We start from the raw sequence: 61,507 nt of genomic DNA, 5'->3' as shown, positions 1-61,507 counted from the left end.
GGTGACTTGAAGAGGTGTATTTTTTGGATGGTGATGACGAGGGTGACTTGAAGATATGGTTTTGTAGACTGGAATAAGACGAGGGTGACATGAAGAGGTGTAGGGTTTTTTTATTTTTGTTTTTAGATGGCGATGGCGGGGGTGACATGAAGAGATGTATATAGTTTTTTTTTGATGTCGATGACGAGGGTGGCTTGAAGAGGTGTAAAGTTTTTATAGGGTGATGACGAGGGTGATTTGAAGAGGGGGTTTGTCGACTTGAAGAAGACGAGAGTAACTTGAAGGATATTTTTGTTATTGATGAAGACGAAGGTGACTTGAAGAGGTGTAGTGGGTTTTTTTATTTATTTTTTTGTATGGTGATGACGAGGGTGTCTTGAAGATGGGGGTTTGTCGACTTGAAGGAGACGAGGGTGACGACACCAAACACTGGTTAATTGAATTTTTTTGTTTTTTTTTGTGTTTTCTTTGTTTTAAACCCTAAAATGTCAAAATTAAAAGTGATAAATTTCATTAGATCAGATAAATTAGAACGGTTTGAGGGGGAGAATAGTAAGTCAGATTTATTAGCTATAAAGCTGGGGCGATCGATAAAACTTTCGTAAGGGGGCAAGACCAGATGTAATGGTCCGGGTCGGCCGTATCATGACCACAAGCGCACCCAGAGTGTTCTAAATGACCAAGCTGTAAAAGATATGAAGGGAACTTACCATGGCCTGTGAGGATTTCTGAAAGAAAAAATATTGTCTCAAAACCGACGACTGAAACCGAAGGTAAAAAAGCGAATGTAAAGCGGCCTTTGTCACTGGACGACCACGCCGCTTGCCACGTGCGGAGGGATAACTCGTTTAGTGTTTTTTAAAGGAGAGCTTTGTTAAGGGCAAGGGAATAGCAATAGCTGTTGGTGATTGGTGAGCATTTTTGGCTAATTCATCTGCTCGTTCATTGCCTGCGGTACCGCAATGGGCCTTTGTCCAAAGTAAGATAACATTGGAAAATTGGAAGAGTAGCTTTTTAATTTTATTGATAAAAATGTTAGTGTTACGGGGATTACGAATAGCGGAAATAGAAGAGAAGCTGTCAGTGAAAATATTGGTGGTAGAGTCGAGATTATTATCTGATATCCAAAGCAGTGCGTGGTAAATAGCGAGAACCTCGGCGTGAAAAATGTCAGCGCTAGGGGGTAGTGTAAATTGTCTATATAAAAGTTCAACTGAATTAGCGTATACTACAAAGGCAATATCTGTAAATATCTCCAAGCCCAATCCTGAAGGCGAGGGCTGGGCGTAGGTGATAGTGGGGTGTTGCGCTGGATGAATGGTAAGAAGGAGATCGGGTTTTAAGAAGCCCTCATCAGAGAAGAAAATGTCACAGTGAAGACTGTTCTGACCCATATTGTATGTCCGAAAGATGGTAGATTCCTGACTTATGGTAAACGCGACTGGTTGTATGCCGGTTATGGTAAGTAAGCTCATGGTTGAAGCAGCGCGGTAACTTCGAGAAATTCGAAGAAGGCAAATTCGTTGGATCGAAGATAGCATTCTTAACATGATTGAATTTCCCTTCTCCTTCCACCAAACACCACAAGCGTAGACTATAATACGTTCCAGCCCTCTCTTGTAAAGGGACTGAAGTGCCATCCCTTTCACCCCCCAGTGTTTTCGAGCGACTGCAGCCATACTCTGAACTAAAGAAGACACCTTGATCTTAATTGAGAGAGGATGTGGGAGCCATGACAATCCGGAGTCAATAGTGACACCGAGATAAACGAACGAATTGACGTTGGGGAGTGCGGAGCCGTTAAGTCTGAAATATGGGAGACGGGCAACGGGTTTAGCGGTCTTACCGAAGGTAATTGCCTTCGATTTAGACATAGAAAAGCAAAGTTTATTGCTGATAGCCCAGTTGTGAAGGGATGATAAAACTCCTGACCAAGTTGTTCCAACAAACGGCGCGATGAAGAGCGTAGCATTCCCAAGAGGTCGTCAGCGAAAGATTGAATATCTGCACCAGGTGGAAGGGGCAGAGAAAAAACAGAGTCGCAAACAATATTCCACAAAATTGGACCAATGCACGACCCCTGGGTAAAGCCACGGGAAACATCCTTGACCAGCTCGAAGTTAGTGGTAGAATAGACCGCCTTTCGTCTAAGAAGGAAGGTTTCAATTAGGTAATAGATATTTCTCGGGCAACGCTACGAACGAAGGGCCGCGAGAATACTAGGGACCCAGATGTTATCGAAAGCTCCCTTGATATCAAGTGAAAGAAAAGATGTGTAGAAATTTGATGCTCTATTCTCGTAAGCGAAATCCACCGCACGACCAAGAGCGTGAGAGTTGGATAAGCCTGATCGAAAGCCAAATTGCCTATGATCGAGCAATGAATTCCGCTCCAAGAAATGAGTTAGCCGGTTTGTCAAAAGCTTATCGAGAACCTTTCCAAATGATGGTGGAATACAAATGTCTATATGAGTCTGGACATTTAGAGTCGCGGTTTGGTTTTTTAAGTAGGATGGCCTTAGATAACTTGAGTGAGTCCGGAAAATATCTTAGGGTAAGGCAGGCGTTGTACAGGTGAGTTAAGTGTCGGATGTTATCGGTTAAGGCATGCAAAACCACTTCAATTGGGATGCGGTCCAACCCAGAAGCACGACCACTGGAAAAGGTCGATAGGACTCATATTCATTGTCTGTGAATATAAAGTCATTCGGTGTAAGAATATCGGAAGTAAGGGAATTGCGAAGAAATGAATTATCGAGAATGACCTGTACCGTGTCTTTAAGATTTGTGGTAAGAGACCCATCAGGTTTAGAAATACATGATAGAGTGGGGGGCGTATAGATTTTATTAGCACAAATTTTGTAGGGTAAAGAAAATGGAGAATTGGCGTCCACCGACGTGCAAAAGGACTCCCACGACTTTTGTTTAGCTGTCTTAATGGATCTTTTGTAAATTGCGAGACCACGTTTATAAGCTATGTGGAGATCATTACGCGCTGTAGGATCACAATTGCACTGCCATCGGCGACGGAGAGCACGGACTATCTTACGCTCAATAGCCAATGAATCATTCCACCAAGGCACTGATTTAAAGCGACCAGCCCTCTTCACTTTTAAGGTGGCCTTGCAGATAGTAGTTACATTAGATGTTAAAAGGGAGACGTAATTGTCGATGTCCTTGGTCTAATTTAAGGGTGGTAATAACAGGCGATCAAAGACCAACTTTGCAGCTTTGACAAAATTGGTCCAATCAACCGAACGGGTACTGAAGGTGTCGGGCATGCACGAGGGATTAGTATTGGAGCATAAGGCGAATAAAATGAAGCGGTGGTCCGAGCAGAATTCGGAGTCAGAAACTGACCAGTTAAGGATTTTGTCAAATAGGGAACCCGAACACAGCCCAAAATCGATCCAACTACGACCCATAGCGCTAGTGAAAATGGGGCCAGACAGGGGTTATTGATTACGAAAAGGTCTTCAGTATTGATGAAATCAATCATTGGATCCCCACTTGGGCAAATGGTCGGCGAGCCCCAAAGGGGGTGTTTGGTATTAAAGTCGCCACAAATCAGAATGGGAGTAGGGGTTAAGGCCGAGCTGAGATTGATTAAAAAATTCGAGAAATCACAGGTGGGAGACGCGTAAACAGAACAGACCCTAAAATGGAATGATCGGTAGCGAACATCAATACATACTAAATCACTAAAGGCGCTGATAAGAAACACATCTATGTCGTTACGTAAGACTATTATGGCGCAACGCGCGTTAAGTGCCGAAGAAAAAATACGAGAAGACAGAGGAAAGCCGATAATGGAATTTGGTACAGAAACGTAAGGTTCCTGAATAAGAGAAATGTAAATTTTTTCTTCTAAGAAGATTTGGCATATGTTTGCCGTGACTTGGATTGAGCGACCTAAATTGAGTTGAAGAAATTTGATTGTCGAAGGAAAATTATCACTGTGACGGGTCATAGCAAATATGAGATTGACGAAGTTGGAGCTCCCTTACATATGAAGGGCATTGGAAACTGAGACTGAAATGATTGGTTGCTAGCGTTGTAGGTTTAGTGGTGTTGGAAAGTGAGCAATTGCGGCAGGAAGGATTGGTTTTGTTGACGAATTCGCGATACGAGTGTTCACCCCCGCAGATAGTACATATCTGAATGGGAGATTGGCAACGTGATCGACGATGGCCCACCAGGCCGCATTTAAAACATTGTGGCACGTCGATGTGTTCCCGTATTGGGTAGCTTACCCAACCCAAGTACATGCGTCGTTTCGCCATTAAATATTGAAAACATTGGGTGGGCATTCTATGATCCAATGGTTGGAGTCATTTGGGCCACGGAGACTTAAACATGGAGTGATAGAATCCTGGTTATCACTAAGATCGTTCTGAGCAATGATAGTGTCAACCAGAGTTTCTTTCGAAATGGATTTATCCACTCCAGAGACCATAATACGCGGCTGAAAGCGCTTAGGCGAGACCAAGGTGAATTCATCCTGGGACGCCGAAGCAGACTCAAGATGAGTTTTTAGAATGGATATATCATTTTTCGTAGGACATCTAATCACGTCACCCTTACCGTTACGGCAAGGACGAACGTGATCGATTCCTATTCCGATTGCCTGAGGGTTGACTCTCTCCTGGACAGATGCAGAGTGGGAGTGGTCGAATAAGAGGTGGTCGTTGTCTAGGGAGAGGGGGCCAATCTGACTGGTTGAGTGGTGGGTTGACCGGCGGCGAATCCGATGATTTGGATCGTCGAATATCCCTGATAATACGATTGCGCTCCTCCAGAACACCCTCGAGGTGGCTAATAGAAAGTTGCTGGTCGGAGACAATCGACGCAAGAAGCTCAAAGAGATCAGAAATTTTCTCTCTGGTCAACTTTTTAATGCTTTCAGACTCGCTATGGAGAAGATCTTGAAGGTCGCGGATGGAAGAGCGAACGACAGCGTAGGGGTTAAGATATCAAAAATACAATTGAAATTTGGCTAGCACAAATGGTTTCCGAGATATGGCTTGTTGAAGAAAATGGCAACTTGGAAGCGCGTGGAAGAAGAAACAAAAATTCCAAAAATGGTCCGAAAAGGTCCAAAAAGGGGGCAAACGAACGAGGGGGACAAACACTAAACTAATAGTTTAGTCGGTGAAAATGTTGTCCAAATTTTGATAGAAGGAACCGTTTAGGCCCTGTGACGTCACGAAGTTTGCGAATTCCGCCCTCGCTAACTCCCCGTAGAAAAGACAAAAAGTGTAAAGTTTGCAGCCAGCGAATACAGTAAAGGATAGCTTCCAGCGTCTGCTGTTATAGATGGTAAAAATGAAGCACTGTAACGCCTAACGGCAAACGTGAAACGCCTAGAGACACAAAAACGGGCGTGACCCTTGTGCCCCCAGCAAAAAAACAAAATTTATAACCTCCCCCCTGCCCACGACACTACCTCTAAGAAGGTCTAAGAGGGGATACTATCTAAACTAGACTAGCTACAGCCGTATTATACGGCAGATAACCAATGCCTAGGGGAAGCTAGTAGGTAAAGTGTACGAACCGCTCCGTTAGTATAAAGGTGCCGTGGTCCACTTCGATGATAAAAGCGATGACGTTGCTGAAGGAGGCAATGGAGTTCGTTGATATTTGAAAGAGGAAGACGTGGCCTGCTGGGATTGGCTGGTGGTCTAGCCCGCAGTCTGCACTAGTCCACTGAAGGAAGGAGTTGTTGGTACTGGAAGACTAAGCGAAGCAGACGTGGCTTGCTGGGATTGGCTGGTGGTCTAGCCCGCAGTCTGCACTAATCCACTGAAGGAGATCCAACAGCTGATCCGATGGACGGTGGTTTTCTTGTTTTTCTTGGATACGGCTTCTTATTTACCGAAAATGTTTTGAAGTTTTCAAAGGACGAAAGTTCTTTACAATGTTAATTTTCCATTGAAAATCCGCTGAAGGGCGCACAGAAACCCTCGTAGAGGGGGTCCTAATGAAGATATCCCCAAAATTTCTTGTTCCTCAGGTGCAGGGATGGTTGGAGCAACTTGACACAAAAACTCGTGACTGAAAAGCGATAATTATTTCAAAATTAGGTAGCTTTTTGAAGAGCAAAAAAATACGTGACTTGTCACTTAGAAAGCATACTAGTAGATAGGGACAGTGGGAATCTCGTTAATCCATTCATGCGCGTCACTAATTTGATGACGAGGCATTGGGTTATTACAACTTTAATTATTCACTTTTTAGTTAAAAAGGAGTACAGATCAACCCCCTGTCACAGGAGGTGTTACAAAGTGGACAGGGGGGAAATAAAATTACCACTAGCTAACAGAGCATGTGAGCTTCCAACTAGCTTATAAATAGAAATTTAATTTTAACAAAGTGGTACTATGAGCACAGCTCAGATATACGCGCCAGAGCTTCAGAAAACAATTAAAAAAAACAAAACCCCACAGGGAACCGAAGTTGGCGACCATTTCAGTTTTTTTCTGTAATATGAATATGGTTACATGAAATAATATATGGTTTTTTACATCTGTTGCTTTACAGTTGTGGCTCTAGTTTATTACAATACTAGGGTAAAAAGAATAAAACATAAATGAAAGTAAGTATTAAACACAAAAGTCTTATATTGATGCAGCAATTGCCTTGATTGCTGGGTTGATGTTCTTCCTGTTCCTCGACTGTTCGTATGTGGCCTTTGCAGCAATGGTAGCATCCTGGAACTTTGCTAACGAAGGGAGGGGATCTTATGTTACATTCAGGATCTGGTTGATTCTATCTCGCCCTGCTACTAAGGCCTTGTAACCCTGTTCCTGCTCGGTCACGACATCCGATACTAAATCAGTGACTGCGGATGTTTCAGAGATGCCTTTCAAAGCCATAAAGAACACTGCAATGTCCTTGGAGCTAGTTTGATTGCTAAGCTGTGCAATCTGATCCCAGGCGGTCCTTACAGTCGAATCTGATAAATCCTTTGCTGCCTGTTTTAGTGCTGGGGCATCAGCAATGGAATTCTGCGAGTAATACGATTGGCTGATGTAAGCTAATTCGTGGATAAGTGGCAAGAAAGCAGCATCTTTTTGTTGAAATTTACTATCCAAGTACCCAAAAGGGTTGCCATTCATCCACCACCTTGCCCCTTGGTGAACTGCCATGCCAAATGCCATCACTCTTAATCGGGCCTTAACAAAAGAGTCCAATCTTGGTACATTACGCAACAGGGCAGTTAAGCTTTCTTCAGCGAGATTTATCAGTACTGCAAAGCTATCGACTGTCCATGCAGTGCCTGACACACTCCCGAATTGATTGGAACGGAGATCTAAGGAGCTAGAAGGTTTTAGTCCTATAGGTAGACCCCATCTGGGACCAAAAGCCGACCAACAGTAGAGATCGTCTTTGCATAGGACAGTCAGCAACACATGAGGAGATGCTGGGTGGGTTGCTTGATAGTATAACTTTTCAACTGATGCCTTATGCCGTTGGATTAATGTTTTAAATTTCTGAACCTGCATTAACTTCTTTACTACTCCTTGAGCATCCGGATGACCCATTGCATAATTGGTTCTACGGTATGACAAGGCCCTTGCACAGAGAGCAGTGCAGTAATTCTCTTTGTTCCTCAGTATATCCAGTGCAGTCTTAACCGCATTAACAGGCATAGCTGGTATGGTGCTCTCTACTGAATACTCTAACTCATGTTGTACAACTAATGCAACCCAATAAAGGCTATAGTATCTGCAACCCAAAAGAAAATTGTAAGCAGGCTCAACGGCTTCTGCCGGGAACGCTAGGTCATTTGCCATAGTGTTAGCCCAGTCATGGTTCAGTGCAATAAAGTTCATGATCTTCTGGGCTGTGGGGGGTTCTCTCTGCTTAGGTTTCACTACATAGTCTCTTTCCTATTATTGCATAGGAGTTATCCCTAGTGTGGTAAATGAGTTTGTCATCCGTGCGGTGCGACTCAAAGGTAACATCTAAGCCTTCGACAGTGACTGTCCACTAAGAGAGTCATAGTTACTCCCGAATTTCTTCACTTTGACATTCAGAGCACTGGGCAGAAATCACATTGCGTCAACACTGATCAACGGCCATCGCAATGCTTTGTTTTAATTAGACATCAGATTATAGTATTTATATACCCCCAGTTCCGCTAGGCACTACTGGGGGTACCACAAGTTATACAAACTAGTTTGTAACTTTCCACGCATGTTCATCATCACGCATCCCGCAATTTCTTTTTATTTAATTAAAAAGTAAAACCACAGCACGGAACATGTATAAAAACCTTGTAAAAAGGGGTAAAGGAATAAAACCTCTTAAACGGCGTGTAAAAATAAAAACAATAAAAAACTAGCAACAACCTGGACAAATGTCCCCGAAGGTACTAGCTATGAAACGCATAACATTATCGAAAACAATCATCTTTTCTGTGAGCTTCATATCCCTGAGGTTGCCCCTAGGGACTAGATGGAGAGTGAGAGGACAATTAACTAAGTAGTGCTCAGAATTGCCTGTATCTGACCCACAAACACAGGCAGGACTGAGCACATGTCCTAAACCATGCAAGTAGCTAGGAAACTTGCCGTGACCACTAAGAATCTGCGTTGAGAAGTGGTTAGGGTTGATTGCATTGTGCCCACGTTAGGAATAAAATTCCTTGTAACATTGCCTTTATCACTGGCGCTCCAACTACGCTGCCAATGCCTCTTGGTAATGCCCCTCAAAATACTTTTAATACTGCCCTTGTCGGGTTTAATAGAATGGATCATCTGATTTGTCAATGCGCTCTTGGCCAGCGCATCCGCTCTCTCGTTACCTAGAATACCACTGTGTGCCTTAACCCAATTAAGGGTGATTCTAGCACCGTGATTATTAATCAAATCCCTAATGTTAGCACACATTCCATTAAGGTTGGAAGGATTTCCAATGGCTCGTAGATAAGATAAACTATCACTAAAGATAGATACCTCTTCATCGTGGGGTCGCTCCCTAGCGAACCACTTAATGCTCTCCAAAATGGAGTAAAGCTCAATATAATAAATACTAGGATTATAACTCATGTCGAGACGAAATGTATTTGACACGAGTTCCAATCCATTTAAAAAGACCACATATGCCGCAGAAGCGGCATTCTCCGATAGCGAACCATCGGAGAAGATCTCTAAACCTGCATTAGTGGGAAGAGCGTCTCCACTTGAAATCTCTACACGAGAGGCTGGGTGCCTTGCCCAAGGGTCGCCCGGGTTAAGAAAATTTCCACCTATTACATTGTAATCACAGTGTTTAGCGCACATCTGTTGGTATAAAGACCTTAAGATGGTTGCTTCCTCACTTACAACGCTTTCTATCGGGGTTAAGTTGGTAATTATCAATATTGCATCGGTAGATATTGTACGATATGCACAACAGACTCGAAGTGCCGCAACCCGTTGGATTGACCTGAGCTTTCGAACCATCAAAGAGTTCTCAGTCTCGCGCCACCATGCGCCAGCTTCGTAGGTGACAATACGTTCAATGCATCCTTTATATACCACTCTTAAGGCTCTATAATCCAGACCCCACTCGACCTTTGCAAAACAAGCAATGGACTGAACGAGACGAGCAACCTTATTCTTTACCTCCTCTAAGTGAGGTAAGAAGCATAAAGTTTGATCCAAGGTAACGCCCAAAACCTTAACGGTCTTGACATTAAGGATTCTCTCATTACTAAGAGAAAACATAGGAAGCCGATTCATCACCTTTGTTTTCGCAAAGGTGATTGCAACGGTCTTCCTTGTGCAGAACTTCAATTTATAAATTGAACTCCACTGATTGAGAGTATCCAGAACTTCGTTACCAAGAACCTCAAGGCCCCGCCTCGAGGAACTCCAAACCATCGCCTGCAGGTCATCTGCAAAGGCCTGAATAGCACTTGCAGCCGGGTAAACCCGACTCAAAGCGCCGTCCATGACTAAATTGAAGAGAAGAGGTCCGCTACAAGAACCCTGTGGACACCCCTTGGTAAGTGACTTACTAAGAACACTACCGCCAATATCAATCGAAGCAATTCTGTTACTTAAGAAACTTTTGTATAAATAATACAAGTTCTTTGGACAAGCAACCTGCCGGAGTCTTGATAGGACCCCCAGAACCCAGACATTGTCAAAGGCCCCCTCTACGTCTAGGGAGATAAGACTGGTGTGCAGACCACTCTCTTTGTTATGCTTAACACATTCGACGATGTTATAAAGAGCATGCGTCGTGGAGCGGCCATGTTTGAACCCATATTGGGCTGAATTCATGAGACCTCTCTTATGAAGAGAGTAGTACAGTCTTCTTGATAAGAGTTTATCAAGAACCTTACCCACTACTGACAGTAGAGAGATCGGTCGGTACGATCGAGCGTTCCGCCTATCCCTCCATTCCTTTTATACAGGGTCTTTTTTTGCTCGGAAAAGTGTTTTTTTTTTCAAAAACTATTTATAGTACCGATTTCAAATTTGGAAGGTCAATTCTCTATACCGGGGGACATCCGTTTGAGAAATTTGAGCGTTTTCGGTAATGTTTTTCACCAATTTTGAAAAATTATTTTTCGACCACTAGGTGCGAGATAAAAAATTTCTATTATAAAGTTGTAGGCCGTCATCGAAAACCCTTAAAAATTGTTCACTCGACGAAAAACAATTTATTTATCAGTGAAAATTCGAGCTTGAAAAATTTACAAGTTGGTGAAGCCAAATTACGATTGTTTGAAACGATAATTGAAACCGAATTACCTAATCCAGTTGAAACTATGGTTAAAAAAACGACCGGATTTAAAAAACACGAGGCTATAGGTCAATCCTAAACATGCATTGGGTATTTAAAGGAAAACTTTGGGAGATTATTATCATTGTTTGATAATATTTCGAACAATGCCTCGTTATTCAGTGGCTGAGCGTACCGAGATAGTTGCCATTTACTATGGAGAAGCAGCGCAAAACCTTAGAAGAGTGACTGAAATCTTCGCAGAAAGACATCCAAATGGAGCACCATCTGTAAATACAGTAAGACGAGCAATTCACGATTTCAATCAATTTGGTAACTTGCAACCTAGGTTTCGCGGATTGGGTCAACCGGATTTAGACTTCGAGAACAATGTACTCGCGTACTTTGTGGCATATCCTCGTCACAGTTGCGCTAACGCCGCTGCTGATTTGGGTTGTTCTGCAAATCGTGTGTGGAAAATTCTTCGTAAGAATCGCTATCACCCATACAGAGCTACGCTACACCAAGGACTAATTGACGGAGACCATCAAAGACGTTATGAATTTAGCAACTGTTTACTAAATGCTGTCCAAGAAGATAGACAATTTTTGCGCCATGTTTTGTTCTCCGACGAAGCGTCATTTTCTAGATATGGGCCCTTTAATCATCAAAACAGCCATCTTTGGTCTGACATCAACCCACATTGGGGTTTTGAATATCATCACCAGGTTCAATTTGAACGGGTCAATGTTTGGGTTGGACTTGTTGGAAACCGTTTGATTGGTCCCTTTTTCCTGCCGACGAACCTCAACGGCCAAAGGTATTTACATTTTCTACAGAACGAACTGAGTGACGCAATCGACGACCTTCCATTGGGTGAAAGACGTCAGTTGTGGTTTCAGCAAGATGGCGCCCCTCCGCATTTTTCCCGGCAAGTAACTGAGCACCTCAACAACGAGTTTCCTGAAAGGTGGATAGGGAGAAATGGTCCAGTGCATTGGCCAGCAAGGTCACCTGACCTAACACCGCTGGATTATTTTATCTGGGGATTCGTTAAAGCAAAGGTATACGCCACGCCCATTGAAACTAGGGAGGAACTCATTAGACGAATAATCAGTGCTTGCCGAGACGTCACACCAGAAATGGTAGAGAAAGCGTTTGAGAACTTAATTGTCCGCGCACAAACCTGTGTTGCAGCCAATGGTGATATTATTGAAAATGTTTTGTAAAAATGTATGTGAATAAAATATCTGTATTTAAAAACCAAACGTGTACATTTTTTCAAGTGTGAAAACTCTACTACGTTTGTATTAGACTTGTTCCCTTTTCAATTATCGTTTCAAACAATCGTAATTTGGCTTCACCAACTTGTAAATTTTTCAAGCTCGAATTTTCACTGATAAATAAGTTGTTTTTCGTCGAGTGAACAATTTTTAAGGGTTTTCGATGACGGCCTACAACTTTATAATAGTAATTTTTTATCTCGCACCTAGTGGTCGAAAAATAATTTATCAAAATTGGTGAAAAACATTACCGAAAACGCTCAAATTTCTCAAACTGATGTCCCCCGGTATAGAGAATTGACCTTCCAAATTTGAAATCGGTACTATAAATAGTTTTTGAAAAAAAAAACACTTTTCCGAGCAAAAAAAAGACCCTGTATAAATGCAATCCTTGCCACTTTCCAAATTTTTGGGAAGTGCCCAAGAGTCAAACATGCATTGTAGAGGCGCACGAAAACCAAGGGAAAGACCAAGAACATAATCTAAAAAAATTCAATGGTAATGCCATCAAAGCCCTGGGTCTTGCCCCTTTTGAAGGAATCAATGACATTAAGTACTTACTCTTCTTTAAAATCTACGTCGTCTGACTCGACGTACGGTGTTTCGACTGACTCTCTGATTTCCTTGTGTACTTCAAGGTCATCAGCCTGCGAGTCGTCTAAAAAAGATAATTAAGAATAGTTTCATATGTTTCGGTAAGTCCCTCTGTCAGCGTGCCATCATCTCGTTCCACACAGGAGACAGCATCTTTACGTTTGGCCTTGCCAGTTGCCAATTTATAAGGAAGAGAGTAAGGATCCTCCTTCGACACAGAAGAGCAGAAGTCCCTCCAAGACTCCAACTTAGAAGAAATGATAAGGCTCTTGTACTCTCTCTGGAGAGTCAAGAATTCATGTTTGTAGCGTTCTCTCACCAAGGGATCGCTAGCCACCTGCATACGTTTTCGCGCAGTGCGTACTAAATTTCGCTTTATGCCAAGACCCTCGTTCCACCAGGGAGCCGAGTTATATGTCTTGACATAGGCCTTACGCTTCTTACTAACCTCACATGCATTATGAAAAATTTCCTCAATAGAGGATGCAGCATCATCGATCTGATCTCTAGAGACAAATGCTACCTCATTAAGAGTCTCAAGAGGACCAGCGATCTGGTCACGAAAACGATCCAAGTCCAGATCCCTCAAATTAACATACCTGTCCTTATGGACCCTATCCGTCATGGATATATTAAAAAATATGAAATTATGGTCACTGTTGGAAATATCATCAGTGACCATATTGAAAAAATTCATAGTAGCCAATGTTAGATCTATCCAACTATTACCGTTGGTACTAGAGAAGGTGGGATCTGAACTAGGATCATTTAACACGACCAGATCCAGAGACCCCGCAAAGTCAACACAGGCAACACCTCTAGGACAATTCTCCCTTGAGCCCCAAAGATTATGATGAGAATTGAAATCACCACAAATTAACATTCTACGGCCAGAAAAGTTCCTAATCTTTTCGGAGATTAAATTTAAGTGTTCTTCCAAGACCTCCGACGGGGGAGGAGGTATATAAATGGAGAACACTAAAAAAGATAAATCCCCCGCCTTGATACCTACGATCGTAAGGTAGTCATTAGATAAAAGATTAATTAAAAGAAACCTCGTATTGAAGATGGCAATAGCTGTCCTTGGGTTCTCGTCGGAGCACACCACCCTGGATGAAAGTGGGAGACCCACCAACCTACCGTCCACCACATGAGGTTCCTGAATAACTGCGATGTCGATACCGCCCTCTTGACAAGTCTGCCTTAAAGTAGACGTGGCAACCTTCCCTTTGCCAAGATTAATTTGGACCAGTTTAATATTATTGTCCATCGGGCTTAGTGCTGAAATCGGTTCTCGATCGCAGATATTGCAGTTCCCTCATGTAGAGTGGACAAAGATTGTCCAGAGAGGAGTGCTCCGAGTTGAAGTTAGTCTTTTTATCCCTGTTACTTTTTACACAATTAATACAACCTCTAATGGCATTATTACAAACCGTGAACTTATGTTCTTCGGATCCACAAAGAGAACAAACCTGCTTTTAACTTTGATTGCAAGATGCCATTACGTGTCCAATTTCCATACACTTAAAGCACCTCGGGATAAAAAGATACTCCCTCCAACCATGAATTTGCCACCCAATACGAAGCTTCTTTTTGCCTAATTTAAGAACGTTTAAAATGGTATTTGGAATTTCTAGCACCCAATTCTTGCCAGCTTCCTTCTCTACCATTTTCTTAGTGTGAATGAAATATTTGACGGTGATTTCATCCTCCCCAAATTTAAGACGATTGCTCTCGATAAGTTTGCTTACGAGATCCTCCTTAGAGGTCTCCGAATCAACATTAAAAACAACAATCCTTGGTTTGCCCAAGGACGGACTACGCATAATCAGATTCTCAGAAAGACTCTCAGAGTCTTCAATGGTGCGTTTTAATTTAACGACATCATCCATGGTCTCTAGTTGGACGACCATACCCTTGCCCCTACAGGGTCGAACAGACTTAATATTATGGCCTTTTGGGTCTAACTCCTTTTCAAGGCGCCGCCTAAAATTATCCGCCGTTTCCTCCTTATCTTTCGGGTATAGCAAGACTACATTTTCTTGCCTCGGAGGCAATTTAACTTTAGCAACTTTTGGTTTGTTTGAGACGGAAGGCTTTCTCGTCTCAGACTTAAGACGTTGTCGTCCAACTATTCCCATGGACTCTGCCGGAGTGGGATCTACAGATGCTGAGGCTTTCTCAGTGAACGAAGTTATACGGTGCTCTTGTTTATCAAGAATTTCGATAGTCCGGTCTTTCTGCTCACTGGAACCCATCAGTTGAGCTATTTTCAAATTACTTGCAATGACTAGGGTCTCTACCTGCTTATAAATAGTTCTTATTTTGGCACCTACGCCGATTGACACCTTACTACTTGCGTTTGTTAAAACAGATTCTAGCTCTGAAGAAAGACTCAGCAACTGATCCTCAATACGATCTTCAGTAACTTCCACCACTTCTGCCTCAGTACGGGGCCGTTTACGTTCATTAACTGAACTCTATTTACTTAATTCACCAGTTGGTGATTTGGTTGTCAGTAAAACCTCTGACTGGTTAGTTTCATTAGCCATGTGAAAAGACTTAAGATCCACAAACGTCCCTCCCCACCCACCATGGAGCCCCACCAGGGGACTTTAATTCGAAAGCCAGAGATAAGACGGGTGTATACTCAGCGCCATGAACCCACCATGGACACCGATTGACCTCCTCCTCAGCAACTGAACTGCCAAAGGAGATCCGCTTGATGCAATACCGGCCAGCACGCACCATCTGTCTCAGCACAGGCCAAAACCAAAGAAGCGTGTTGGGAATTGTTGATCCGCAGAGCAACATCCCCTCAACTCCCAGGGACTTCATTCCATGCCTTACTGAATGCCTTTCACGGCAAACAAAAGGGCGAAAACAGGATGTCCAACTAAATTACCTGAAAAACAGGACGTCAAAAGACCCAAAATACGTTTCCTAGGAAGGAAGTCTGTCACGCCAGAAAGGCAAGCGAAAAATGCGTGTTCATAATTATTTGAACTCCCCATGAAATACTCAAGGAAGGGAGCTGCCACAACACAACTTCATGAATCCCCCTGCGTGGACTTTAAGGGGATTATACGTATTCATAATTTCGTTTAACTTCCCATGAAATACTCAAGGAAGGGAGCTGCCACTAACAGTACTTCATGTATCCCCCTGCGTGGACTTTAAGGGGATCAGCAAAGGGCCAGACCAACCACAGACAACGGCACTTCGGCGAAACCAAAATCCGAACACTAAGGCTCAAAAGCACCAAACACCAAGGCAAGCTTACAACACCCTCTCCAGGAGGGTTGCCAGCCCTTTATATCCCGGAGGGTAGCCTCGTTGTAACTTAAACGAAGATCTCTCAACTTAGAGAATAAGCCCCCAAACACAAGCAAAACCGCTAACTAAAGCGGAATGCAGACGACCTGGTTCCCCCCTAACGGGAACTACTAACTCCAAGGAGTTAAGGAACCAGCCGCCGAAGAAACGAAGATAGGTTCCCCCTTGGCAGGAACTACTAGCTCCGAAGAGCTAAGAAACCTATGCGCCGAAGCGACTTACCTAACAGACCGAACATGCAGTTGGTCCCATAAACACATTATGCGGAGGGCACGACAGTTTAATGAGACGCTTGGCTCAAAATTTATCGAGTAAATAACTCTACTCTAGATCCGCCAGTTTAGCTAGATAAATTGTTTTCTCTACCCGGAGTCACCTCGGGAGGAAGCAGCATTAATTGATGACTACCCTGGACGGTCTTGATCGAGGAGAGGCTAAAGAAGTATATTCGCTTCACTCAGACCCTGCGATAGAGGGTATTATCCGTCAAAAGATGATCAGAATAATCCAATCGCTTGACTCACAGTCGCCCTGTGTTTATGGTAAAAAAGCTTGACATGGTTTTACCTACACCATATCGGCGAGAGGGCATAGACACCCGAAACTCGCAGGCCGAAAGCTAAGTCAGTTTCTCGAGATGACAAGCTCTAGATCCGCCGGCATCTGTAAGAGAATACCTCTTTCCAGGGTCACCTCGGGGAGGTTAACCGGACGGTCTGGAATGTGATGGAAGCTATCCGTTGTGCTTTCACACTCTGGCCAACCTTTGTTCCCAGGAAGTAGGAACGCCAGTATATAGACAGTGTGTCAGAATTTATAGCCCGGTGTACCTAGTAACAAAGACCATACCACCGGAGGCCTATCATCATAGTGCCCTACGCCAGCGTCCCCAAGCCCGGACAGGTGACAAATCCAGCATGGGTAGCAGAACCCTACTACTGATGGTCTCACCTTTGACGCAAGCCACTCAACCCAGCAGAAGGTGCAGCAATGGCTGGACCAATCCCCACTTCGCACACAGCAGTGGGATTTAGAATGGATGCTATAGCAACTCCAGCCGACACCCTACCTATGAAGGTAAGGAGCCAAACCCTTTGGAAAGACCTCCTAAAGGGGAACGACGAGCACACAGCAGCCCAAGTAACCCGGCACAGCTGGCACCGGAGATCCCGGTGGGCCCCAAAAGGCAGGGAAACAGGACCGCCGTGCCCGCATATGGAGGCTCGCCGCCCCACAGCAGGCTACCCAATCCGCCGAGGCGGCCAGGTTGCCTGGACCCTCTCCGTTAGCCTGAACCGAAGTTCAGTATCCAGCCCAAACCTGACCGAAGTCGGAGGTGGAGATAGGACCATTTGATCAAAGCTAACATCTCCCAGTGCGCCACCGCCCTTATGGGTTACAAGAGCCGGACCCCGACTCCCCGGTAAAGCCACCAGTTATTGCACACTCTAACCCATTTAGGGCCCAGTATATAGACATCAGATTGTTGAATTTATATACCCCGTGCACCACCAAAGCATTACAGGGGTTACTCATCATCTGTCTCGGTCGAGCCGTTGACCTGTATACAAAGATAGGAAATGCTTCCTAAATCACATACACACAACGGTATACACCCGTATACCTGCATCTCCTACTCACGACTCACTCGTGAGTTCGTCAAAATTCACAACGATATAACGCATTACGCGTTCAAGATCGTTGATCGTTTCGTTATCCAGATTGTGGAGTCCATTCTCGCGGATTGGTCTCCTTAACAAATGGTTCGTTCTAGGACAATTACGAACATAGTGCTCTGAGTCTGCTTCCAGAGCACCGCATATGCATTTGGGCGATGCAATATGACCCAAGTTGAACAGGTAAAGTGGGAACTTACCGTGTCCACTTAGGATTTGCGTCAAATAGTAATTCGTGTTGAAGCTACCATTGACCTTAGGAAAGTACTTCTTAGTTACCTTTCCATTCTCACTCTCATCCCAGGACTCCTGCAACCTTTGAGCCGTCACCTCATTGAGCCACCTTTTAATCACCAACTTAGTTGGCTTCATCTCCATCTCCTCGGGAAGATCGGTTGCTGACTTTGCAAGAAAGTCAGCCCTTTCATTCCCTGCACACCCAGTGTGCGACTTTATCCAAGTAAAGTTGACTTGAGTCTCCATCCGTTTTAACACCTTACGGATATCATGGCATAAACCATGATTGTTTTTATGATTGCTCATTGCGTTAATAGCAAAAAGACAATCTGTAAAAACCGTTGCACCATAACCAGGACGTTGACCATGCGTCCTTAACCAGCAAATACCCTCATGTATTGCTAAGAGCTCAAGAGAAAACGCATCCACCTTACCATTAATGCGAGTGACCTCGTTGTACACTTCCACACCATCTCTGTACACAGCAAATGCCACTCCGGCACCCCGACCGGACAACGAACCGTCAGTAAACACCTCTATCCCATTGCCATTGGGTAGTTGCTCTGTGATGTTTATACTGCTTCTGACCGCTGGGTGGTCCTCCCATGGGTCGCCTGGGTAGAGGTAGTTACCACCACGTAACTCCACCCCACAGTGCTTACTGTCTTCTCTAAAAGAAAAGGACTTGAACACAGTAGCTTCCTGACTCACCACCAGGTCCAACGGTTGAATACCAGCAAGGATCCGCAGCGCATCGCTCGAGACAGTCCGGTAAGCACAAGTAATAAGAAGGGCCGCAATTCTCTGAATTGAGCTCAACTTCCTCACCATCACACTATTTTGCGTGCTCTTCCACCAAGCACCGCAAGCGTAAGCCACTACTCTCACAATACACCCATTGTAGATAGTCCTTAACGCTTTATGGTCAAGGCTCCACTCAACTTTTGCAAAACAAGCAATGCTTTGCACCAGCTTCGTCACCCGGACACTTACTTTCTCGATATGAGGAAGAAAGGAAAGCTTGCTGTCGATGGTGACACCGACAACTTTCAACTTGTCAATATTTGCAATGTTGACGGCTCCCATCTTATAGATTGGGAGCCTTTTCATTATGGATTTTGCGGCGAAGGTGATAGCCGCCTACTTTTTAATGGAAAAACTCAGCTTATAGACTTGGCTCCACTTAGTCAATTTATCCACGATCACCTTACCCGTGGTTTCGAGAGCACGCCTGGACGTGCCCCAAAATAATGACTGCAAGTCATCCACGAAGGCTTGGATTAGAGAATCCTCTGGATACTCAATCCTCAGTGCGCTATCCATAACCACATTGAATAGCAGAGGTCCACTGCATGAACCCTGAGGGAAGCCGCGGGTCAGTACTCTCCGTACACAGGTACTACCTGCCCTCACCACTGCAACTCTATCCTTCAGATAGTTAACATATGTCTCATATATGTTCTTCGGACACTTAAACCGTGTAGGATTCCTGGAATCCACACATTGTCAAAAGCACCCTCGATATCTAAAGATATCAGACTGGTGTGACAATTATTTGCTTTGTTATCCCTGATTTGGTTCACGATATTGGTTAGACAGAGAGTCGTGGATCGACTATGTCTAAACCCAAATTGCTTATCGCTAAGCAATTTGTTGCTGTGGAGAAAGTAATACAACCTTCTAGACAACAGCTTATCAAGCACCTTCCCTACCACCGGAAGAAGCGAGATTGGCCTGTAGGCCTTAGCGTCCTGCCTGTCTCTGCCTTCTTTATAAAGAAAAACTAACTTAGCAACCTTCCAAAGCTTTGGGAAGTATCCCATATTGAGGCAAGTGTTGAAAAGCCTGACAAACAACGCTGGTCAAGCTAAGAAAAATATCTTGAAAAGCTCGATGGTGATACCATCCTCACCAGGAGCCTTGCCCTTTTTAAAGAGTTGATAGTCTCCAAGACCTCATCACTCAAAAATGGCTCATCATTCTGACTCATGAAGTCTTCGTGCAATGACTCCCTTATTGTCATATGAACCTCCTCATCATCATCCAAGGAGTCCTCTTTAAAAAGAGTATCCATCAGAGTAGACCACGTCTCCTCAATACCTGAGGTCAAAGAACCATTCGGTTTCTTGATGCAATTTAATGCATTCTTACACTTGACCTTCTTTGTGGCCAACTTATAGGGTAGGGAGAAAGGATCCTCCCTTAAAACCCTTGTGCAGAAATCCTGCCAGGACTTAAGCTTTGAGTCTGCTATAAGTGCTTTATAGCTCACGACGGTACTCGACCTTTAGCGCCTCCCGGGCTGCATGGTCCCTGGTTCTTTGGAACCTCCTCCTGAGCGTTCGTAACTCCTTCCTCTTCTCACTGAGTTCGCTCGTCCACCAGGGAGTGGACTTGTGCCCCTTATTCTTACGCAACCTTGAACATTCCTTCGAACGTTCAATAAAGAGATTATTATTCTCCACCGCGCATGCCTCGACCTCAACCTCATTGTTGAGTGGAGACTCCATCAACCTCTCCAAGTCAGGCACGATAATATCTTGTAACCTTTCAAGATCAATATCCTTGACACGAATTGCATTCGAATCATTCTCCAGGACAAGATCACCAATTTCAAAGAAAATGTATTTGTGTTCACTGCATGTTTCCTCGTTGCTGACACGCCATTCAATTACTCTACTCGCAATTGCCATACTGGATACCGTAAGATCCACCCAGCTCTTACCATTAACGGTCCAGAACGTCAGGCCACTACCCGGATCGTTCTCGACATTCAAATCAAACGAGTTCAACAAGTCGATTAACAACCTACCCCTCTCATCGTGATGCTTTGATCCCCAAAGCGCGTGATGGGCGTTAAAGTCACCACACAAGATAACCTTTTTTCCACTCTGTACTTCCAATTGATTCGCAATATTATCGATATGGAATTCAATGTCATCATTTGGTGGTATGTAAATAGACATAAGTATAGACATTCCACGGGAAGGCCCCGACGCTGGTCCGAGCTAAACCGAACCGTTGAAGGCCAGTCTCACCCAGTCCCGGTGCAGTGCCAGACCCGCTTCGGACCTCAGCCCGACCGGCCCAGCCCTCAGAGCCAATCCTTGTCCCGAAGTTACGGATCGGTTTTGCCGACTTCCCTTACCTACATTTTTCTATCGACTAGAGGCTGTTCACCTTGAAGACCTGCTGCGGATATGGGTACGGTCCGGCATGAAAATCAATACTTCTTACTCGGATTTTCAAGGGCCGATGAGAGTGCACCGGACTCCGCAAGAGGCGCGGAGCTTTAGGGAAACACCATCCCTATCTCCGGGCGAGCCGATTCCAGGGAGTCGAATCCTTACAAAGAAAAGACAACTCTCCCCGGGACTCCCATCTACGTCTCCGAGCTCGTTTGCGTTACCGCAATGTACCCCCGAAGGGGACAATCTCCGTGTCCGGGTTCGGGAATATTAACCCGATTCCCTTTCGGTCACCAGCGAGACTTGCATTGAGAGGTCTCGCCTCGGAACGGATTTCTCCTATCCCTTAGGACCGACTGACCCATGTTTAACTGCTGTTCACATGAAACCCTTCTCCACCTCAGTCCTCAAGGTTCTCACTTGAGTATTTGCTACTACCACCAAGATCTGCGCCAGAGGCGGCTCCAGGCGGGCTTACGCCCGGCACCTTCGACGCGGGCCTCCGCGCCCCTCCTACTCACAGCTGTTTAAAATACTAGTATTTCGACAGCTGTGGCCGGGTATGGGGTCGACGCTGAAGCGCCATCCATTTTCAGGGCTAGTTGCTTCGGCAGGTGAGTTGTTACACACTCCTTAGCGGATTCCGACTTCCACGGCCACCGTCCTGCTGTCTATAGCAACCAACACCTTTCAAGGGATCTCATGAGCGTCTCGCATCGGGCCCCTTAACCCGGCGTTTGGTTCATCCCACAGCGCCAGTCCTGCTTACCAAAAGTGGCCCACTTGGCACTCGCATCGAAGTGACTGTCCGGGCTTCAGTCGAGCAAACCGGACTTCTCACCCATTTAAAGTTTGAGAATAGGTTGAGGTCTTTTCGTCCCCAAGGCCTCTAATCATTCGCTTTACCGGATGAGACTGCAACCTACGAGTACCAGCTATCCCGAGGGAAACTTCGGAGGGAACCAGCTACTAGATGGTTCGATTAGTCTTTCACCCCTATACCCAGGTCTGACGATCGATTTGCACGTCAGAATCGCTGCGAACCTCCACCAGAGTTTCCTCTGGCTTCGTTCTGCCCAGACATATTTAACCATCTTTCGGGTCCCAACGTGTACGCTCTTGCTCCGCCCCGTCGACGAGGCGATCGGGACGGGGCCTTGGTGCGCCCGCGTCCATCGTTTTTAACTTGCTTTCGCTTGCCTTCGATTCTAGTTAACGTCGCTTCCTTTCAGCAGTCTTCGATTGTAGCGAAGCCTCGCGGCTGTAAAGTGATTCCTGTCAACGAGATCATCTTCAAAGTGTGAAGATGAACTACTTATCGTTTTTAACTTGCTTTCGGTTGCCTTTGATTCTAGTTAACGTAACAACGTCGCTACCTTTCGGCAGTCGTCGATTGAAGCGAAGCCTCATGGCTTTAAAGTAATTCCTGTCAACGAGATCGTTTTCAAAGTGTAAGGATGAACTACTTATCGTATTTAACTAGCTTTCGGTTGCCTTCGATTCTAGTTAACGTAACAACGTCGCTACCCTTCGGCAGTCTTCGATTGTAGCGAAGCCTCGTGGCTTTAAAGTGATTCCTGTCAACGAGATCGTCTTCAAAGTGTGAAGATGAACTACTTATCGTTTTTAACTTGCTTTCGCTTGCCTTCGATTCTAGTTAACGTCGCTACCTTTCAGCAGTCTTCGATTGTAGCGAAGCCTCGCGGCTGTAAAGTGATTCCTGTCAACGAGATCGTCTTCAAAGTGTAACGATGAATTACGTATCGTATTTAACTAGCTTTCGGTTGCCTTCGATTCTAGTTAACGTAACAACGTCGCTACCTTTCGGCAGTCGTCGATTGTAGCGAAGCCTCGTGGCTTTAAAGTAATTTCTGTCAACGAGATCGTCTTCAAAGTGTAACGATGAACTACGTATCGTATTTAACTAGCTTTCGGTTGCCTTCGATTCTAGTTAACGTAACAACGTCGCTACCCTTCGGCAGTCTTCGATTGTAGCGAAGCCTCGTGGCGGTAAAGTGATTTCTGTCAACGCGATCGTCTTCAAAGTGTGAAGATGAACTACTTATCGTATTTAACTAGCTTTCGGTTGTCTTTCAATCTAGTTATCGACACTTGTACAATATTACGTTTCAAGCAGAAACTACATTCGTCCAAGATGAAAAATAACTAGCTTTCGGTTCACTAATGATTTTAGTTATTGACAACTGTTTCTTTCCTTTTTCCTTTGTGGTGAAGCCTGGCTGCATTTAAGTTATTTACAACCTAAACGAAGATTCCAGTTTTAAGTGGAAGCTTAAATCGACCGAGTAGAGAAACCACTAGCTTTTGGTGGCCTCCGATACTAGTAATCGACTGCATCGCAGATATCTTAACGTACAATTGGAAACTGGTCTCGTGAAAATATGGCTTGATCCTGATCGCTTATAAATCCTAAACAGCGTTTGAATTTTTTTATTGATGTATCAAATTGCGTCTTTATTTATTTATACCTCGGTATCAATCACTAGTTTATTTTTTGTGTTAGCAACTTATATTTTAAAAGTGTTCATTTATCATATTAGCAATTGCTAGTTTACTATTTTGTATATTTTTGCACTAAAATCGACTAGACGTAATATACCCATTAATAAAAGAGGTATTGAGGAATAAAAACTAATTTTTCACGTGAATCACGTCGTCATTTCAGTGTATAAACTGCAGGTAATTTAAACTCCATAACGAAAAGGTAGAAATTCCCGCGCAAACACGTATTTTAAAAATCATTTAAATAGTACAACATTATAAAGCAACCTTTTTTAAGAATTAAAGTTTTCGTTGATTTCTATTTTGCTTTATTTTATTAACAGTAAGTAGTAAAAATACCTAATATTAATTAAACTATAGTACTATACAATATATACCTAACCAGTAGGTTATACTCGATTTTATGTGTCATTGGTACGTTCGAGCCAGTCAAAAGAATCATTACAACCATTGTATCTTATTTTTAGGCCGTCTAGTGGATTGGAGATACAAGCAACAATACAAAGAGAGAAGGCATAGGAATCGTTCCAAAAAGGCAAACTCGGTGGATAAAGCTTTTAAGGTCGCAAGATTCAAAAACCTATTCTGGAAACCTTTTGGGTTATATGTCGCTTTTCAAGATAGTGAATTAAAACTTTCTTGTAATAAGTTTAACTCGTTAGGCAACGGTATACTAGCCAATTCAAAAAACAACCGAAAAGAACTTCAAAAATGAATTTCAAGGTAGAGGCCTACCACTAGATATTAAGCTGTTTATACTATCACGGTAAGCCGGGTTGGCTTTTTCGCAATAGGTACAAAGGCCTACACATTCGTACCCAGCAAACACAAATCGTCCCTGGGACGTCCCAGCATGGTCCATAGAGCCCAGCTTGGTCCCGTCCAAAATTCGTCATACGGGACGAAGAACGGACGTCCCATTTTAGTCCGCGTAGTACCAATTTCGCGACATCCGATATTCAGCCCAATCGACGTCGCATGGATCTCCACTATTCGTCCGAAATGTTTCGTCCATCAATACTATCTAGAGGTGCGTTTATCAGCAATTAATTTTATTTTTTTTCACCTGTATTTGTATTTGAGCTGATAATGATTAATGAACCACAAAATATTAATTTTATTATGAATATTATTATTTAAATTTACGAGTTTATTTAACGTGAATTAATGAAATTACGTGTTAAATCAAAACTAATTAAATATTTAATTAATTTTATCATTCTTAATTTTTATATTATTATTTTCTTAATTTTTATTTCCATTATTTTCATTTGATGAATTATTTCTACCATCACAGCAAAAAAGCTCCGTTGGCCGAGCTAAAGTCCTTTTAAAATATCTGGTAGCCCAGTTTGCAGTTACTTTTGTAAGACGCCATTACTCGATACTTTGGAATCGGTCACCATAAAGTCCATAATGCGTTCTACACAAACGTTAAAGATTATAACATAGTAATCTCTAGTATCGCTGATAATCAAAGTCTATTTTGACTCGTTACCTTTATGGAGTATTCATCTTCACTCTCACTGAATGGTGGACTCATAGTTCAAATGTGTTCTGTGAATAGTTTAGTGAATTTGTATTTCCAAAAGTAAGATTTGCAGTGTATTCTCCGAAAGTTACGGAAGGTTCGCTGTTTTTAAAGTTCATTTTGGACCTGTACATGTTTCAATTTAACTTTTTAAGTGTATTATTCATTACTCTCACTGGACGGTTCGCCTAAAGCTTTATTTTATACTGTGATATTTTATATAGTTAAATTGTAATTCCAAAAGTAAGATTTGGATAGATATTAAAATTAAGCTTCGAGAAACAGCAATTTCTAGAGTACATTTTTCATCCGATAGTCTTAATTTTTTTTAAGGAATAGTATTAAATGGCTTAATTTTATTTTGCTTCTGATTTAAAATTAATTTTATTGTTTTTTACATTTGTATAAGGAAGGTTATTTAATTTTTTAATAGTTTAGTTTGAAATTTTTTTGTTACATAAAAATTAAATAACTATATAAGTTTTGTAATTTATATGTTATCTGCTAATACTTGAGTTTCCAAAAATTTTATGCAGAGTTCGTGTTATTACAATCAAATTGTACACTTGTTGCTGGATTTTTTCCATTATCTTGTATTTTAATGTTTTGAATAACATTTTATTATCAAGTTTGGCTTTTTAAATTATTTGTTCAGAATACGATATCCAATGAACGTCCTAGTTTCATCCCTATGGAGCCATTATTGAACCAAATTAAAGGCCTAAAGACATCTCTAGGTTTTATAGAAAGACATCCAGGGGACGACCGCTGTAATCGCCGTTGGAGGTCCGAAAACTCGTCCCCGGGACGTACTACGGCTATATTTAAACCGGACATTTGGTCATCCTTTAACGTCCAACCGACGTCAACCCCGTATTTTGGGATGTCCTACAGACGAAGGCAAGATCCGAGTGTGACGTCTATCGGATGTCCAAACGACGTTTTTGTGTTTGCTGGGTATTGCCATTGGTGCTAGAAAAGGTGGGATCTGAATCAGGATCATTCAAGACGACCAGATTCAGGGACTCAACAAAGTCACACAGGTAACACCTCTAGGACAATTGTCCCCTGAGCCCCAGAGAGTATGGTGATAATTGAAATCACCGCCAATAACTATTCTACGACCAGATACATGGGGACAGGGGTGGGAACACCCGTGGCGGTAGTATTCTGACCACCCGTTGGGGGATTGGTGGTCTTCCTCAAACGGCCATCCACAAACTCTGCCTCCCAGATGCTACGGATTACAGGAGTACGCCACTACTACCGGCACACGTGATGTGATTTAAAACAAAATAGTTCTTTTTATAAAATAACCTTGGCCATCTTGTTGAAATGTTGCCTCCCCGTTTTCTCTCCCACTAAAGAGTTTATGAACTCATTCTTAGACATTGACTGAACTATTCCAGGGCAACATTTCAACAAACTGGGCAAGCGTAAAGACATTTTATAAAATCAACTATTGGATTAATGAATGATGAATTTATGATACGCCATATTCGCCATTATTTAGGTACATCAAATAATATATATGCATACATGTATAAAAAGTGGTATTTTTGGAGCGCGTTTCCTAATATTTCCGTGTAGAGGATCTCGAGCCTTTTCGCGCGAGGTCAACAAAAACAAAAATATGCACGCGCTCACTAACTTTAACTGCACGATGAATCGAACGTAATCACGTGACCGATCGTATTTTAAGTAAAGAGCTATTGACCAGTGAGCCCTCAGATTTCGATTTACTTTGGTAGTCAGAGCATTTATTTGAGTAGTCAAATGCCGTGACTAGTGCCTTATGTCCAACCCTGGTCCGGAGTCGTCGAAGAATTATCGGCTCTTGTATTTTAGGATAACTGGGTAAAACAGGGTAAAGGACGTTGCTATCTTCTGTTTGGACGAAGCTATTGATATATATCTTATGCTTATTTCATCTTCAATATCAAAATAACTTGTGTAAAAGACTAAATAAAGGCAGTGATATTAGAAATTTTACCCTGATGGCAGACCCTTTTTAGTTTCCTTATAACGAATGCGTTGCTCGTTGGTATGGAAGCATCAGATATATCTGATCGCAAATAGAATGAATCTAAACTGGTTAGCTCATGCTTCTGAAGCACTTTCCCTACGTTAAGTGACCTTTCTAAAATTGAGCCACAATGCTTATTGTAGAAACGAGAAACCCTCTACTCTTATGCCCGTCATGGCGGACGTCTGAGCTTGAGGACCCTATAAATAACGCGGGCCCCAATGCAGCGGTTTGGGTGCTTTCACCTAGCTACGCCGCTGCCTGAACCTTTCCGCAATACTTGGAATGAGAGATCTCGCGCAATCATTTGAGAAAAAGTGAATAGTGTACGGCTAAAATACTTTAATTAACACCGACCAAATGGTCAGTTTATCGAAATAAATATTTATAACTACGCAAGAAGAAGCATTATACAAAAAAAAACATTAATAATAAAATTTCGCAATTTATTATTAACGCCAGTAATACGCCTTGGTATGACCCTCTGCCCGCCCTCACCAGGGAACACTTATCAGAAGGAAAGGCAATGACCCGGCGAAGAGCATCCGAAAATACCTTCTCGCTCATTTCTAAACGCGCAGGCTTATTTTACCTTTGCGCATGTATGCGCTTTGAATACGTTGCGTACTTATATTGATAGCGTAATTTGGACTTCGCGGTTCTCAAAGGCATTGTAATTACTGACAATTTTGACAGTGCTAACAATGCCCGACTCAATCCTTCCACATGGAGAGGTCGGGTGAGCAGGGAACACTTAACACGTGGTGCAGTACGTCACTCACGCCTGCGCTTAACGGTATAGAGCCTGATATTTGGCGAAGCGGGAGAGGGAAAATTCAGCCGGGTTTTTAACGTTGTGCTGCCTTTCCCTCTGTTAAGTGTTCCCTGCCCTCACTACGCCGGCCACGAAGCGAAGCGGAGCAACTGACATAGTCTAAGTTCCAACAAAACTGTTAATGACTCTCATTAAAAATTTCACTGTCACACTTACGTGATAACTAAATAAATACATTTATTATTTGACTTTTGGAAATCAGCTAGGAACCACCATAGGCCTAAGTCCTCAAGCGACTTTTAAAGTCATTAATTCAGGTGGCCGGGTTACAATGTGTAGGGGGGTGGTGGCAAGCCCTTCATGCCACGCGTGCCAACAGCTCCCCACACTAACTATTACCGTTAACCTCAAACAGTTTTTATGGAAGGGGAAACCGAAGATGTCGGGGGAAAACCCCTTTAACTAGTGGGGAAAGAACATGCAAACTCAACGCAGAAGGAGTTGTTTCGAGTTTTAAATTATAATTTTATATCCTTTAGTTTAGGTTTTTCCTAGTTTAAGTACTAAATTCCAAATAATTTGCAATTGAGGTTCCACTAAGAATAATTTGATGTCGACGACGGAAACTTAATTAATTAAAATTAAACTACGTTTAGAGTGGTGTGACGTTATGGATGAATGAAAGCCTTACAAATGCAAATATTGCAGTTATCGCAGCAAATGGAATTCCGACGTGAAAAGGCATTGTGGTCGAAAACACAAGGAGCGCCAGGAACAAGATGAGACATTCCAAAGTGAGCTTTGAAAATTTACGCTTCCTGGTGTAACTACGAACACTTTTTAAGCGCCAATATTTTCGTTCTAAAAACTTTCTTTGATAGCTTAGGAAATAAACAAATTCCTCATCGTCGTTGAATATTATCCGAAAATTCTACGGGCTACGATGGCTCTAGTCCCCAACCTATTGACTTTATCTAATGCTAGTTCTGATGCAGGTACATATCACGCGACCTTATATATAAACAACCTTATATTTGCGAGAAATATTCCACAATATTATACTTTTTTGCCCTTGCGTTAGAACTTAAGTTTATGCTATTTCAATAGCGTCAACAGCACTATTTAAGGTCGATTTAAATTACTAATTAAGACGCAAACACCTTAACTCGTTCTCCAATACCTTTGAAAAAGGCGCCTTAACAAAATTTTACACCAGCTTAAATGTTTTGAATGTTTGATTGACGCGGGTTTTCACTACAAAAACATTACGATGGCGAAAGTCGACGCGGAAACTTTGTTCGCTCTAGTATACCCTAATACAAAGATTTCTAGCGTCGACGCACTGACTGAAGAAAAGTGTGAAGAAAAAGTGAACGGCAGTATTCTAATTTTAAATCGTTCAGTTTGTTAAAGTACCCATTTCCAATATCGAAAAACTTAGGCCTGTACGGTATAAGATAAGCTATACCAACCTAAGCTGCAAACTCTTTCTTAGTTTTTAGAGTTACCTGAATTTGCAAGGAGCTCATATGCCACAATGCCTCGCTATAAATTAGCTCATTCGAACCTTATTGGACTCACGAAGCTTTAATGTTAGAAGGATATTTCTCCATATCACCCTTTTAAAATTTCTATAGGCTTAAAATAGGTTTAGGTTTTCAAGGACTTGTTATGTACCAGAGAGTGTATAGTATAGAGGCACCTCTTTCAAAAATCCGTCGTATGGTTTTTTTCGCTCAAATGTCGACAACTCATGGACGTTTGAGGGCGCTACTATCACCATTCAGCTCGAGCGGTGCGCGATTTAATATTAGGCGTAGAAGGACTCAAAAAGTTTTATATTTGTTGCATAATTTAACACCAATAAATCCATTAATATGTATTTATCGGCGAGAAATTGACCGTCAATTAAGAAAATGAAGTATCGTTTATCTTTTTAAGTTTCCAAGGGATAAAGAACGGTGAATACGCGTTCTAATAAGATAAGCTCAATATTGTCAACTATGACAAACTATTACATAAATGAGTATTTCTACACAAACCATACACTGTTACCTCTATTTTACTGACGATTGTTTCATGAATGTTAAAACCAGAAATAGACTAACAACTATTTTTGCAATAATGAATTTCAAATTTCAGTTTCCCCTACCCCTATTAAAGGTAGAAAAACATCTATCAGGAGAACTTGCTTCTTAATATTTATTCATAATTAATTATTCCAATAAGTAGTAAATGGAAACAGGGCAAATGAACATGGATTAGAAGATATCTCAAAAGAAAACTCGTTGGCTACACAAGGGGCCAGAGATAAACGGGACAAAACAAATTCTCCAAATGCACAATTACTCTTTTCCCAATGAATCAAATTGTAAAAATGGTAAAAAACATTGACGTTTTAAGGCAGATAAACAATTGATTTAAATTTATAAAACATTTCAGTAGATAAACTTAATTTTAATGGGAAATAATTTTGGACTTAAACCCAGAATTGATATTATCAACTACATGCATTCCAATAGAACACAATTATAACTATGCAAACGAAAGCTTCTTTTCAAATAATGATAACGTTAAATTGAACACATTTCCAAAGCTGTGATTTGTGACCAAGAGACGGGAAACCAAACTTTGTTTAGAAGTATGGGGATATCAGTTGAAAAGCCATGTATAGAAATTGATTAAGAGAAAATTCGTTTCTTCTTAGATCCTCCCCATTTCTTGAAAAGCGTGAGGAACAATTTCAAACGATATCCAATTACGGTGGAAGGTCAAGTAGTTTCTTGGATAGATCTTAAAAAATGTTTTGAATTATATAATTAAAAATGCAAAGTTTCGAAGCGCTCATAAGCATACACATAAGCACATTAATTTACCTGCATTTTCCAATATAAAAGTGAGTTTAGCGGCCCAAGTTTTCAGCCGGAGTGTCGCCAATTGCATTCAAACAGCATGCTCTTAGGGATTAGGAGACTTAACATTAAACAGCACTTTCACCTTTTTGATTTGTTCAATAGCAGTACTTTGAACAATGAAACCATCTGCAAGAGAGGAATGAGTGATAAGTCAATCCATATTCAAGTTTTGAATGATAAATTGGAATGGTTTAGCACATGGAAGCCTCAAAACTGCAGGTATAAAACCCTTCCTGGTCTTGAAGGGTAGAAAATCTCAATTCAGTCATTGCTAATCCTTTGGAAAGATCTAAAGGAGAATTTCGGTTTTGAGTTCTTCTTAACGGGAAGGGCTTGTCTAGACTTCCTAGAAAATTACTTTGGTTCTATTCGTCAAAAAGGAGGCAATAGAGATCATCCGAATTCTCAACAATTTCGGCCAGCATACAGTCATTAATCTCCTAAAACTTGCCTATTCAAATTGCATCGAGGATTTGGATAACTTGATTTTAAACATAGATTCCTTTAAGAAATCAGCTCCAGGACCAGAAGAGGATTCATCTGATTTTGATAATTATGGAGTCTTACAAGTTTATTGAAAGCCCCAACCTGCTTAAAGAAAATGTCCACTCCTTAGTTATATCCCCCCTCATTCTCCATACTCCAAGTGACGATGACGCAGCCGCGAAATTGATTGTATACACTCTTTTTTTGGGAATTTTGCGGGGCGCGTTCATGTTGAGTTTACCCCCCTTAATCCCCATTCTCCATATTCTGGGACCAAAGACTCGAGCCTATACCCCCCACCGGTGGTTCCAGGTAGTGGCCGACTAGCGGGCGGCCAAAAAGAGGGGTCGAAAAGACCGCGAAAAAGGGTTTATAGGTTTATGTAGGTTGCAGGATTCGCGGCACCTTTCCCGGGGCAAAAAACATAGATTTCGACTCGCTTTTTAAGAAATCGATGAAAATAGCGCGACTCGCTGCCTTTGCACCATAAGAATAGCTGTGAGAAATTTGGAGGTCCTAGGTTGAATGACTCGGACGCCTATAGAGAAACAGACGCAAGCCAGACAGAAGACACTTAGGAATATAGTATAGAAGAAGATACCTAATGCATCGCTACTTTACAAAACACCAATGTTTTTTTGCATCAGTCAACTAAGGCAGGACAATCCAATTCTTGATCCAACTAATGTGCTTGCTTATTTAAAGGCATTCAAATCCACCAAAACTCTTCATAATGTAGCATCATTGTACCAACTTCCAATTTCTTGGAATTTGTAATATAGGTAAATGAGATATTTGACACCAGTTTCAAACTATTATCACACATGACACATGTGAAAGGACGCTTACAAAGATTCATATCATGGAGAATTGACAAGAAATGGTTCCTTGCTAATAAAGATTCAATATGTGCAACTATGTTTCAAAACATATCTTTTTTGTGGAGTTCTGCATAAACAGTAAACATAAGATCTTGATCACCAATATACAAAAACACAGAAAAGATTAAACATAAAATTATTAAAAATACAACATTGAACGTTATTTGTTCATCCAAAGATATTTCTTATTTAAGTACTAATTAGTTCATATTTACATTACTTATAAAAATTAATTATTTTAAATTATAATATTATAATTTATTCCACTCCCCCCTATTTTATAAACTTACTTGTTATATTTTTTCTGTTGCTGTTCATCTAAGACTTGGCCTCCGTATCTATTTCTCATGATTTTTCTTAATTATTAAAAATATTGGAGTTTAACTTATAGCAAAATTGTAATTAGTATTTTTTGTACTTACATTTCTAATGATATCCACCATTTTTTAGATAATTCAAAATAACAATTGAAGAAAAATTTATTGCAGCAGTTTTGATTTTTTATAATTTATTTCTCCTGTGGCGCCATCGAAGGTCTAAGACTAACATAATAGGACGTCTGCTTTTTCTTAGACGCTCGCGCTTCATCAATGTATGACAAAATTATAATATTGCGGGAATAGGAAGAGGCGCCTCTCTATACTATACACTCTTTGAATGTACGTTCGGAGCAAACGGGTGCCAACTTAATTAAGTTAATTATAGACAGATTTTAAAATTCATTTAATGATTTATATTTATGTTTCACATCTTTCTGCTATTGGTGCTACCTGTTATTGTATTGCAGCTTAAAATAAGTGAACTCATAAATGGGAGTAGGAACTTCTATATTGATGGCGAATGTTACGTTAAAAACGTCCTCGGGCGTAGTAGCAGACGAATTTCGATTTAGTTACTACTTCCTTTAATATTTTGACCTCGTACCATTGCAGACACTGAAGAGTGCTTCGTAAGCGATTGTCTTCTGAAAAAAATCTTTGAGAATATGTCTGACGAGCAACCATATGTTATTACATCTCTCTTTGTTCGAACGGAAAGTTTCCCTACTTGACTTTTTTTACTTCTCAAAAGCGAAATGCTGACGGAAATCCGTTAATGGCTTGTCTGAAGACCAGTTATGGTAAGTGCTTGAAAAATCAAAAAAAAGTTGTTGTTGAACATTCGACGAATGTAACCTTACGTTTTTTGTTTCTTAATTTGCCCCAAATATTAAACATGATATTACTAAAGTAGAGATGGCTCAAATATGAACCATTTTTTCCAAGATGGCCGCCAAGATGGCCGCCATAACCCCCCTAAAACGCCCCCAAAATATTTTCCAAAAACAAAATTTTTGTTCTTGGAAAAATCGAAAAACATATTTTTGTTTTCAATCTCAAATTTCACCTTGAAGATGATCTTTGACCTCGACAGAATAACTAAATATGAACATGTAAATCCAAGATGGCCGCCAAGATGGCCGCCATTACACCCCCCCAAAACACCCCCATTTTTTTTCCAAAAACCAATTTTTGTCCTTGGAAAAATCGAAAAACATATTTTTGTTTTCAATCTCAAATTTCACTTTGAAGATGATCTTTGACCTCGACGCTCGAGCACTGTCTACCACCCCTAAGCCTCGGTCTATCACCCCAACAAGTTTGGTCACGATCGGACAAGGTCGGCCCGAGATATCGGCGGTAATATGTAACCCCCCGATTACGGCAACTTATTTACTTTTGATGTCACTTTTTTCGTTTTTTCGCCATTTAAAATGCTAATTAGTTATTTGCGAGATGGGGAAATCTTCGCTTTATAGCCTTGGCAACGTTTGGCCACACCCAATCACGTAATATCCAACTTACCCCTGTTGAAAATTAAACTTTATTTACTTTTTGGAAATAAATAAATAAACAATCAATACATAGTTTGCATCCCTACGTCATCAATGACGCAGTTCCAAGTATAGATATAAGAACCAAGAATAAATATTTAATTTGAGCTAGAATGAACGATTCTATGCCGCCATTTTGCCGGTGTAGATTTCTTAGTAAAACGGGAGGGTTAACAGTTTCAATAGTCTGTTTGCGGATTTTAATTATTTTCAAATGATTAAGAAATTAGTTTCACGTTAAAAATGGTTATCTGCCTGGTTAAAAATTGTTCGAGTAGTTCAATTACCATGGGAGAGCGAAAATTGTTTATTTTATTCGATAGCGAAGGTAATTGTAAAAAGGATGACCGCAAAGGCCTAACTTTGATAAGCGTTGTCAATTTCTTTTCGTAGATATTTCTGTCGTAATTTGATATTTTATTTAAATAACCCGGCCTTAGAATCTTATCTGACTTTGTTTAGGGCCCATTTAAAATTTGAAAGCATAAATCTAATTAGTTTTGTCGCTTTGACGAGATTACCAACAAAATGGCTACCTATTTAGTAGCTACGCGCGAAATGGTTTGAATTTTTGATCGCCCTCCCAGTTTCCTTGGAGACCATAGGCCCCTCCCTTCGGTGCAAACTATGTATACACATTTTAAAACAAATTACAATGGGGCTGGTCAATATCCGCCCGAGATATAGCCCCTTATGTATAACCCCGGTCGAAATAAAATACAATTTAACTTACCCCTGTCGAAATAAAATACATATTTTAAAACACAACAAATTGCAATAGGCCTGATTGGTCAATATCCGACCAATAACTTAAGTTTTACCCCTGTTGAAATGAAACTTTATTTACTTTTGGAGATAAATAAATAATACAATAACGACATAATAAACAATCAATACATATTTTAAAAACACAACAAATTACAATGGCGCTGATTGGTCAATATTCGCCCGAGATATAGCCAATTTTGTTTATAATAAATAAAATAAAATGTATTTACTTTTGGAGATACATTTTTTTACATTTGCAATACAAAAGTATAATTTTATCAGGGAAATTGGTTTTCAATAGTACTCCAATACATTCTAAAATAATATAATCAAATAAAAAATCCGAAAAACAATTATTTTAAAATAATAAATTAATTACATAAACAATCAACAAACATTTTCAAAACATTACAATGAACTTAATCGGGCGATATCCGCCAGAGATATAGTCGCTAATGTATTATGAAAAAATTCATTTTATTTAGCCATTCAAAAGTATAATGTTATCCACCTACAATAAAACGTATTACTTTACCAATATAAAAATAATTCTTACATTTTTGAAGATACAATGTTGTTTTTATTGATACTTTTTACTAGTGTTCGCAATTGTTTATTCATTATCCACAAATTTTCCGATTTATTTAAAAAAAAGATGGGAAAAATTATCATTTTAACTTATTTATGTTTTTACGCAACAAAGCTTTTATTTGAATAAAAGTGGTATTTATTTAAATAATTGGCTTATTCATTTTCAATTATTTAAACATTTTGCAATTTTTATTAAACTATTGGTTATTTAAATAAATATTGAAATATAGCCGAGCTTATTTTATTCATGGATAAAAATTAATCGACTGCCGAGCACTAACTTTTGCAACTCAAAAGACTATAATTTTACACAAATGGATGTCTGGTTAATTTTTAATAGTAAAATAATATATTCTAAAGTTGGAAAAACATTTTTAAGTTACGTAATCAATAAGAATTCCAAAACCCATTTATTTAAAATAAATAAAAAATAATTAACTTTTTTAAATTAAAAATAGCAACATTGTAAATAGAATTTTCTCTGACTATACACAGTAAACGAACGGGTATTTATTGGTGGCTTAATTAAAACAAAATTAAGTTTAATAATTTTAATTATTTTCAAAATTAAACATTACTTACATTGATTGATAATTTTAACTTTATGTTGAACAGCGTTACCAGAAGCACGCTCTATGAAATTCTGCCGGATTGCGAGCGATATCTTTAAATTCATAAATAAAAACTACCTCTAGGATATAACTGGTTCAACATTCTATTGCATCAGCCTTGTAGAAGTACTTTGATACCGACCCCTTAATTATCGTCACGTGTAAACGTTATCAACTACAATTACAGCCTTGTAAAACTAGTTTGGATTTTTCAACAATTTTTTAACAAACGATAAAATTATAAACGCAGATCACGTTTCACAAGGAAACATTCAACAGAGCCCGTGAGAAGAAAAAACTGGTTTTTACAAACGAATGCTAGATATTAATAAAATATCAATTTATAAATCCTCTAATTTTAAAAAAATTGTAAATAAAAATGAATTGTTTTAAAAACAAGGCTGATTAACATTTTACTTTTTGAAGATACAATCGTTTATAATACTTAACAACTATTAATAATAATAATAATAATAATACTTTTTTCGCAAAAGACTAAATATATTGGCTACCAGGATATTTCAATTATCTGTAAGAGCTTTTATTATAAATTAAGATAAAAAATATAAGAATAATTATGAAAAAATAGCAAGATTTTTAATGTCTCACTAGAATTAAGTGAATTTTCTCAAAAATACTTTTATCTTATATTAATAAATAATAAGTGTAACCTGGTACACTATCGAATGTTAATTATAAAACAATTTAATTTTATCGTGTATGTTTTTATATAGAGGGAATTACTTACGTGTTTAAACAGGCAACGTAATTTGTTGAACTTGTGTGCTTTTTCGAACGTACGGTCGCAAAGGTCTTAGATTTTGTTATTCTAATAAAAAGATAAAACTAAACATTAATTAACACTAATTGTATTCTGTTTTCAATCCAAGGTATCAGATTTCGAACAATATAGCATAAATTATTATTTACTAATTATACGACATGTTCTACAAACTGTATCATATAACCGTTTGATTTATGGATTTCAGTTTAAACAGCAGACCAGTTATCGTATTCACAATCACAAAGACAATTCAACTGTTAAGTACACGTTTTTTAATTTTACATTAACTGTGGAATTCAAAATAGAAATATTAATTGCAGAAACATGTTCCTTAAAAAAGAGGATATTTAAATCGATTATTTTTTTTTATTTTAAACCTTAATTACCGTGTCATTATTAATTCTGTTACATTCACAATGCGCTTCTGATTTCACCTGTCTGTTATTAAAATTTAAATATTCGGTTTTTATGTTTGCAGAGCGAATTTTACATTTTCAACTAATGTTAAATATGTTAGGAATTCTATTTATAAAAATATTTTAAAAATTAATTTAAATTTTATTTTTAATATTTGTTAAAAAAATTCAAAACAACCATTTACTTTCATTGAAGATATTCAATAATAATTATAATTTATATTAACCAAAACGAACTTTGCAGATAAATTTACACTTATACGAAATGTTTAGTATATTTTCTACAAAAGCATGTTTGGATGTATAAGGCAATAACCGTATTGTTAAATCTTATAAGAATTAATGTCGTTATCGCGATGTTTAGTGTTATTTAAAACTTTGAATGCTTGAATTAGGTATTAACTTAGGTGATTATTATTATTAATGGGAATAATATCGATACATTTATTATCTAATTAAAATAAATATTGGGTAAATTTATGTAATGTTTTTGTAAATAGATGAGTGCTTGCAACGAACAAATAGACCGAATTATTGAAGAATAACTACGGATTTTATCGGAACATGAGGTATTTGGTAATTAAGAACTAGCTCAAAAACCAGTAGCTGATTTAAACAGCCCTATAATATTACAAATCTTTGTAAAACTTTAGTTTTGGGAAATACCGCTAAAAGACGCCAGTCACATTTAACCATCATGTGACTACAGCAACTTTTTCTTGATTTTTATAATCATCCAGCATTTATCAACGAATCTTTTCCCATGACTGACAGTCAGTAAAATACGTAAGAAATGCATTTTGAAAGTAAAGGGATAAAGAGTTTCAACTCAAATTTTAAGGCAACCCTTTTTATATGTAAACGAGTTGGCAGTTGTAGAAAGGGTGATCATCCTTTACTAATTCATATACAGCGGTATCCGAATTGCCAATTTGTTCAGGATGAATCTACAGAAAATGTTCCCGTGCTACGCATAACGAACAATCCTTGGAATTGAAGCCCAATGCGATCTGAATTGGTACGAATACAATCGTTTAAAAATTTCCCGATCGATCACATAGACGTAAGAGATTTGGCACAAGCCGGTTTTTACTACACAGATTTCAAAGATTGTGTGAAATGTTTCTCCTGCAATGGAAAGCTGCTATGCTGGAAAAAGACATTTAAATTAAAACAAAAGATAAAATAAATATTAAATTGTTTGTAATTTAGACTAAAACTATTACGTTGAATAATAAAAAAAGGTAGTATGAGTTTGAAAGACTTTTATTTTTGAACATGTTTTCAATACTTATAATTGTGTCTAAAAGAAAAGTTAACTACCGAAAAACTCCTAAAATTAAAACAGTAAAAATGTTTCAAAGTTAAAAAACCAATGTTTCAAACTTTAAAAAAATGTGTGTGGAATATATAAACCTTACGAACAACCATACAAGTTACAAGCAAGTGTTTTGATAGGTCACAAAACGTCAAACATCAAAGAAATTGGTAAATTATATAAACGGCAAAACTAACAATCAAATATAGAATTATACAAATAATTTCAATCCTTATGTGCAAAGATTTATTGAAAAGTTACTCCATCGGATGATATTACTGAAAGCACCCTAATCCAATTTGTACAGGGTTTACATTCAAGGAAAAATTGAACGAATTTTTTACACAACGCTATCAACATAATGAAAAATTATTTAGAAGTTTGTAAACTTTTGAAATTACTTTGAATAAATTTTTTTAAACCTTATCAAGTTGGCTTATTTCATATTTACTAAACATTTTGGCTGAGGCAAGGAGGTTTGTACTTTTTTACAGACAAAAATACATTTAAAAAATTGAGATTGTTAAGTTTGTGCGACATTATCATTCGTCTAACTTGTTTTCCTCGAGAACGGTGTAAATGACTAAAAACTATGCAAAATTGGTAGTTTGAAATGTTTTTCGTGACAGTGTGCTCAATTCGTGTAAGACTGTTTTATAAAAGTAGTAAATTTATGAAATTTTCTTTTAATAAATATTTATTTAAATGTGATGACAGAGAACACATTATTTATTTACAAACTGAAAACACTTTTTAAATATTGTACGTCATTTAAACAATGATCCATTAATTCCCTTACGTCAAATGGGCAATAACCTATAAATTGATCCAAAAAATCTTCTTCCACTTGATAATCCTGTGAAATACGAAAGGCCGCGTAGATTTCTACGAAATCACAGAGTGCTTCTCGCTATTATAAATTAAACAAATTAACGATGTTTCGTGTAATGAAATTGATTTCTTACTATTTTGTATGATCGCCTAAATGTATCGGCTCTTTCCGAAAAATTGATACTGTTACAACTAGTCGACTGTCCGACCTAAATTTTAAAGATACTACAACAACAAAAAACAATTTTAAAACAATATAAGTTATTTTAAAAATACAAGTTTTAACGTACCCTTTTTAAAAACCATTGTGTATTTAATGAATTCTTCAAGAGAAATAGTACCAAAAATCCACTTTTTTGTGATCAAAATACACAATTTTTGCCGAGTTAATTAGAAATTCAACGTAACGGCTATAAAACACAGTAAATTTAGTTCTAGCTAGATCGAATAAAACGTGCAGGAATGTTTTAATAAAGCGCGGCGCGTTTCTCACCGTTCTTCCTTATCGTAAGGCTTTTTCTCCCGGTATACCCTGGAGTTGGTGCGCGTAACGTTTTCCCTCACGCTAAGATAGCCCGCCGGCTAAGACAGTTGGGGAAACTCCGCCTTGATGAGGGTTGTGTTATCTGATAGTTTAGTATGTAATAGTATTATGTAAATTTATAACGCTACCAAGTAAAAACGGTTTTAAATATGCGGTAGATGGCCAAGTCAAATAGCGATTTAAAATACTCCTGTATTCATCCATACAACATATTATAAATATAAGTATTAAAATATAACTTAACATTTTTAAAGACAATACAAAAGTAAATTAATTAAAATTTAAAAAATGCAGCCGATACATTTAAGCGATCGTACAAAATAGTAAGAAATCAATTACACGAAACATCGTTAATTTGTTTGATTTATAATACATTTTAAGACTCGCTTTTACGGTCTGCTACGTTTTACAGTCTGTGAGGTTGATATATTAATTTTTGGGTTTTAGTTCTTTAACAATTAATCTAGTTTACATCTAAAAAGACTAACTTATACCGCCAATGTCTTGCTTATTTGAATTAAATTCATAATAGAACTTTTTTTGCAAAACTTTATTTTTAACATAAAACTCAAAAATTAATAATACAATGTTATAAAATAATTTTCAACTCTGAACCTGAATATAAATATGTTTGTAAAAAATTGTTATAATTTGTTTTTAAATTATCTTACATCCTTCTAGCTATCACACTCTAAAATAAAAACTCTGATTTAAAATTTAAAACTTTTATTAATATTTTACAACATTTTTTGTTGACACAAAGGAACTATCGTTAATAACATTTAACACGCTATCTATAAAAACCACTAAATCGTCTATCGCCTTTAAGAACCCAGTTTTTGGGGCTCCTTCCAAAAGCATTTCGTGAGAATTATGCTCTTTTTGAAAATATATCATTCTTTGTGCAATTAAATCCATTACAAGATTTTTGATTCAGTTTTTTCAATTCTTTATTTAAATGTTTAATCAGTTCATAGTCCTTAAACGGTTCCTTATTTTCTTTATAAGTCATTATTCGCCAACAAAAATCAAAGCGAAACTAGTTTGTATAGAAAGCGATGTGGTTTGTTTTTTTCTAACAGACCACGTAATATAAACTACATTAACAACCCGATTTTAAACAGGTTACACAAAAATATTTTATCGTTACACCTTGAAATAAAAATTATAAATAAAAAAATTTTTAAACTTTTTTTGTGATATTATTTTACATTTCCAATTTGGTAAGAATAAATGGACACAAATGAATCTGATTACCGCGAACTATTAATGGTACATCACAATCTTTCCGTCTTTCAACAATTAAACCGTAGAAAGGGCGAAAATAGCCCCAGGTGGATAATTCATCTTAACTCAATAATCTTTTTTCTTCCGAAATCCTTTGCAAATATTCGTTAGATAGGTTCCTTTCGTATGAAAGGTAACAAACTTTCAAGGAGTATTCTCTCTGCTATATATTCCGCTTGAAGTTTTCGTTTCTGTTTTTTCAATTCTATAATTGTATGCTGTAGTGACAACAATTCATTCTCCTTACACAATTCTTTATTTTGTTCAGCACTCATTTTTTCGACTGTCGTCAACAGATTTTATTCTGTTATGTGTCAAAAGTAATGAAATAGGCAAAAATCCATAAAAATCAAAATTTTTGGTATTTGTTCATAGAGTGCCGGTTTTAAATAAAATTCTTTTTTTAATCATCACACTAACATCACTATCGAAAGCACGTGCCAGTTCTATTATTCCCGCCCATTATTTCGTTTTCCATGAAACCTAACGATCGTTTTGTCGTTATAAAATACCAACTAGCTTGTGAAAATGATAATTTGACTAATCTAAGTTATATATATTATATTTGCTGTTGCCAATAACTAAGTCTTTAAATCAATCTTGTGACGTATACGCTAAAATGTAAAATAATAATTGATGGCTGTATGTATTAAAAATGCAATATACATACATACATACATTTTTGTAACGAAATTTTCCATTATTTAATATTTGTACCCAATTAAATTAATTATAAATATAATTAAAATGAAGCATAAGCAAGCGACAATAAAAACCATTGACTGTACGCTTAATAAAGAAACCATTCAAATTAAAAATACAGCACTCTAGAAATTATAATAGTGGTAATAATAAATGTAATTATAAATGTATTTCATAGTTTACACATAATATAGGTTGTTTACATTAAAAGACGGGAGATAAATAACTACATATGTCATCTTCAAAACTTTTTGTGGCCTATTGAACCAGAAAACGTACAAATACAATAAACAGACTAAGATACGATAAGAACGATTTATTCTTAATTTGTTACGTTTATTCAATACACGAAGAGAAACGTTCACGAATGCAAATTTTTTCACGTGGACAAATACATGAAATTAAGTTTTAATACGCTTATAGTAGTTAAGATGCCTAAAAATTCCAGATAATAAGACGTACGTAAATTCTGGTACCCTACAATATTCATTTACCTAATTTTAAGTTTAATTTACGCTTAGATTTATCTTTGTTGTCCACTTATTTCAGAAAATTCAAACTGATCCCAGTTTTTTACAAACTCAGTGAAATATTTCATGCTTCATATTTATAATTTTTAAAGCTTTTAAATAATTTTGTGTGGCAATATAAATTTAGTTTGAGGTCGATGCTATCAATTGTTAATAAAAATTATGCGTTATTGAGTTTTATTACTAAACTTGGAGATACTTATTTTATCAATAATTATATTCATCAAACAATCATAGAAGGGATGATCTGATTTAGAAAGAATTGGTCATATATACCCAGTTAATTTTTTAATCGGAATTGTATTTATACATTGTTGTTTTCTTGTAATAAAATTATATTAACTCTATTTTAACAAATTCTATATATAATCATATATACCAACATTTTTTAACTGTTGGTTAAATATTTATTTAATTATTTTACATAAATTAAATTATAAACATTAAGTTGTGTTAGTTGGTTGAACCGAACCCATGACATCCTCTTTCCGTTTCTTTAAATTTCTGTTTAATAACAAGAAATAGTATATTATGTCAAAACTTTAGGTAAAGTCTTGGTTAAACATACTTCACACTCTACTACTGATGGATAAAATATTCTCTCACAAATCAATTGCGCTATTTTATCACCTCTTAAAATTTTATAATCAACTTTCCCATGATTGATTAAAACAATACCAATTGGTCCAGTATAGTCTATGTCAATAACTCCGGCTAAAACATCAATTCCGTAATGAAGGGCCAAACCACTGCGAGGAGCTTTTTAAACATGGTAAATTAAGAACTGATTTCTTAAATTTTTACAACATTATGAAAAAATTTTACCAATACGACCATAGGTGTTTTCGGGAAGTAAAATTTTTAAATCCGTTTCTATTAACAATCTGGCTCCAGAAACCAATATATAATCATATGCAGATTTTAAATCTAAGCCTGCTGAAAATCTGGTTGCGCGAACTGGATCGAAAGCATTCTTTGATATTTTTACAAATTTTATTTCCATTTAAATCTAGTTCACTTTTATGTAAGAAAAATGTTCAAACTCTTGTCTTATTTGAACTACGCCCCCGGAACGAAACAAATTTGTCAGTCAGTGTGCTTTCCTACCATGGAAATGTCACCTTTTTATACAGAATGTGACTGTATGTGTAATACTATTAACCGTAATTTTTTTAATCTGACAACGCCCTATTTTTATAGAAAAGAATACGCATATCTAAAAAAGATAATTAACATTTAACTATACTTAATGTATAATATATCCAAGGTTAGGTTTATAATTTAAAAAATAAGTATAGTTCTTTTTTGTTTTAAATTTGAAATCACCCTTTTAATATGTTTAAAGGATATGTATTTACGAGAATGATGTATTATAATTAACGTTTGATATTAAGTTAGAAGGTTACACCTATTATTTATAATTATAAGAAATTAATTATTTTTGAGACATAGTTATTTGATTAATCATTTCTAGAAATGTTTTTTAAATATGTGACAGTATTAAAAAACTGTACCTTGACACAAATTTGATCAATATTTTTAACTCTCAGCATTCTAATTTAAATTCTTTACTAATTTATATATTTATATTTATCTCACAAAATAAATAAAACTTGAGAATTTATCTTCAATTAGTTAATAGCAAGATATTTTTGGTTAAAACAGTTATAATTAAATATATATATTACCTCATGTTTTAGTAAAGAAGAAAAACTTCTACGGATGAATGTAATTATAATTATTTTTAATTATATCGTTATAATATTTCTAGTTTTTTACAACCATTATTTTTTTCATACTCCTAATAATATCTTTATTGGATGGTTTATTTTGTATAGATTTTTGGAATTGACTTATTTTTTTAAATCTTTATGAATTGTATAATTTATTTTGTAATTCTTCGCAAAAAATGATTTTATTCGAGTAAAATTTTATTTATTTTAATCGTATTAAGTGGTTTGTACTAGGATGGTATTCGTTACATATAGACTTTCTGTGGTCGCCTACAAATTTTGTCTTTGGCAAAATAAATATTATTAAATATTATAAAAAATTGTATCTTCAAAAGTAAATTGTTATTGAATTTTGTAGGAAAATAATAACAGTGGATTTTATAGAAAAAAGATTTATTTACATGTTTTAAATCATTTGACAAGTTTTTTCAAGATTTTGCAATACTTCAATAGAAGTTTCCGCATTGTTGGGGATTAAAATTTGATTATTTTTACAATATTCTTCAAAATAAATAAGTGCTTCCAGCTGATTATCGCTCGGCATTTTCAAATCGTTTGTAAGCACAGGGTTAGACTCCATTAAAGAATTCAACGTTTCTTCAGCCATGTTAAGAATATTCGAATCTATACTTTCTTCTTTACGAGTTGTTCAACATCTGAGTTCGAAGGTTGAATCTTACCGTCGATTACTAAATCATCGTACCGTTCTTGATTTTTTACGTTAAACTCGTTCAAATAATCAATAATTTGATCGTCTAATAGTTCATCTTCGAGTGTGTATTTCTGGTGTTTTGAATTTAAACAATCACACACTCTTTTATTAGTGAGTGTTTTATTCGAAAAACTACATGTTAAATGGTTCATTAAATGTTGCTTAAAAATTCTCCTGTCTAGAAATAGATCTTGACAAATCCAACATTTTTCCTTAAAGGTAAATCCCTCCATACTTTTAAACGCGGGTTTTAGACATGGCATGTCAAAATAACACGAATTATCAACGAGTGAATCGCATTTAAATTCTGGTTTCCCCATAAATAACTTCATTTTTTTAACTTTTAAAGAGGGCGATTTTTGAGACATCTTGCGTTTTCCCATTTCAACTGTGATATAATAAAAAAATTGACACGCAATTAGGTTTTACAGTGATATTATACAACTCAACAAATTACTCATATTTTGAAAAATATTAAATTCCTCAAGGTTAGCAGGTTTGTGTATTGATGGGGGAAAGCACATTCCAACGATACGAACACCCTTTTTAATATATAAAAAGTACATGTATTTACGATAATTTTGTATTATAATTATCGTTTAATAAGGTTGAAAATAATTACAAAATATAAATTATTTTTGAAACATAATTATTTGATTAATTATTTCTAAAGGTGATTTTAAATATACTATATTATGAAAAAAGATTTTACCTTGACTTATTTTTATATAATTTAAAATCTTCGGGTTTTTTAATTTATGATAATACTAATATCTACACATACAACATTTGTATAAAAACTTGAATTTTACCTTTAATCATTAGAAATATATTCGCCGTGTAAACGAGAGAGAGTTGAATATTAAGAAATACAGTTTTTCTTCAATTTTGGAGATAAAAGTATGTTATTTAGTAATTTTAATATTCTTTAATTATATTTTTTAATTATTTCTTCATTTTATAAAGTGGACGAGAGTTCTTGCAAAAATTTGTTAGAAAGAGGTTCTGTTAAAGAACAAAAAGATGGTTTTATTTGTTGTCCTTATTGTTTTGGATATACTGAGTCGTTAGAAACCTATGGTGGACTCCTATATTATTGTTGGAATAAACAATGTCGATTTTACTACCAACCTGTTGTGTTTAGACAAGGCAATTGTTTATCAATGATAATTCCATCGGATGCATTATTAATCTTTCCTCAACAATTAATTTGTATAATATGTGGTGTAAGAGGAAATAGAAGACGTTCGAGAGATACAGATTGTATAGAATCCGAATATAGTTCGGTATGTATTTATCCTCAATCTAAAAAACACTGTGTATAAAATGAAATAAATCTTTTTTTTTATAAATATTTCTTGTATTATATAGAGAAAAGTTACATAAACAACAGAGCAATACAAAATAAAATTGAATTTTTTGAAAAAAACGTTTTTTAATTCACATTAAATATATACAACGTTTGTTAGAGCAACCAGTTTTTTCTTCTCACTGGCTCTGTTGAATGTCTCCTGGCTAAACGTGATCTGCGTTTATAATTTTATTGATTAATTCAATCTGGCGCGGAGATGCGAAAGTTGGGAAAAAATAGAGTAGGATCAATGATGCCAGATGTTAATAAAAATTTTTGCGTTTAATTGATATAATTAGTCAATTGTTGAAAAATCCAAACTAGTTTTACAAGGCTGTAACTGTAGTTGATAACGTTTACACGTGACGATAATTAAGGGTGGGTATCAAATTACTTCTACAAGGCTAATGCAATTGAACCTGTTCTATCCCAGAGGTAATTTTAATTTATGAATTTAAAGATATATAGATATTTTTTATAGTTCACAATGCGGCAGAATTTCATAGAGCGTGCTTCTGGTAACGCTGTTCAACATAAAGTTAAAATTATCAATCAAAGTAAGTAATGTTTAATTTTGCAAATAATTAAAATTATTAAACTTAATTTTGTTTTAATTTAGCCACCGTTAAACACCCGTTCGTTTACTGTGTATAGTCAGAGAAAATTTTATTTACAATGTTGCTATTTTTATTTTAAAAAAGTTAATTATTTTTTGTTTATTTTAAATAAATGGGTTTTGGAATTCTTATTGATTACGTAACTTAAAAATGTTTTTCCAACTTTAGAATATATTATTTTACTATCAAAAATTAACCAGACATCTATTTGGGTAAAATTATAGTCTTTTGAGTTGCAAAAGTTAGTGCTCGGCAGTCGATTAATTTTTATCCATGAATAAAATAAGCTCGGCTATATTTCAATATTTATTTAAATAACCAATAGATTAATAAAAATTGCAAAATGTTTAAATAATTGAAAATGAATAAGCCAATTATTTAAATAAATACCACTTTTATTCAAATAAAAGCTTTGTTGCGTAAAAACATAAATAAGTTAAAATGATAATTTTTTCCCATCTTTTTTTAAAATAAATCGGAAAATTTGTGGATAATGAATAAACAATTGCGAACACTAGTAAAAAGTATCAATAAAAACAACATTGTATCTTCAAAAATGTAAGAATTATTTTTATATTGGTAAAGTAATACGTTTTATTGTAGGTGGATAACATTATACTTTTGAATGGCTAAATAAAATGAATTTTTTCATAATACATTAGCGACTATATCTCTGGCGGATATCGCCCGATTAAGTTAATTGTAATGTTTTGAAAATGTTTGTTGATTGTTTATGTAATTAATTTATTATTTTAAAATAATTGTTTTTCGGATTTTTTATTTGATTATATTATTTTAGAATGTATTGGAGTACTATTGAAAACCAATTTCCCTTATAAAATTATACCTTTGTATTGCAAATGTAAAAAAATGTATCTCCAAAAGTAAATACATTTTATTTTATTTATTATAAACAAAATTGGCTATATCTCGGGCGAATATTGACCAATCAGCGCCATTGTAATTTGTTGTGTTTTTAAAATATGTATTGATTGTTTATTATGTCGTTATTGTATTATTTTTTTATCTCCCAAAGTAAAGTTTCATTTCAACAGGGGTAAAACATAAGTTATTGGGCGGATATTGACCAATCAGGCCTATTGCTATTTGTTGTGTTTTAAAATATGTATTTTATTTCGACAGGGTAAGTTAAATTGTATTTTATTTCGACCGGGTAAGTTAAATTGTATTTTATTTTGACCGGGATTATACATAAGGGGCTATATCTCGGGCGGATATTGACCAGCCCCATTGTAATTTGTTTTAAAATGTGTATACATAGTTTGCTCCAAGGAAACTGGGAGGGCGATCAAAAATTCAAACCATTTCGCGCGTAGCTACTAAATAGGTAGCCATTTTGTTGGTAATCTCGTCAAAGCGACAAAACGTACGAAAATTAGATTTATGCTTTCAAATTTTAAATGGGCCCTAAACAAAGTCAGATAAGATTCTAAGGCCGGGTTATTTAAATAAAATATCAAATTACGACAGAAATATCTACGAAAAGAAGTTGACAAAGCTTATCAAAGTTAGGCCTTTGAGGTCATCCTTTTTACAATTACCTTCGCTTGCGAATAAAATAAACAATTTTCGCTCTCCCTTGGTAATTGAACTACTCGAACAATTTTTAACCAGGCAGATAACCATTTTTAACGTGAAACTAATTTCTTAATCATTTGAAAATAATTAAAATCCGCAAACAGATGATTGAAACTGTTAACCCTCCCGTTTTACTAAGAAATCTACACCGGCAAAATGGCGGCATAGAATCGTTCATTCTAGCTCAAATTAAATATTTATTCTTGGTTCTTATATCTATACTTGGAACTGCGTCATTGATGACGTAGGGATGCAAACTATGTATTGATTGTTTATTTATTTATTTCCAAAAAGTAAATAAAGTTTAATTTTCAACAGGGGTAAGTTGGATATTACGTGATTGGGTGTGGCCAAACGTTGCCAAGGCTATAAAGCGAAGATTTCCCCATCTCGCAAATAACTAATTAGCATTTTAAACGGCGAAAAAACGAAAAAACGAAAAAAGTGACACCAAAAGTAAATAAGTTGACGTAATCGGGGGGGTTACATATTACCGCCGATATCTCGGGCCGACCTTGTCCGATCGTGTCCGAACTTGTTGGGGTGATAGACCGAGGCTTAGGGGTGGTAGACAGTGCTCGAGCGTTGAGGTCAAAGATCATCTTCAAGGTGAAATTTGAGATTGAAAACAAAAATATGTTTTTCGATTTTTCCAAGGACAAACATTTTGTTTTTTGGAAAATATTTTGGGGGTGTTTTGGGGGGGTTATGGCGGCCATCTTGGCGGCCATCTTGGAAAAAATGGTTCATATTTGAGCCATCTCTACTTACTTATTATTAAATCTAGTTAATATTAACAATTTTGCATGCAAGCTTTCAAAGTTTATTGAGCTATTTTCCGAAATTAAATATTCATGATTTTTATCATTTTTACTTTTTTGACTGGTGTTTTCGTATTAAATTAATTTTGAAATTATTTTGAAGATTGAAGAATTGGTTACTCTATAGATAACACATGGTGCAAATTGGATTCTAAGACTTATTTCTTAAGAATAGGTCTAATCTGTGTACAATTTTAGCTAACGAAACTAATTTGATATTCGAGGTAAATATTCCGAACATTGTCGAGCCACAAAGATTGTTTTCCGCCATTGAGCAACAAACAAATGGAGTTTATTGTAAACGTCTGGCTACACGAAGATAACAAAAGATTGAATAGTTGTATTTACCAATATTTAAGTTATGGGGAAGCTATCATATTGGTGTCAAATTGGGTTTTTTAGGCTATTATCGGAACTCTTCAATTTAAAACGAAGACGAACAGTCAGAGTATAGAATAATCACTTTATCACGGGCGTTATTTTTAAATATTTATTTAGCCCAAACTTTCTAGAGTTTATTTTATGCAAGACAACTGCAGTGTCCATAGAGTTCGAGTAGCCCCGGCGTTCTTAAGAGATCAAGACACCCTAGTTCTCGAATGGCCCGCCTAGTCTGCTGACCTAAATCCGATAGAAAATCTATGGAGTTTGATGGTTCGCCAAATGGACAACCGAATTCCGGCCAATCGCGAAGAGTTAGTCAACATGGTTTTAGCTGCTTACGACTCCATTCCACTTTAAACCATACGTAATATAACGAATTAGTTTCAAAATCGATTAAGAGCGTGCATAGCGAATAATGGTGGCCACACTCGCTATTAAAAATAAATATTTACATAAGTTTCCATAAGTCATAATTTGAGAGATAAAAAGGGCTGGTCAGGCACAAATGTTATATTTCAAATAAACACTATTTTAAGATAAGTATAATTTGTTTTTAATTCTTAGGCACAAATTTTGTCTTTCACATTGAAGAGTTCCGATAATAGCCTAAAAAACCAAATTTCACACCAATATGATATCTTCCCCATAACTAAAATATTAATAAATACAACTATTCAATCTTTTGGTCCCTTCGTGTAACCAGAAGTTTACAATAAACTCCATTAATGGGACTCTATAGACATCAATGAATAAATAAATAACTTTACATTATTGGACTGAAGAATAAGTGCGCCAGTCTATACAACCTTGAAAAAAGGTCACGACCAGGCCGGGTGCGCAAGTTCCTGGAATTTTAGCTATTGGAAAGATCCTCACCACTAAATTAACTCTCACCTCAAATATAACAACATGATTATCCTTAAAATTATTAATTTCTTTTTAAAATTAAGTTTTAATTTAAGTCTTACCTCTATAAAACTAATCATACTATTATAAATGAGAAAATCGTGTACTAAATTACGACTTAAATTAAAATTATTGATCATTTTCGTTCAAGTATAAAACTATATGTGACGTAACATTAAGAAACGTTTTTGCAACCCCTCCCCCTTACCGAGATACGTATTTTGTGAACGGTCTCCTAGAAATGACCCTCTTCCTTACCGTATTGTCTTCAATAAATAATAACATAAATTATATCGTGTACCTTTTGAACTGCCAATTGGAAAGTTTCGCCTTCGACGACAAATCTAAATCTCCATCCCGCTGGTACGGATTTATTACTTTTTTAGGCACCAGAGCGAGATATTCATTCAGGGTTTGCTGTTGGAAAAAATCACTCGAATTTTTTACATACAGACTGTTGCTCCTCATAAACTTTAAATTATAGTTCATCCAGTAAGGAATCGCGGACGAAACAGCTTTCTTAATCTGCAATAGCAGGAACTCAATATTTCAATAACACTCACTTATTTTGTGATGCAAAAACAGGTAATTATGTTAAATTATTTATTGTTGTTGCTTTATAATGGCAGTTTTAAAAATAAAATAATTTTTGGTTTATCTACTTCTAAAATGAACACTACGTGGTTCGGTCGGCTTATTTAGGAAATTTAAAAAGGTAATTTTTACATTTAGATAAAAGCTAAGCGAAAACTCTGTGAATGATAAGTTACGTTTTCAACCACCAGATGGGGAAAGGAGTTCCTCAGCATCACGCTGCATTGAGTGGAGTATAGCTCAAATAAATAGTCTTTAACCAGAAGCGAGTAAAAACCTACACGCTCTTATCATCGGCTTTTAATTAATTCACGTTACGTGTTTAGAAGTGCAGTCCAAACTGCCGTATATACAGAATCTTTCAGGCGATATTCGTCTTAAGTACGATGAATTAATTCCGACGCTTATTTTGAATACTTTTATAATTAAAGATTTAAATTTTGATTGTTATCCACTTTCATATCAAATAATTAGGGTTTTTTATTTGGTTAAATACCTATCTTTTCAACTTACGCCCCGAAGGATTTAAAAATTGTAAAAATATATGGTTTTGAATTTGTTCATAAAGTTTAAGGTTTATTAGAAACTTAAAAAAAGTTAGCCAAAAATTGCATAAAACGTGACATTCGCAGAGTTTCCCCCTTAAGAAATTTATTTTAGATAAAAATTCTAGAACGCGCCAAACTCTAAAAATCATAAGATTACAAAATTTTAAATGAGCCTGCTTTTTAAATCTTCACATAATCGCAAAATAAACAGCAGTGTTCGGCGATAGGTACAACTATCTAAGAGCTGACGTATGGTGATTCGATTTTAGGTTTTTCCTTTTCAGTATAAGATATTTTATTTACTAAGATAAGTAAATAATCATTAGCTATATTGGTGTGCTCGACAACGGCGGAAAACCATCTATCTTTGTGGTTCGATAATGGCGGAAATTGAAGAAACTATTAGAAAATAAAGTAAAATTTTCCGGTCCAGAAATTCAGCACTTCAGCAAATTAGTCAATTTTGTCCAGACGGTTTATAAGATAGTAGCTTCTATGTAGGAGGAATCTTTAAAAATTCAGCGGTCCAGACGTCCAGAAATTCAGCAAATTAGACAAGCACCTCTATAGACCTCAATGAATAAATAAATCACTTTACATTATTGGACTGAAGAATAAGTGCGCCAGTCTATGCAACCTTGAAAAAAGGTCACGACCAGGCCGGGTGCGCAAGTTCCTGAAATTTTAAATCGGAACGCGCATTTTTATACGCGACATATTTTGAACATTTTCTTGTTAGTAGAATTTTTTCACGTTCGCGAACCGAAAATCGTTAGTATGATGACTTGTTTAAACGTGAAGTAATATATTCTTCCCTCAAAGGAGGATGTGATTGTCATAATGGTGCCTAGTAGCTTCCTGCTATTAATAAATTATCGTATTTCCTAAGATAAAAACGTATGCGTGAAATCTTATAAGCTTTGAGTAAGTTAATTAAGCGCTTTTAATAAAAAATCAAGGGAAATTCCCCTTTTATGGACTATCCCTTAACGAGGTGGATTTTCGAAGCTCCGTAACTTTGGAATGTTTTGGTTTCCAAAGAAACTGTTTGCACTTTACCCCATTGAAGTGTTTTTGCCTATTTTTGGCCTATTTTCAGCACGTGCACTTTCGAACTTTTTGCATTGCGATGCAAAAAGTTATGAGTTGCCCAGGAATAAAACCGTATTTTACCCACGTCACTTCCTTGAAGAATAAATTTGGAAAAACCGAAACAAATCCCACGGGCAAAAACGTTTTTAAAAGACTGTACATAAACCAAATTAAAACAAAAGTTGTTAAATTCAAATAACATTGAAAAATGTATTGATAATATTTTATTTATAACTAGATCTGCCATCATAATGATGAAAGTCCTCCAAAATAAAGCCCCTAGCTCTATTGTAAATTACAAAACTGAAACTCGTATTTTAAAATACCAGTCTAACGTAAAATTAATCAGAAACAATCCAAAAATGTTAATGTCCGTTTAAAATGCGGGTGGTCTAAAAATATTTCGGTAAAACAAAACGCACTTTGAAACCAAACTAAAAGAACAAAAACATACAGGGGATAAATAAAATGTTATAGCTTATCATATCTGGAGTAGTAGGGAAAATAATCTTGATATCGAATGGAACGGGGTTAAAATTAAAATATCTTTTAAAAATTAAACCGACATCCACTTATTTTCTTAAAATTCTTCCGAATATAAAATTAGTTTGAAAATTGCCGTTCCAAACGTGGAATAGATTAGCACACAATATAGCAACTAGGCAATTTTTTAATTAATATTCAGTTTTAGAAAGTCCTGTATACGTCGTTTACATAGACGAAACACTACTAGATTATCTCTTTGTTGCCACAGTGACTACCGGAATACTATCAATTACATTTATAGAGATCACTACTAGCGTTTCTCCCCTCAAATTTTAAAATAACTATTTTCTGAAACGAAGCGATTGTCTATAGAATCGTTTTAAAGTTACGATCAAATACTTTTTCGTTATTTCGCCGAGGTAAGCGTTAATTTCACGATGAAAAGGTTTAAATTTTTTTGTAAGGCGCAAAAATTAGCTGGTGATGGAAATCATTCCCTTTCAGTACTTGGAACTTGCATACTGCGCCAAGTTTGTTGGCGGATAATGTGCGAATTACAAAATCTCGTCGATAATTTTTCATGTATAAACGGGGCTAACATGACCTTTAAAAGGAGTACAAACTAGCAGAAATCAAAAGTTTAAGCGTTGGTGATGAAGTAGCGTTGGATTCTTTTACTGTCATGAAAGCGTATGTCGGTGCGATTTTAGTTATTCTAAAAGAACGGTCTTCTCAAAAATATCGTCTTCTAAAAGAACGGTCTTCTCAAAAATATCGTCTTCTAAAGGAACATTCAGTGACTGAGTCCGACTATCGGTCTCTGCTCTTTCTGATCCGTCCAATTATGTTGGTTTGATTAGAATAAATGGATCGAAAACAAACACCCGCCAGCCACACAGCGTAAGATGAAGTTTAGTTCAGGATCATTTTAAATAAATTTTAAATAAAGTTTGTTTAAAAACCTCTTATCAGTGTAATCATAAATTATAATTAAAGTTATATTGTAGAATTCAGTGGCGTAGTAACATTTAAGTAGTTGGAGGGTTAAAATAAGATTTAATAAGTTTGTTGCTTGGAAATTATTAGATGCATTACGAAGAAAGTAAATTTGATGTAAAATTTTATCGAAACCAAAGTTAATTTAAAAGTCCTAGCGTAGATTACCAAATTACCGAAAGTGTGAGTATGAGGTTCATTTTTTCATCAGTAAGCATTTATTACCTATAATTATTCAACTTTTTGAACCAACTAAAATATGTGTTTGGAGAACTACCCCCTGCAATATCCTACGCCACTGAGCCATATTTTTAATTTTTACCAGCCTCATTAGCGTATTTACCGGGGGAGTGCGAAAGGGGGACTGCCCCTGGCACGAACGTATAGGTGGGGACTCGATTGTTTCTTAGCCTTTTTAATTGTAGGTTGCAGATTATAATAATAAGCTAGACTAATAACCAAGGCACCACCTTAGGCCCAAGTTATCTATTAATGCCTTAAACAGGTGGCCGGGTTACAATGCGTAAGAGGCAGGTGGCAAGCCCGTCATACCACGCGAGCTAACACACTTACCATTTTTGAAAATATGGCTTTGTTTTCGAAAGAATTTAAATATTATGCATTATATTTTGCGATTTATAACTACATGACACGTTTTAGACTTATATATCTGTTAGAAAATCGATTTCTGGATCAAAGAATAACAAAACTAAGGTTTATTGAGAAGTGAATAAAATTAAAAATGCATTTTTTGCCTAATAGTTTTAACCTACGACTATTGTTGGTCCGAAATATGATCAATCGAAACAGACCTTTCCAAAGGGGTATTTAACTTTAATGTATTACCGATAGGACCAAAAATAAAATACAAAAATGTGTTTAGAAACGTTTTTCCACGACTGTAAATAGGTCACCATCGTAACATTTATCTGTAACTAACACCCCTTCTTGACGGTGTCCGCTACTTTCAAGTTCAACTAGCGTCATAAGGTGTCAGAGTGCAGCCATTGACAACAGCTTAGTGAGGGGATCTGCAATCATGTCCTGAGTAGGGCAATATTGAATTTCCATAACATCTTTAACTTGTTTTGGGCTAAAGAATGTTTGCGAGCGTGATTTTCCTTAAATGCGTCTGGGTTTTATGTACGTGCCGACGATACGTATCCATTTCCCGAAACATTCTACCACATCCATCCAAGCCACAAAATATTTTGTCTTTTTCACTTTCATGCACATTTTTAATATGAATTATTAACCGATTGAATGTTATTGCTTAAAAGGATCACCTTTGGCAGCGTATTTCCATTTTTATAATGATATACTTAGTGCTGAATAATAAAGTTGTAATTTAGTTATATGCATTACATTTTTTATTAATTTTGTACGTTATATTTTCGGAAACTCTTTTGGGGTCAAATTGTTTTTATCAACTGGTCTATTCTAGCCCGAAAATAATATATATCGAGATTATCGATTAATCTATTCTTGAAAATATCTTCTTATAGATGAAAAAATAAAGAAAGCGTTGACTGGTCAGTTATAAAGGGCACGAATATACAACCTGTTACGGACTTTTACAACGAAAAAAAAAACCGGTTTGCGCCACATTTCTCAATTTTGGCCTACCTCTTATCTTCGAATAGCGCACACGTTTTGCTTTCTTTATTGCGAAGAATTGGAACTCGAGAATACATGTCCGCTTTCGCGTGCGTTTAGTTGTGTACCAAATAGTTTCTGTTCAAGTTGCGTTTTATCGAAATAATTTGTACAAATTTATAAAAGAAAACTATAAATGGAAAGCATTAAGTTTGGAGTAAAATTTAGGGATGATGCGCTAAGGATAACCTTAGAAACCGAGCTACAATCAAAACTTAGAAAACTAGAAAAATAAATCATGAAAACGAACTACTAAAACATTTGGTGGAACTAGGTGATCACTGTATATATCAGGTAGGACATTTAATACTATTAATATTAAAGTGTTCAGTTCAAAGAAATTATGTAATCTGTAAGACAAGCATTTGAATATATTGGTAAATATTGAAAATTAAGAATTAATTAACAATGGATACATAATTAACATTAAACAGAGGCTAAAAATTATTATTTGGAAAATTTAAAATATATTTAAAAGAAACGGGTTTTAGATAACGATAGTAATATACCACCGAGAAAAAAAGTAATCTGAGCCTGATTTGAATAGAATAGTGACTAACAATGAGGTTTGCAATATAATTACTTTGAATTTATTACTAAACCAATTTATTGCCACTAAATTAACTATTTTAATTAGGATGTTAATTTAAACGCGTTGCCTAGCTCTGCTGATGGATCATGTGCCGTACAAATGAAACCAATAACTCAATTTTGTAAAAATAATATTATCTCTAAAATTAAATAAATAAATTGCTAGATATTAACAATATTTAAATATTTTGAGGATAATTAGAAAAAAAACATTAAACCACAAACTTGGACGCAAATGTGAAACTTTTTATTTGCCTTGAACCGAATTCTTTCCATGAAATGATCGGTTGTATTTTAGTGATGAAGCGATACAGAGAATGTCTAATATCAAAAGATCATACAGAAGTGTGCACCGTCAGCATTTAAGGTAATTTCAACTCAAGCTTTTGAATCCGTCAAGTTAATGAGAGTGTCAGCTAGACTCTACTCGCGAGTGATCCGCGAAAACCAGGAACACACAACGGTTAAATACCAAAACTAACAATCTACAAGAACTGTTAAAAACGCCGACCTTTGGCTCTTACACAAAAGTTTTCAATCTTCCTTGATCCGAATTGTTTCCATGAAATGATCGGTTGTTTTTTAGTGATAAAGCGATAAACAGAATGTCGAATAGTTTCGGTATAAAACACCTTAGTTAATTTGAAAGTTCATTACTTCGTAACTGTGCTGCCGACAGTAATGGCACGTTTGACTAACGCTGAATATGCGGACATCCACTTAATGTACGGACAAGCCGAAGGAAGAGGATATGAAGTACGGAGGTTGTACCGAGAAACTTTCCCTAACAGAAGACTGCCCAACCGACGAACGTTTGAAGGTGTTGACCGGTGCTTGCGAGAACCCGGTCAACTTCAACCATCTCCGGAGGGAGTGCAAAACGTTCCACTGGACGTAGAACAAGAGGTAATTAATGTAGTTTCTAACGACGTTTTCGCAGTTTTGACAAAACCGTTTGTTTGGAAACTTTTAGGTATTGACAATTTTAGACGATGAACCGAGAACAAGTACCCGTCAAGTTGGAAGGCGCTTGAGTGTCAATCACATGACATTCTTATTCTTATGAAACCGGGTTCGTTTCTCATTTCGTCAATCTGGAAGACGTCTGTATTTTCATGCTGAATTGTGACCTGTATGTAGGGAGGTGATAGTTTCAGCTGATAGACTCCGAATGTAAATTGTTTTAAATAGTCTAAAGTGGGATGAGGGAATTGTGGTTCATGGTTTTGTTGCAACTGGACCCATTGGACACTGCGTCTTTGCAAATAATCCGCTTCAACTCTCGCTTGTAGAGTATTAGGTTCATTAGCTTTTATTTTCATGGAACGAGCTATTTCTACAGTAGCATCTTGCATATGAGTAGGATAGTCGTACTTATTAGTGCTCCAGCGATGCGATAAAAATCCCTAGATGAACGGTATGTTGTAGTGGTATTTCACCCGCTAAGAATTTGAATTTGCTTTTAATATGCCCATTTCTTGCTTCCACTACCCATCTTGATTTGGTGATTTTTCTCGACGCATTTGCTTCCTCTGTAGTTAGCTGCCGTGCGTTTCTCTGTAGCCTCTATCCACTATACGTATGTCCTCCTCTTCAAACCACTCCCGAATATCTGATGCGTCTTTTTCGAATTCATTTCGCAAAAGGTTAGCAACATAATTCCTAGAATCAGAAAAATATGGCCCTTGAATGTCCAAAATAAAGCCATCTGGCGCCACTATCATAACAGGTTTGAGTAAGTGACGGCCTTTGTGTAGGCAGTACGACTGCCTCAGAAGTTTGAAATTGGAACATTTGGGAATGTCGCTGTATTTTTCCGTCAATATATGCTATGGCTTTCGCAACATCTGGTTCTGGATTGTACAATTCGTTTGAAAACGCCGTAACATGTCTTTCTATGTATTCCTCTCGCGATATGGCATGAAATCCGAGATTTCCAGGCATAAATCTCTTCATCAACGATTTTCTAACTTTAGAGACAATTAAACTAGTGCTTTGCCTGCTAAAGTAGTCAAATAATATAGTCAAAAACGAATCGGACAAACCCTGCTTTAGCTTGGAAAGAAACATTAGCAAGTCTTTCTTGGTAACCCGCCTTTGAACACCACTTTCTATTACTGGTTCACAGCTACTAAACAAGTCCCTAAATTGATCCTTGGAAATCGGAGATGTGGACTGTAATTCCTCATTTGAAAAACAATTTTCGTCTTGGTATTTTCAATTATAAATGATTAATTTCTGATCCATGGTTAATTTAAACTTAATAAGTAAAATATCAAAGGGACTGATACTTCATGGTTTTAAAATATTTATTTTCTTGGAGCTTTCGTACCGAGGTCCTTCGTCAGCCGTTAACTCATTACTAATAAACATTTTACAAATTTAAACATAGAAAATTATACAATTAAACCATTAAAAATTAAAAATTTCTAAAAAACATAATTCTACAACAATTTCTCATTAAACAGCATTACCCCATACTGGTTTATTTTTAAGTTTTTTAATTTTATTTCCCCCCACCCTTTTAAATTTATATTCCCTTTATCTAAATTTAATTCACCCCTATCGTTAATATACACCGCCTCTTTAAAACATCGTTTAAACCATTATTCTTTTTGGCATACAATTTTTGTGGATCCCCAGTCTATTTCGTGTCTATTCTCTTTTTTTATGTGCATAGCAAGTCCATTCCTTTCATCTTTTTTCTCTACACATTTTTTGTGTTCGTTTTGTCTTTTTTTTAGCTGTCTCTTTGTTTGTCCTATATATTTTTTATTGCATTTGCATTTAATTTCATATACCACTCCTGTTTGATTTTGATCGACTACTTTAGGTTTTAACTTGGTTTTTTAAAGGAAATGAAATTTCGGTATAGTAATATGGTATGTTGAAAATTGCAGTGCGCATGAACTTTTACTCGATGTGATTTCTTTCACCGAATTTAACGCGTAGTATACCTCAAACCACGGTCACATGAGAGCCTAATCCCACTAAATAACTAGTTTTAAACTGATTTCAGGCACCGTGAGCGCAAAACAGATTACCACGTCTGGCTTCGAATACTAGTTGTTTCGTTAGTCGTGTTAAGGGACTATAGTGTTATTTAATGTTAAGGTTATATTATATATTTTAACTTTACAGGTGATGCTGTTCAAAAAACGTGTCCATTAATAGTAAACCATAAAATAGACATTGAAGATATTAGTTTAGATAAAGATTCGATTCCAATTAAACCAGCACAACCGAGCTTTCCTAAAACGTATTATAAAGGGCAAAAACGAAGCTTGTAACGTTTTTAAGGAATTTTAGGACTTTGTCGTGTGATGGTTAACTGACAGAAGTATTCCTAGCCCTTACTCAAAGATATTAATATTTCTTTTTATAAAATAACCTTGGCCATCTTGTTGAAATGTTGCCTCCCCGCTTCAGCTGTGGATCCGTTTTATCTCCCACTAAAGAGTTTATGAACTCATTCTTATGTATTGGCTGAACTATTCCAGGGCAACATTTCAACAAGTTGTTCAAGCGTAAAGACATTTTATAAAATCAACTATTCACCAAGGCGGGAGGAAGATGGCGACAAAATGCGAGTCGTGGCCTTTCATGGCGTGAATTAAATCTGAAAGAGGGGGTTACATTCGAATTCAGAATGGAAACCCTTTGTCATTAATCAATCACAAAATCTTTATTTGACACTGAATTTTATAAAACGCTAAATGAACAAATTGCGGGGGGAGTGAGGGAATGATTTTAGTTTGCTTCTAGTGATGGTTAGGCCATCTCTACTATGGTTCTTTTAACTTTTTCCAACATAAGAGGGGCAATTATAACAGGGAAATATACACTCTTTGACCATATTTTACTTAATTAAACTATCGCTTACTATTTTCTATGGGATCGGTTCCAGTATCCCTATTCTCAGGCATCTTGGACTGAAAGGTCGAAGGGAGCAGAAACAAATATACACTTACACTGAATAATAAACACTACAATTAAACTACTACAATTAGAGATTCGACATTTAAACAATGGCAATGCTAACTCAAAATAAAACTAAACAAAAATGGCTACAACGCGGGTACAATGCGAACTAAAGAATATAGCCCGAATTGTGTAAATACACGAAGCGAAATGAACTCTCAACCTTGAGGCGGCTTGCTTTACACCTTTTTCTCGAACAATAGCGTGGGGTTAAACTTTCTTTCTAAACCTTTTTCTCTACTTTCACTGGCTACTTCGTATTTCGACCCTGGGTACTCTACAATGTGGGGGGGGGTATGTTGGAAATTCTACTCATCATTTTATTTCGGTATCCTCCGCTACGTTGTCGTCTCTTCGTTTACGGGTTTTCTCGTTCCTCGGTTTACGTAAGATGCCCGACACCGCACTTCACAGAACGGGACGTCTTTGGGGTTGCTTGTTTACACGTTTTCTCGAGGGGTCGGACATTTACCAAAATCCCGTACACTTTGTCTGAAATCGCCAAATATTTTAACTCTCTCTATGGTAAATTAACATTAAAATCCCAAAATCACTTCAAAAAGTAATGATAAAATCGCCAAAATCTCTACGAAATCCCGAAATCCCGTACAAAATAATGGTAAGTGTCCGACCCCTTGCGTTTTCTATATTCACACTTTCTCTTTATCTTTATTTACTCGTCTTCGGTTTGGCGGCCGGATTGCGGGTTTCTTCCTATATTCTTTTACTTCACAAGCTGACGGGGGCGTAGGTACTTCGGGTTTCGGTCTGAAATGTCCGGCTAGGCTAGGGAATCGGTTTCGGTCGTCTGGTTTTCTTCCCTCGGTACGGCTAGATATTGGGTGATCAACAGGTGATTCAAGGGTGTTGATGGCATTACGTTTACCGGATTCATTTCTGCTCGGCTTATACTCTTCCGGTCGGAATGTCCTGGATGTAGGTCATCTAGGCAGTTGGTGAGAGTTGTTTCGGTCATGAGGGCTGCATTGAGGGTTAATTAATATCTAAGCGCGACT

At 37.0% G+C, this 61,507-nt stretch overlaps 2 protein-coding genes and 1 pseudogene across 2 annotated transcripts; all 3 read right to left on the bottom strand.

The window, feature by feature from the left end:
- Window positions 1-848: 848 nt before the first annotated feature.
- LOC149949052 (uncharacterized) lies at window positions 849-1,640 on the bottom strand. Its single transcript, XM_090169135.1, has one exon. It carries the CDS (start codon window positions 1,638-1,640, stop codon window positions 849-851), a length of 792 nt encoding a protein of 263 aa, XP_090025261.1.
- A 15,819-nt stretch (window positions 1,641-17,459) lies between these two features.
- Window positions 17,460-20,810, bottom strand: LOC149949051 (uncharacterized). Its single transcript, XM_090169128.1, has 4 exons — window positions 20,117-20,810; window positions 19,757-19,944; window positions 18,838-18,930; window positions 17,460-17,492 (listed from the first exon to the last, which is right to left on the bottom strand). The coding sequence occupies exons 1-4, from the start codon at window positions 20,808-20,810 to the stop codon at window positions 17,460-17,462; spliced, it is 1,008 nt and encodes a 335-aa protein (XP_090025254.1).
- A 197-nt stretch (window positions 20,811-21,007) lies between these two features.
- LOC149949050 (large subunit ribosomal RNA) lies at window positions 21,008-22,275 on the bottom strand (annotated as a pseudogene).
- Window positions 22,276-61,507: the final 39,232 nt, after the last annotated feature.

This window comes from Leiobunum rupestre, chromosome 3, assembly GCF_980474605.1.
Source record: "Leiobunum rupestre chromosome 3, qqLeiRupe1.1.hap1, whole genome shotgun sequence".
Lineage (NCBI taxonomy): Eukaryota > Metazoa > Arthropoda > Arachnida > Opiliones > Sclerosomatidae > Leiobunum > Leiobunum rupestre.
Note: the sequence above shows the minus strand (reverse complement) of the source record. Positions and strands in the feature narration are given on the sequence as shown.

Excerpts from the sequence above, each read along its gene's own strand:
- LOC149949052 (XM_090169135.1), bottom strand. The coding sequence starts at position 1,640 with ATGGCACTTCAGTCCCTTTACAAGAGAGGGCTGGAACGTATTATAGTC.
- LOC149949051 (XM_090169128.1), bottom strand. The coding sequence starts at position 20,810 with ATGTCTATTTACATACCACCAAATGATGACATTGAATTCCATATCGAT. Across the intron at positions 19,945-20,116 it reads GCTAAAGGTCGAGTACCGTC|GTATTGAGGAGACGTGGTCT; the intron begins GTGAGCTATAAA and ends CTTTGACCTCAG. Across the intron at positions 17,493-18,837 it reads TTCTTCCTCATATCGAGAAA|GTCAACGGCTCGACCGAGAC; the intron begins GTAAGTGTCCGG and ends CTTTGTATACAG.